The 54,265-nt window shown below is 37.9% G+C and overlaps 7 protein-coding genes across 10 annotated transcripts; 3 read left to right on the top strand and 4 right to left on the bottom strand.

Annotated features, from left to right (window-relative positions):
- Positions 1–216: 216 nt before the first annotated feature.
- Positions 217–6,216, bottom strand: LOC140788948 (MACPF domain-containing protein CAD1-like). The gene is made up of 6 exons (XM_073138498.1): positions 5,667–6,216; positions 4,525–4,763; positions 4,129–4,324; positions 3,125–3,308; positions 1,793–1,956; positions 217–1,073 (listed from the first exon to the last, which is right to left on the bottom strand). The coding sequence occupies exons 1-6, from the start codon at positions 5,973–5,975 to the stop codon at positions 465–467; spliced, it is 1,701 nt and encodes a 566-aa protein (XP_072994599.1). The 5' UTR covers positions 5,976–6,216; the 3' UTR covers positions 217–464.
- Positions 6,217–6,990: 774 nt separating this feature from the next.
- On the top strand, positions 6,991–11,636 carry LOC140789661 (citrate synthase, glyoxysomal-like). Its single transcript, XM_073139439.1, has 13 exons — positions 6,991–7,345; positions 7,436–7,616; positions 7,691–7,776; positions 7,878–7,982; positions 8,582–8,644; positions 8,777–8,886; positions 9,064–9,183; positions 9,266–9,341; positions 9,792–9,865; positions 9,948–10,068; positions 10,671–10,768; positions 10,836–10,959; positions 11,243–11,636. The coding sequence occupies exons 1-13, from the start codon at positions 7,097–7,099 to the stop codon at positions 11,372–11,374; spliced, it is 1,539 nt and encodes a 512-aa protein (XP_072995540.1). The 5' UTR covers positions 6,991–7,096; the 3' UTR covers positions 11,375–11,636.
- A 244-nt stretch (positions 11,637–11,880) lies between these two features.
- LOC140789660 (probable LRR receptor-like serine/threonine-protein kinase At1g07650) lies at positions 11,881–22,981 on the bottom strand. Its single transcript, XM_073139438.1, is given in 25 exon segments — positions 11,881–12,456; positions 13,434–13,554; positions 13,556–13,582; positions 14,020–14,254; positions 14,466–14,676; positions 14,758–14,876; positions 15,423–15,566; positions 15,994–16,189; positions 16,276–16,649; positions 17,876–17,934; positions 18,049–18,087; positions 18,174–18,239; positions 19,037–19,102; positions 19,196–19,267; positions 20,963–21,034; positions 21,117–21,188; positions 21,280–21,351; positions 21,443–21,514; positions 21,634–21,705; positions 21,800–21,871; positions 21,955–22,026; positions 22,111–22,182; positions 22,348–22,419; positions 22,511–22,685; positions 22,763–22,981. Coding segments are annotated over 25 exon segments (3,039 nt in total). The 5' UTR covers positions 22,878–22,981; the 3' UTR covers positions 11,881–12,084.
- A 2,067-nt stretch (positions 22,982–25,048) lies between these two features.
- Positions 25,049–32,950, top strand: LOC140788611 (serine/threonine protein kinase OSK1-like). Of its 2 annotated transcripts, XM_073137942.1 has the most exons (12): positions 25,141–25,242; positions 25,342–25,427; positions 26,824–27,050; positions 27,960–28,144; positions 28,565–28,747; positions 28,861–28,992; positions 29,085–29,270; positions 31,115–31,204; positions 31,274–31,357; positions 31,489–31,629; positions 31,720–31,953; positions 32,609–32,950. In XM_073137942.1, the coding sequence occupies exons 3-12, from the start codon at positions 26,864–26,866 to the stop codon at positions 32,720–32,722; spliced, it is 1,536 nt and encodes a 511-aa protein (XP_072994043.1). In that variant the 5' UTR covers positions 25,141–25,242; positions 25,342–25,427; positions 26,824–26,863; the 3' UTR covers positions 32,723–32,950. The 2 variants fall into 2 exon arrangements, with proteins under 2 accessions (XP_072994042.1, XP_072994043.1); XM_073137941.1 differs by lacking the exon at positions 25,342–25,427 and having other exon boundaries at positions 25,049–25,242.
- Positions 32,951–34,954: 2,004 nt separating this feature from the next.
- On the bottom strand, positions 34,955–40,836 carry LOC140789790 (uncharacterized). The gene is made up of 7 exons (XM_073139626.1): positions 40,155–40,836; positions 38,516–38,755; positions 37,688–37,777; positions 36,978–37,127; positions 36,511–36,635; positions 35,849–35,978; positions 34,955–35,707 (listed from the first exon to the last, which is right to left on the bottom strand). Exons 1-7 carry the CDS (start codon positions 40,707–40,709, stop codon positions 35,582–35,584), a joined length of 1,416 nt encoding a protein of 471 aa, XP_072995727.1. The 5' UTR covers positions 40,710–40,836; the 3' UTR covers positions 34,955–35,581.
- An 849-nt stretch (positions 40,837–41,685) lies between these two features.
- LOC140789015 (protein BZR1 homolog 3) lies at positions 41,686–45,106 on the bottom strand. 2 transcript variants are annotated; one of them, XM_073138592.1, is made up of 2 exons: positions 44,327–45,106; positions 41,686–42,726 (listed from the first exon to the last, which is right to left on the bottom strand). In XM_073138592.1, the coding sequence occupies exons 1-2, from the start codon at positions 44,540–44,542 to the stop codon at positions 41,926–41,928; spliced, it is 1,017 nt and encodes a 338-aa protein (XP_072994693.1). In that variant the 5' UTR covers positions 44,543–45,106; the 3' UTR covers positions 41,686–41,925. The 2 variants fall into 2 exon arrangements, with proteins under 2 accessions (XP_072994693.1, XP_072994694.1); XM_073138593.1 differs by having other exon boundaries at positions 44,194–44,729.
- A 3,155-nt stretch (positions 45,107–48,261) lies between these two features.
- Positions 48,262–51,494, top strand: LOC140788621 (heat stress transcription factor A-4b). 2 transcript variants are annotated; one of them, XM_073137964.1, is made up of 3 exons: positions 48,273–48,500; positions 48,599–49,002; positions 50,147–51,403. In XM_073137964.1, exons 2-3 carry the CDS (start codon positions 48,787–48,789, stop codon positions 51,260–51,262), a joined length of 1,332 nt encoding a protein of 443 aa, XP_072994065.1. In that variant the 5' UTR covers positions 48,273–48,500; positions 48,599–48,786; the 3' UTR covers positions 51,263–51,403. The 2 variants fall into 2 exon arrangements, with proteins under 2 accessions (XP_072994064.1, XP_072994065.1); XM_073137963.1 differs by having other exon boundaries at positions 48,262–49,002; positions 50,147–51,494.
- Positions 51,495–54,265: the final 2,771 nt, after the last annotated feature.

The following is a 54,265-nucleotide window of genomic DNA, read 5'->3' as shown; positions in this document are numbered from 1 at the left end:
TATCTGATCAAACAGTAACATATACGTATTTATGTGTCATTATCTTTCACTTTTAAAGATAACTTACCCAAGGTGGGGGCATTGTTTTGCATCCCAACCTGAAAATGAAGATATAATTTAACAAAAAAGAGAGATAGAAATGAGTATACAGTACAACAGTGATGATACTTTCACAAAGAAAAACATAAACAACGCATATTAGTAATCACATTAATGTAAGCATAGAAATTTAGACCTATCTGTTCAATCTGTGATAAATTGTACACTGTTTATTATTCAACATGGACTACATGCAATAAACGAGTCCAATCAGCTATAGCAAGCACAATAAACGTAAATGAGAAAACATCTGGGATAAACAATGTTTGATGTCTATGAATGTACATCAAGAACAAAAAAACACCTGCTACCCTCAGAAAGAATGGCATAAACAGTGAAGTGAAAAGAAACTAGTAATCAAAGGTTCAGTAGTTCAATAAGGAATACTTTACACGCACAACAATCTTTCCCTTCTCAACACCCAATTTTGCGCCTGTAACCAACCAGTGCCCTGGCGTATCTTGTGGCCCCTTTGACATCTCCGTCATGTCAACGAGTTTCACAAGCTTAGAGTTTTCATTTGAAGAAGATGAAGAGTCATCTGCTTTCTGTGTCGTGGTCAAAGTATTAGATGGGCTATGATCCCACACTGATCTCCTTATGGTACATCCAGGAACCCTGGAAAATAATAGTTTCAGGTGCAGGACACTCTTGGCACCAAAATCCCACACTCCTAACTGCGCCCCGGTTACAACATGAACACCAGAAAGGTCTCCAATATTTGATTCAGTATTCTCTATTGGTGCGGTGCTGACATGTGCAAAATTTTTCCACTTAATTGGTTCAAACCAACGGCTATCCTGCTCCTCAGGACCTTGCCATCTCGGTGGTCCAATCGCCATGTGAGAGTCCCAGTGAGGTAAGAGGATCTTTGGCAATGACGCAAGATGCTGTAAATGAATGGCAAGCCTGTTTTGCTTGTTTCCTTCTAAGCACAATCTGAGGCCAGTGACTGGCTTACGCCCAACCGAAACCTGCATCCATCCAACTTAAAGTTAGCTCATAAACATACTATTCCAAACTAATGGGCATGTAACTTTGAATAATCCCAACACTTTTAGTACATGTCATCTCTATTGAGGAAATTGTATACTTGGTGGCGATATATTTCCTCATTCAATAGTATGCTGAATTATTAATAACATGCAGATTGACTACCTAATTGATATAATCTGCACCCGTACCAAAAAGATGGTCCTCTCTAGGGGGGATTGCTCTATCATCTCCTTCAGGACAAATAAACAACTGTCTGATTATGCAGCAAGCCTCTACTGATCATAAGCGCCGCCAAATGGGGCCACGTACTTCTACTATGATCTAGCTATATGAACTTCACAATTTCACATGACCAAAGGATAGGAAAAGAAGGCTATGCAGCTCATAGTTGCACAAGGGATTGCCACCTTATCTTGTACCTAATTTTCTTCCAGTTTCTTGCCTAAGATAGTTTTCAATTCTATTTCTGTTATGAATCTTATGTTATATAAATCTTAGCCTAAGAAAATGATTTATGAAAATAAATAATTTTTTCACGACATCTGAATTTTGTCAAAATATTGATTAAAAAGGACGCAAAAACAATACTGAAACTGCAAGATGGCAAATTTACTGAAATAGATAATTGCATCACTTTCACTAAGAACTGATTTATAGCATATCTACAACTAATGCATTTAACAAGATAACTATGTACCTGCTCTGAGCTGATGTAAAGCTTAGGGCCCATTAAGCTAAACTGAAGGGATGGGCATACAGGTTCTTTCCGCTGGTGACCAGGCATACTAACTGGTGCTGGTGCCCAAACTCGCGGTACTTGAAACTCAAAGAAATACTGTAACTCCTCCATTGGAGGCTTGTCTGGAGAAACAGCAATGCTATTTAGAATTTACTAACATGCCAAATGTACTCCAATTTGATAAGCCTGCTTTTTTGCTTATGAAAAGATACTTATGAAACAAAGGAGAAGAATTGTATTGACAGAATGCAGTCAATAAGGAAAATACATCCACCAGGCACATGGTTCTTTGACCTATGCCACTTGGCACATACTTTGGTGAAGGTTTACTGATCATTCTATAAGCAAGCCTCATAAAACATCACCAAGGCATCATGTGACATGAGACACAAACATAGTACAAGATATGCGCATACAGTCTATTAGTAACATAGAGGTTACAGCAATTTAACAAATGTGAGATGCCCTTAAGGTGAATATCCTTTCAAGAGCTAATATAAGTTAAGCAACTGAATACTAGTATGGCTGAATCTTTTACATTGCTTGTCTGCAGTAAGCAAATTCAGGGAGCAGAGTAGACAGTAGTAGTGCATGAAGACGTGTTTTCTGGACTCTCAGGCCTACTAAAGTATCTAAACCAAAACATCAAAAACCAGCTTGTAGGATATATCTTGTATCTCTTGGCCACTTCAGACAAATTGGAGAACCTAGAAGAAAGAATCGAGCTGGATTCTTCAACAATAAGCACAACTTTTCTTTAAGGTGAATTGGACAATGATACATTTCAAAGGGGTTTGGGAGCTTTTTAAGAAGTTCATAGAATATCAAGGTAGTACAGCACTAGCTCTTCAAATAAAGCAAGACATTGTTCAGAACAAAGTACAGTTCAACATTTCCACCTTAATAAGTAAACGCTAATTGTTTACATGTTGGGTATACTAATTTTTTACTACTTTCAGGTCAGACACTCAGAGACCTAGCAGAATTTGTAAGCCTGTGTAATTGGTATGAACACTTAATGAATATTGGGCATACAGCTTTCTGAAATCCTTTCTCTTACCTAGAGTTATGATGATAAGGAACTTCTTACAGTTTCTAAAGATGGATGCCTAAAATGATCATGGATTAGGAAGATTTATTTTAGCGTTCTGAAAACCCTTCTCATTTCATAATATTCTCTACCCAAACCATTTGTCGATAGGCCTCCACTATGAGACACTTCAAGAAAATAAACCATCCAACGACAACTACAAATGAAAAATAAATTTAGCATCTAGGATTATATCTTACACTCCAAATAAAGATTGATTGCATGAGCCAGATATCTAATTCCGGGTACACCATTCAGAAGAGAAACAATGGCGAGAAAGGTCATGTTAATAACATCTGGCGCACGATGAACAGTTCTTGTCCACTCGACATGATTTTGAACAAGATCGCACCCACCTCTCCTCCTAAAGATTACTGTAATGTCCTGCAGAAAAAAAAAAAAACTAGCACTGTCAGCACCCAGCAGTAAACTCCTTTTAGTCCATATCTCTCCAAGTATTTTGGAAAGTGTTGAACTTCATTAACGGCTAGAGAAGATTATATTTGCATTTACAAATAACAATGAAGCCATATGATCAAATAAGGCACCTATTCCCAGAGTCCAATATCATGTCCTATGGGTAGTGCAGTCTTTAATTTTTTGTTACATTGATCTTTTACAGGCATTAACGATTAAGACTAACAATAAGTGATTAGGAGAGCGAATGATCTATATGCATGAGGGGCATGTTCCTCAGGCAATCTACATTAATGATGTTAAATACCTAATTGGCTAATACAGTGAGTTTGATATCTAGCATATGATGCTTAGTACTAATTTGATGTCCTCTTTTCACAAGTGACAAAAACAAAAACAAACTACCTAGGCTGACTCAACTTCGTTGGAAATTCATAACTCATAACATAAATTGAAGTATCGATCGATTCCCATCCGTATCGCTGAAATAGATCGGCTTATACATCTCATTCTTGATCTGATACAATTGATAACGCAATATGTATCATTATTTCAAGCAGTCGATCCCGACCCCAAAACCGATACTTAAAAGTTAGAATCTTGCTCATAAGTGAGAATCCCTTATGACTAGTTTATACTTCTATAATTAAAGGGAAGCTGATGTTGATGAAGATTATGTTTAAAGAACAAATAGCAATAAAAAATTTATTTGAGCATAAATTAGCAAGGTAACATGATCTCTCATGAAATGCATATTATAAATCTAAGTTGGCAATAGAACACTAACCTTCTCATTGTAATTAATGGGATCAGTACTAGACTGATTTTCCAGGTTCAAAAATCTCTGACTCGTAATATCTCTGACATATTTTTCAATGTCCAATGCTGATAACTGAGAGGAACGGTGCTGCTTGATGTACACTTCATCTTTTCCACCAATATTAATAGACACAATGACGTGGGTTCCATAGTTCTCAATAAAGCTGAAATGAAGGACAGGTGAAGTACTTGATAAATTGGGAAGGAACTTAACAGAAAGCTTTGCTAATTTGATATTCTCTACTAAAGTATAGTTTTCAGAAGTTGAAATACACAAAGTCTCCAGTCTAGAGATTGTACATCCAAGAACTAGATCATGTGACAATACCTAGTAACAATGCAAACAAGTTTATTACCTACTAACCTAGCCAAGGATGGGGGATCCCAGCTGCTTGGAACAGCACGCTTGACATCCTCACACAGTACCAGTTCAGGATTCATCAGTTTAACTTCACATAGAGGGACAAGATAACCATCCACTGCTAGAGCTTTAGTTGTAGCAGCATCAATTTTCCAAGAGCCAGTAAAACTGAACATGGAGTTAAAACTACCAAGAGGTACTTTTTCAGATAAACCTGACTTATTGTTGAAATATTCTGCCATCTGAAAACACAGATATGAGCACTGGTAAGTGAGGTTTGAATATTGGAGAATATGTAAGATGTAAATGGAGTCACGAGATGCAATTATCATCAACCATCATAGAGATATTCCAATATACCATCAACTGCTACGAAATGATTTGGTTTGACTTATCTTCCTGTGAATGCAACAGACTACAGATGAAAGCCGCAAAAGCACAAGATTAGAACTGAATCCCAAAATGACTCATGTTGTCCTCACAAATATCAAGCGGAATTACCCTCACAAATTGCAGGTACTACGATGTTAAGAATCAAATTCAAAATGTGGACACTGGACAGCATGATCCACATGGTCTTCTGGATCCTTCACTAATATCCACACCCTGGTGTGTCAGAGAAGGTGAACTAAACCAGTTCTAGTATAGTCTCAAGCAAGATGCAAAAGGAAATCATTCACAAACGAGAACAAATGTTAATCTGCCACTCAAAAATTATAATTATCATAGAAAAGTTCATGATTGTGTTACGACTCATACTTAGCTGCAACCATCGTTCTATTCTTACTTTCGTTATCAACCTGAGACAACAAATGTAAAGGATCACAGCAGCAACTCACTATGATAAGAGCTTATCCTTTATTCACCTTACCAAACAACTCCGAGACCAATCAGGAAGTAAGAATACAAACAAACATTGCAAATTGATGCAACTTATACCACCATTCCTCGCTTTATCTTGGTCAGTTCTTCCAACAATTAGAGAAATACAGCATTACACGTCGTTATCATGATACATAATTAGAAGTAACAAATTATTCCTTAACTCCTTCAGAATCTTACCCATATCCAATTTCAAAGATTAAAAAAAACACAAAAAAATGGAACCCAAATTGGAGAAAAAGTCGGAAGGTATCAAACTTCACCTCCTGGAAGCTAAAGATTGGAGTGGTCTCCCTCCTACTCCTCTCCCCCCAAACGATGTCGACATCAACGGGTGCGCGGAGCACGCCGCCTTCTGAAACCTCCACGTCACGTTTCCGCCCCTCGTCGATGCGGACGAGTCGTGAACCCTTGCAGTAGAGGAGCCTGGTGTCTGCAGTAACATCGAAGCCACGACCCAGCGCCTCCACCGCCTTCGACAGCGTCGCGATCACCGAGCTCGATCGCTCCATGCCCAACAGCCCGGTCTCATCGCGCGGTGTTCGATCCCTTCCCCTCTTGGCTTCCGCCATCCATCTCGAGGACAAGTCGACAAGATGCTCGACGAAACGCCTAATCCAAGTCTTCGATTCTCTCGCAATGGACGGAGAAAGAGGAGATGGGAAATAGGTTTGGCTTTTCGACCCGCGTCGATGGCAGAGGAATTGCGAATAAAGAAACGCGTTTTCTAAAGCGGATTAGGAATTGACCGGTCTACGAACCGACCAACCCCGACGCTGATCTCTTTGGACAATTGGCAGTTGGGGTTAGTCCAACTCCAAGACTTTATGACTCTACTAGTTATTCTAGACCAAATTAACAACCACGTTTTACTAATTATTATCCTATGATTGATAGTAATACCATTTGAGACATCTAATTTCATAGCATATCTTCTTTTTTTTCCTCCTTTGTCTTCAATTAAATATTAGTATCAGATAAATTTACCTGGGAATATAAATCATTGCAGCTTAATATTCATCTGGACATCAAGTTTTTGACCAAACTAGTCTAGTTTTCTTACAAATTTATTTATCGAAATAGTTGGACGCAGGAACTGCTAATCTACCATGTCAATGCCTACTTATTTAGCCGATTTTTTTAAGTAAAAAAAATTTATTAAGGTAAAAATTAAAGTTGAAATAGAGAGAGTTAAAGGATGACAGGTTTGTTTTAGCTCTAGAAGGATATAAGCAGTTCAGTTTGACCATAATTTTGATAGGTCTGTTAAAATCTTTGGTCGTGTCGGCCTCGTTGAAAAGAAACGTTTGAGAGATTGCATTCACGGGCTGGGCCAGTCATGACACCTAGTTCTTAGGCCCACACAGAACGTATTGGGCTTCTTTTTTATTATGTTGGGCCGAATCATAGGTATAAAAAGAAAAAGATTATTTCCATAATTGCTAATCTAATAGAGGATTGTTTTAATAATCCTTCCCCTAATTAAGTTTGTATAACTTTTCCTCATCCTCGTAAGGCAAAGACTGGGAAATAGCACGAGGTTGTCTCTTTAGCCTTATAATAGTATTGATAGATAAACATTAAACATCCTTTAAATGCTTCTAATCTTATTAATTTGTCTTTCTTTCTTCTAGCTTCTCCAAAACTACCGCCTTTCTCCTCTCTCCATCGCTCTCTCTCTCTCCGCTACCAAATGGAAGGAAGCTTCGATCCGACCACTCTAGCTCGAGGACGACTTGCCGTCCTCTCTTCCCACCTCGCTTCCCCTTCGTTCGGTGAGCTCTCGCCGATCCTCGAGGCGTCCCCTGTCTCCGCCAACGGGATCACCGGTTCTCCGGCGGACCTTGCCGGATCTCTAACTGTTGTCGACTGGAGGACTGGCAAGAAGTACGAGATCAAGGTCTCGGACGAAGGAACTGTTAGAGCCACCGACTTGAAGAAGGTTGCTTGTCATCTTATCTCAGTTCCCTTTCCGGGTTCTTGTCTTAATTTTGGGGAATAATTTGCTTCTTATCCTTGTTTGCGACTATAGATAACAACCGGAAAGAACGACAAAGGTCTTAAACTTTACGATCCGGGATATCTTAATACGGCTCCGGTGCGTTCGTCCATCTGTTACATAGATGGAGATGAGGGGATTCTCCGATACAGAGGCTACCCGATTGAGGAATTAGCGGAGAATAGTACGTTCGTTGAGGTCGCTTATCTCCTAAGTGAGTCTCTGATTCGAAGAACTTTTTTTTTCTTGTTCTTTATTGTCAAATCTCTAAATTTTCTTGTGTAATAGTGTATGGGAGTTTGCCCTCTGAGAACCAGTTGGCGGATTGGGAATTTGCGATCTCTCAGCATTCAGCTGTTCCTCAGGGCCTTCTGGTAAGAGCCTTAAATTCTGACGGAAGAGGCTAGTTTGAGACTTTTTTGTAGTAATGTTGTTTAGCTTAGCTAAAGTTTGGTGTATTCTAATGTCTTTGTAGGATATTATCCAGGCCATGCCTCATGATGCGCATCCAATGGGTGTGCTTGTCAGTGCAATGAGTGCCCTTTCTGTTTTCCATCCGGATGCCAATCCTGCGCTAAGAGTTAGTGCTGAGTTAAAATTAAATCTGAGTTTTTTCCCCCTCTTCTGTTTGTGTTTCTCTTTTCCTTCTCTTTTGCTCTGTTTGTATTTGAATAATCAAAAGTATGCAATTTACTAGGAAAAGAAAGTTAAAAATGAGGAGATAGGTTCACATGCACACATATGTGCGTGTTCACACGGACATGAATGCATCAATATGCTGATATACTCGTCTGCTTGTTGCAAAATTTCATATCAATTGAATGCAAATAGGCAATGTTTTATTTCCTTTTTTGTTATTTCTAGGATTAATGTGTCATAAGGATAAGGCTTGATATCCTTGAGATACAACACACCTTCTCAAGGACATCCAATGAGGCCGCTGTCCTCATTAGTCATTACGGTGTAAGGACATGGTTTGTCTCTATTGGAGATTCATGTATTCACAGAACTGGATGTCTGAAGGACACTTGGAACAAACCTCTTTTGTAAGTTCTAATTCATGAGCTATTGAAGTCATAGCTTTTGAAAGATAAATATCTATATATAGATCATATGTACCTAAGATATGCACTGTGGTGATTGTCTGTAGTACTGACTATATATCATTTCTTTCTGTAGGGCCAAAATCTTTACCAGTCAAAGCAAGTGAGAGACAAGCAAATAGTGCGTATACTTGGAAAGGCATGTATTTATTCTCCTTCAGTTTCTAACTTACAAAATGGCATTTTGGTTATGTCAACATCCCTGGTTTATTTGTCTAAACAAGATCTCATTTCTCACCTATTGATAATACATGCTAATTAACATCCACAGGCACCTACAATTGCAGCAGCTGCCTATTTGAGACTCGCTGGAAGGCCTCCTGTGCTTCCTTCAAACAATCTTTCTTACTCAGAAAACTTCTTATATATGTTGGACTCACTGTAAGCTAATCTTCCATGCTTCCCTCTTCGACAGTTATCATAATGGTTATGTTACCAACATTTACTAGTTAACATTTTTTTCTCCTTTTCTTTTACTGAGTTTAAGGAAAACAATGATCTGAGTTACCGTTTGTAGATCGTTGGACCAGTCACTGGCTTATGTTTCTCCTTGTGCAGGGGTGACCGATCGTACAAACCTAACCCTCGACTTGCTCGGGCACTTGACATTCTCTTTATCCTACATGCAGAACACGAGATGAACTGCTCTACTGCTGCTGCAAGACATCTTGCATCAAGGTACCGGCTTCTGGTTTGTAATATACTAATATTAACTTGAACAATTGGAAAGTATGTCTTATATCTGATATTGTGTTGACAGTGGTGTGGATGTCTATACTGCCGTTGCTGGTGCTGTTGGAGCGCTATATGGACCTCTCCATGGTGGGGCAAATGAGGTAGGTAGAACTTAGGTACCCTTGCAGATCATTTCTTTTCTTTTGGGGAGTGGTGCTAGTAGGAATTAGGCAAGTTTGTCTGGCTGATATCTTCAGCTGAAATAATGTTTGTTTCTTGATCAATGGAGTATCCTTGTGCTCAATTGATTAAAGTTGTTTTTGATACTACTTACTAGCAGCTGATATAATTTCAAGGCTTGGTTTAGGGACCATCCTAGGCTTTCATCTGTCTTTTAATGTGCCAGACGCTATTGTCATCATCCTTACATACTTGAATCAGCCAGTTTTCTCTGAACTATGAGTTTCATCAAGTTTAGCATTTGAAATTTAGGTCCTATAATTCTCAGACCTTATCTATACAGCTTGTTGTCTAACTACAAATGTTAATGTAGATTGGTTGCCTGATATATTCTGGACTTTAAGCCATTGATTAGACCACAATACTTGCAGGCTGTCCTTAAAATGCTTAATGAAATTGGAACAGTCGGTAGCATTCCAGAATTCCTTGAAGGTGTGAAAAATAGGTGAGACATTATTTTGCTTATTATATGACAATTGTTAATGCTTCTATGTCATTAATTTCCTCATTTTGTTGGATCTGCATAGAAAGCGAAAGATGTCTGGTTTTGGACATCGAGTGTACAAGAATTATGATCCTCGTGCTAAAGTTATCCGGAAATTAGCAGAAGAGGTCTTTTCAATTGTTGGACATGATCCACTTATTGAGGTACTTTTTTATCTTAATTCTTAAGTATGAATTATATGTACTTTAACAAGTTCTTATTATGGAACCAACTCAATAAGGTTGTGGTTTTTTTGCCTTGACATGTGCAAGTTTCTGATTATTCATGAATGCGCTGGAGTTTAGTATCAGACATTCCATCAGCTCCAGTATATCTGATGTTTTCAAATTTTAATAATTTATCTATTTAACCAGTTCTGCACTTGAAAAACTATATTCTTATAATCATTGTTAGTTTTTCGGAATCATATGTATGCCCTCTCTGGCTTATTGAGCACTCTTTTGTAATAATGAAAAGTTAGTTATATTAGCTTACTGATTTCCTTTCCTGTCATTCTTATTTATTTGCGCCATGGACTTTTTCCTCATGTATAACTTAGATGGGAAAATTGTTGTATATTGTGTATCACAGCTCATTGATGCATCTTAGATTACACTCTAGTCGTTTTACCATGTGCCTAGACTTTGATTTTCTCTTCTTAATTTTGCAATCATACATTAGAAATTTCAATTTGCTATTTCTATATACAATGACCAATTTGGTTATGCTTATTCTGCCAATTACCTTGTCACCATGCTGATTTTAGGTAGCTATAGCATTGGAAAAAGCTGCACTATCTGATGATTACTTTATCAAAAGGAAGCTTTATCCTAATGTTGATTTCTACTCTGGCTTGATCTACCGGTATGCCTTCAATTACTCGTATTTTCCTTTTTGATAGTTGCATTATGAACTAATTGAATTTTAATAGGGCAATGGGATTTCCAACGGAGTTTTTTCCTGTTCTGTTTGCAATCCCTCGAATGGCTGGATATCTTTCACATTGGCGAGAATCACTTGATGATCCTGATACAAAGATTATGAGACCTCAACAGGTCAGTTTCATAATTCATACAAAAGTTCCTTTTAATCTTTTCTTATACTAACGCCATGCTAATGAGATTATGGTTATTATCCTGAAGATGGTAAAATTCCATTGTTGTATTTTTTTTCTTTGTTATCACACCTTTTTCCCACTGGGGAGCCTTTTTAGGCACAGCTGAAAGAGAAGCTTTCACTTTTCATATGTCAGCATTTGACAGTACTTAGTTCAACACTAGTATTTATCATGAGTATCTTATACTTTCTCAAATTTATTCATCTTCTTCTCTGTTCCAGGTCTACACTGGTGTTTGGTTTCGACATTATATGCCTCTCAAGGAGCGAATGCTGTCAACAGAGTCAGACAAGCTAGGTCAGGTCGCAACTTCAAATGCAACTAGGAGGCGGCTGTCGGGGTCCAGCATGTAGCTCAGTTATGAGCTGCAAAAATTAAAATAAAAAAGAATCTGTCTGGCCTAAAATCATAATCCTGGAGTTCATACCAAAGCTCCGGATACGAACGCAGTCATCTTTAAGCAACATAATAATGTGTCCATGTATATTCCTTGCCCATTTAAACATTTCTCCTGTATGCCACTTGCAGTTGTATGATTCTACTGCAGTGATACAGGAGACGAATAATATATGATCATTAAACATATGCTTATTTCAGTTGACCCTTTGCCATTTATACTACATATTTGTCCTTTCTATTCGTTACATGTGATTAACTATGCCTCCATGGCACCAGTCTTGCTGTCTTAGTTTGGTATCTGACTCTTCTGCTGTGAACTGTGAAGTGGGTGATTGCATATTTATTTGCTTATATGTTTTTTTGTCATAACAAAAAGGTCATGAGACCCTTCATAGAAACATTTGAAATTTTGCCTTATACCTGTTGCTTTATTACGGCGGTATTCTAGCTGCAGAAGTACTTAATTGGAAACATTTTTTTACTTGCCCCAGTATCTAGACAGCAAGTATTTTGCTATTGATTAACTTGCATATGTATCCAAGTACACAGGCATTGCTTCCAATGCAACTGCATGCTGGATTTCATATGCAATCACACGTTAATAATGCAGTTATTAATGTCCTGCCAGCTATATACATAAAATGAGAAAAAAAGATTTAACTTGCTAACAAATCTCTGACTCGATCAAATATTGTATACTAGCATCATTTTTGCGGAATGATTCAGACAAATTGATGTGCGACCCACTAATTGAAAAGCTCTGGCTCTCGCTTGGGTTTTGCCAAAAGCTTCTTCTAACTCCTGCAGAGCTTAAGCTGTTGGGTGCAAGGCTGAGACCTGAGAGTAATTGTTGGAGAGGAGTTCGCCCTTCAAGCAGGCTCACCACTTCGGACATGGTAGGTCTTAGTGTTGGCGATGCATTAGTGCACAAAAGAGCTACATTCAACACCACCAGTGCCTCTTCTTTTGAGTACTCCAGTCCGAGGTCTGGATCAACTAGATCCAAAAGGGTCCCCCTCTCTTGAAGAACACAAGCCTGGAGTATAGAAAATAAATGTGGTTAATTCTCAAAAAAAAAAATCATGGAAATATGTATGGCGTAGGACCATTAACAAAATAAATCAATCAGTGTTTGTCCTAAAATTTTCTCTGTAAATTAGTGGCTGTCATTAATTGTAATTTATTTCCTTAAATAGCCAAAAATTTTGCACATAACCCCTCCAAGCAAGTGAAAACCACGAGATTGAGACAGAAGTATTTAGTTAATTTCTTTTGCACCTAACCCACTCACTTCTAAACCCAAAAATGTTCCTCTGCTTTCAGAGTCATTTAAGGAACAATTTCTAAAACATTAGCATTGCCTAAGACTCTAAGTTGGCCTACTCTTTATATGCCAGACCAGGAGAACAATGCATGTTAATCATTCTTTTTTCAGATAATGGGGATTAGCCTTGTAGACAGTATTTATTAACCATAATGATGGAAATGTATATACATTTATTTTTTTAGAAGCTACATTCTATATATCCATGTCTTTGGCCAATATCAGAGGGAAACAACGAATATATCCTGTCAGATATGACCCAAAGTACTATCAAAGTATAAATTAGGACAAAGAAGGAAGGAGGCAAAGGAGAATGTTGACATATTGATGAATAGCCAACTATATAAAAGCAAGGCTCTTTGAATCGGGCTATGCCAATGTAGCACTTCAAATGTTCAAATATCCTAAAAAACTTCTACCTCATCAATTAAGGAATTACATTTACAGAATCATCAGTGTCAGAGGGGCATTATTATAGAGCTAGAAGATGATAAATCCTGACTACAATGGCTTTTATAAAATTTGTCTATGAACACTTAAGCAAAGTCTTGTCTGAGAATAATGATAATGGAGGTGGTTTCTACAATTACTGCATAACCTGAAGGGGTGATATGCAGATACCTCAAATAAAAAACATAAATCATTTCAGTTATATGATTTCCAACATAGGAATAAAGTTCAGAAATTACCCAGTCAAGAAGATAAACAAATTCTTCTTTTGGCCTATAATTTGTGTTGCTCTTTCCACTGACAGTCTCTAAAGCAACTACTCCAAAGCTATAAACATCTGCCTTATCAGTCAAATAACCTCATTGCATATTCAGGAGCCATATAACCTCTGCAATCAAATATAAGGACAATTCAGTGTTGCACTTACACTCATTATACTCATTTAGGAAAGCATCATACTTAAGGAAGCTAGATGAGCCATGTTATTGAAACAATAATGCCAATAATTCCGAGTAACTATTCTTCTAAAAGATCGATAAATAGAGAAATAATCTGGAAATATCTAATCTGTAAGTTCTCAAACTATGGGCCAAGCCAGAAGCAAATTTTCCACCTTGCGCCTTGCACCTTCTATCTTTGTTTCTCTATTCTAACAAAATCAAAACATCATGGACATAGTCACCATTACCGTGATTGCACTGTAAGCAACTTTTTTTTTTGGGTACAGTTCATTATAACATGTTACTACTTATTAGGAATGCAATGGGTGGAATTTTAACTTATTCATGGAAGCCAAAAGAAATTTAATCAATAGAAAGCACTCACATGGTCCCAGCTACTCGAGTACTGATGTGGCTATGATCCTCTTCGTTAAGCTTGGCTAAACCAAAATCTGAAATCTTGGGATTGAGATCTCTATCAAGCAATATATTGCTGGCCTTGATATCCCGGTGTATAATCCTTAGTGTAGACCCTTCATGGAGATGAGCCATACCTCTAGCTATGCCAAGGCAAATCTTGTGTCTTGTTGGCCAATCCAATTTCAATATGCCCTGGGAATCTGTAAGTACAAAAAGTCTAAATTGTTCATGCAAGATTAAAATAGCCGAATTGGCCTACTGCCTTACTTCTTTCACATACTAAATGAAGTTCTTCAAAGTTCAAATGAATTCAAGAATAAATTATTCCTCCTAGTTTTAATCTAATGACAGCATGCTGAATTCAGCAACAGAGATCTAAGAACAAGAAATAATAAGAAAGAGTTAATTTACCAAAAAGAGCACGTGCAAGACAATTGTTTTCCATATACTCGTAGACCAGCAGTAATTGGTTGCCTTCAGTGCAGCAACCATACAGTTTAACCAGGTTAGGATGTTGCAGTGCAGAAATCATGCCTATCTCATTCACAAATTCACGATTTCCTTGCATAGACTTTGATGAAAGCTGCTTGACAGCAATGGTCGTGCCATCCAATAATAAGCCCTGAAATAAAAGTTAAAAAAAGCTTGTTAGCATCGGAAATCAGAGGATCAGAGAATCTTGCTAAAATAACTCAACATGTACCTTGTAAACTGAGCCAAAACCACCTTCACCAATCTTGTTAGCAGCATCAAAGTTCCTAGTTGCTGCTTTGATTTGCAACAAGGTGAAGGAACCAATTTGGAGGTCAAGAGCTCTAAGATCTACTCAGGAAGAAGAATTTAAATATTATAAGACATAGAATGCTACTTCACTTCTGTTTCATGCATTGTCTACACATACATGATATTTTGTGGTAATAACAACTACTTATTTTCAGTTTGTGTGATTTGTAAATAGACAGAGTAGCATTATCTTTGACCTTCCATAATTTCAATAAACAATTATATTCTGAAGTTTCACAAAGGCTACATAAATAATCACAAAAAATACACTAAATATCTTGATAGTTTCTTTCTCAGTCATTAGGAATAGATGATACCCATGCCTGGACTAGCAATTCCGCTATGTACAAGTGTGCACTCATGCAGAGCCATAGAAGCAGTGAGAGAGAGAGAGAGAGAGAGAGAGAGAGAGAGAGAGAGAGAGAGAGGACTTAGGAGAGCAAAGCATAAAATAGAAGTGATGTACTAAACATAAGGAGAAAATCAAATGAATAATTGAGTCTTCTATCAAGATCATGCTCATCTTAGAAGGACTAATTCAGTGATGCTGGAAATGAAATGTATGGATGAGATATGTTCCAATACCTTTGTACATGGAATTGTTTTTCCACCAGATTCCCAATGCCAACAGAGTGAGGAAAAATACCAAAACTGAAATACCAACCCCAAGCATAATATGTATCCTTTTACTAGCAGATGATCCAGAAACTGCATCAGGTGGTTCAAAGTCTGAAAAAGAAGGAAATAAGGCAACATCATCTCCTTATGGAAGTTACATCACAAGAAAAACGAAACTGCACACTGATGAACTACGATCTCATAGGCGGAAAAAAATGAACAATTGGCAAGGGGGATGAATGAAAATTGAGGACATTCTAAAGTTTGAACATCTTTGCAATTTCCATCTCATGCAAGCTGGCAAAGAAGGCATCTAGTATTCTTCGCATAGGTGAAGAATATTGATATGCAATTCTGGAATTAAAGAGTAACTATAAAATAAAAATTCAGTTAACATGACTCTGCTAATTTTTAAGTTAGAACCAAATAGACTATGTAACCTTCCATATTTTGTTCCATGATTTGAGAGATTGGTTGACTAACCTAGAATCCAACCTGAATATTAGTAGCGAAATCACTAAGAAGTGGCATAACATACTAGGTCTCACAGAAATTGCTGATATAAGGGGGCCATAATTTCCCCTCTCTGGGATGCCTTCTGTCCCTTTTCCGGCCCAGTAAAGGTGGATCTTCATCGTGTTATTTGTGACTAATGTAGTAAAAGTCTTTATCACTGGTTTTCCAACTCCACCGGCTGCCTTTTCAATGTTAAAATCCTCTAAGACCATCTTTCCCTGTGATGAACAAAATTTAGCAATCACAAACTCTACCTCCATCCATCAGAAAGATGCGTAGAAAAAAGAAATCATTGTCAATCTACCTGAATAAAGACATTAAATAATCGCTTTCCAAGACTACTAAATGTGTTGTCATTGGTGAAAACTATTTCTGCAAAATGGAGTTCCACTGTATAATTCCCATTCATCATACAAAGGCCATAATAAGTAAGCGAAAGAGGAGAAAGGCGAGCTCCTGTGTACAGTTCTGGGTGGGTCATGGACAGCTTAGATGTACTTGTTGCAATATAATTATCAGCATCAATGGCATTGTCCAAGAAGTTCCCTGTGCTGCTGAATGCCCAGTTTGAACCTAAGTACAACATTGAAGCCCCTCTTGGTTCTTCATCTGCTTCAAACTTTGTTTTGTTGATAGTAACTTCTTTGCCTCCACAATTGATATGTAAAGAGTACTTATCTGTTGACAGTTATTAGCAGTCAAATTGTATGGGCCACAAGGAGTAACAAAAGGAGTTAAGATGATTAAGTTCATATCATGTTCTTGAAAATTAATAAAGCAATTTCATATTAGTTTCCTTTTTCTGATACATCACCTTATTAAATACAACTCGTGTTCTAGTTAGCAGCCTTCTAACAAGAAGAGATATTGATGTGTAATTCATATCAGCAAGTACAGCAAGCTAATGAACCTAAACACAATTTGAGAGAATGTAACCAAGGGCATCAGGGCATGCTGTCTTCAAATTTGGCATTATTATGTACAATCCATTTTGTTCTGATTTGACTTAAAGAGTGTTTTCTGGAATGCAGATTCTCATAATGGAACTTGCGATATAGGATCATGTTGTTGGGCACTCTAAAAGTACTCAATTTTTAGAGAAGTATTCTGAAAGTACTTGGTGCCAACTACACTAGAGAATTTGAGGGAAAAAGTAAAATATTCATTTAGGAAAGATGACTAAGATCATATAAGACTTTTCTTACATTTAGCTGCAAACAATTAAACAGGTTTTACTTCTTGTAGTTGATTTGTGCTTCAAGGAAGTTAATTTTATCAGTTGTGATGCATAAATCTTCACATGGAGTATGCAACTTTAACTTACATTCCATTTTGAAGAGTTAAATTTTCTCATTAACCACCTGGCCTCATTGTCTTTTGGAGTTACATCTCAGTCTGCAAGTTTAGAGTTAAGACTGTTCATGTAATGCATTTTTTCGACTCTTGTTGCTATATGTACTAAAACTTAATTCACAGATTGCTTCTATAAGCACACTAATGGAGCTGTACAAGACATTGAATGATGGTAAGGATAGCAATAGCAAAATTATTGTCAATAAGGATACCAATGAACATTAAAGTTAAAGAAATATAAGGACAATATCGACAGTGAAAGAGACAATGAAGAAATAATGATGACTTAAATAACTGCAAGAAAAAGAATCATAATGGCATAAATATCAATCTGATATTCATCACAATAAGTTAAATAACAAGACAAGTTTTTTTGATAGTTCTTGTTTCATACCATTAAAGATGCAGAGAGGTATGAGAATGATGAACAACTAAGAATCCTTTGAGACAATCATGATAAGAAGAGTTAATATATAAAGGCATTTAGCTTGAGCAGCTTGTCCTCTCCTTATCATACATCTAGTTTGAAATTTATTAATTTTTGTACGTACACTTTCCACCGGAGGCGCTACAGGGGAAGTTACTCTTCAAGCACGAACTGATGTCATTTCTACAATAGAAGATAGAACAAAAGATTTGGCAAGTACTATGTTAGTTAAAGATCTACATGCAAAGAATTTGTGTAATAGCTCTTAATGCATGGAAAATGGGAAAAAGAATATACCTTTTATCCAGTAAATGTGAATAACTCTCTACTACATTACTACAAATTAAAGAAGTAGGAGAGTTATGATTTGTAAATGCAAATCAATGCAAGGAAAAACTAGGTATAAGAGAGAGTGTTCGCACACACTGCTTTGAAGGCATTGGGTAGGGCCTGCATTTCCCAATGTGAAATTATTGAAGGAGATGTCCCTGAATCAAAATTGACAGTAAAACTTTGGTAAAACATAAACGAATATGAAAATTAAAATTGGAGTCAAATCTGAATAATTCAATCAAGTGCTCAGAAGTCAGAAGCTTTATTAAACTATTAATCCGGAGTTGGAGATTTTGAACCCTCTGGCCCAGCAATATATGTAACAACCAGATAATTTGTTATTGCAGGCTTGAAGCCATTCCGCGTAGCCTAGGAATATACGAATTTTCTGTAAACTCACGAATTCTAGAGTTGTTCGATTAGGAATAACTAAGATAGAGTGATAGAAGTCATTCCCTCCATTATGCTGAACATCTTGTCTTGACATCTCTTTAGTTGCACTAAAGGAGAAAGCTGATGCAGGAGACTTTCAGTAGAACGGCCAATAGTAATAAATTCAGCAGAGACAATAGATGATTTATAAGATCTAGTCATCAAGGTCTTAATTCTAGATATTGCTGAAAGACTTTATAGAGTATCAAAAGAAGGGAACTTGAAAATTTCACTAACAAATCAATAATTCACCAGAATCTTCCTGCTCTAACAATGTAAAAACTGCTAATATTTACCAGAAAATTACTCTCTATCTTATCATTCAAGAAACATAGATCCATATATCACAATGCAAACTGGTTATATCAGGGCTATTCATTTTGAACCCACTAACAAATTACAGAAATTTTGCCATTCAGTGAGATACTGAGATTAAACAGTTATCTGCAACCAGATAACATAAGTTGGACACGCTGATTAGAAGGTGGTGATTCAGTAAAATAGTATGTGAAATTCTTACACGTTCTTGTTCCCTTTCAGGATCCATCCTGGTATGTGCTCAGTAAGCATGTTTTCAGTCAGATATCTGCCAGATAATTTTTTTATGGCTACCATCAGAGCAAGAAAATGGAATATAAGTTTCCGAAAGGTAAAGCTGCACGAAATGATTATGACTCACATGAAATCCGCCACACCCAAATTGGAAAAAGAACTTGGAATTTCCCCACTCAATTTGTTAAAGCTTAGATCTCTGCATAGACAATATTCTGAGAAATGAGGTATACCAAGAGAGTGAACAGTTTCATTATAATAAAAACACTAAACAATTATAAGGATTAGGGATCAGTATATATGCACTCCTATACCCCATGATTGCCTAGAGAAACATTATGACAATTAGGACTATGTCAGATCACTAAAATTTAGTAATCCTAAGGCTCACTGCAGTGAGTTGATATAGCTGCATAAGAGTGCAATACATGGTATATAACTACAGGGTGGCCATGAGATGTGTGAAATCAAGTGTGAGCAAACACTCTTCGAACACAAAAGACTAAATAATAATCAAATCTTAAAAATAGATTGATAAATAAAAAATATACTAAACTTTTAAAGTCCTTAATAATCGACTTTCTAAATTCTTACAAAATAACAAGTCCTCATGAGTTAGACGCTTAGCAAGTAACACACTCTATTAAGAATATGTCTAATTACAAATATCAACACATGATATATATAGTAGCATAAAATAAATCATAATGAAATATATAAGTTGTCTTGAAAAATAAATAATTTTCTTATCTCTCATACAAAATTTCAAAATCCAATATATACTAAATTGAATTATAAATCATTTATAATATCTCATATTAAATAAATCAATATAAGAATAATTAATTTCTATTGGAAGTATATGTCATGGAAATCTGCCAAAACTAATAAAATTTCATATTGTCTTTTTAACGACTACTTTGATCAATGTCTACATCGCACTACTAGCCACCATTAGGTTGGTACCCGGGAGTCACCGGGATGAAAATCTAGAAATCTTTTCTCTAATCCCGCCAGACTCACTTAGTAAAATATCGCAACGTTATATTTCAAAAAAAAATTATCTCAACTTATCTTCTTAAAACTTTAGATTCCAATTTATCTTATTATCTTCTTAAAACTTTACATTCCAATTTCTAGCGGATCGAATCCACATGCGGATTATCCGATTTATTTGAATTTTAAAATAATAAGATAAAGTTAAGTAACTAACTTGACTCGACTCGACTTGACTCAATTTAACCTATGTGATCAAATCGTAACATCTAATTCTCTATCGGGTATGACTTTCTTTCTTTTTTTTCTTTTCTAAGCCTCATTTTTTATAGTTAAAAAGATATAAGAGTTCTAATAGGATAAGAATTCTAATTTTTTTTCTTATTTATACATAATAAAAAATAATTTGATTTAATCCAAATCCTAAAGTATCAAGGATAAAACTAAATCCATCATTATCTAAATAATTACCTCTAATTATTTATTTATTTATGAAATTTTGAGTTGTTATAGTTTGGATGAAAAAATGACCACAACTTTGCCAATTAAGGACCCATCATCATTGAGTTGGGTTGAATCGAGCAGTGGGTATGAGAGCCACATCTCTGCCTGTTTTGTGCCAGTATTGGCCCTAAGATCTCATCTGTTTTGCTGAATATCAGACTTTGAATTTTCTAATTCATCCACTGCAATCAGAATAATGAAATATGATGAACACATTCTGAATGTTCGACTAACTAAATTTTCACCATCCGACAGATTTGAAACTTAATATGGACAGAACCTGTTCAGCATGTGCAGTACTCTGACAGAAAGAGATTATGACAGAGAAAATACAAAAAGAAACCAGTGTAGCATTAGCATCATTTGATCAAAAAAGCTGAAGCAATTAACTCACAGCTCCTTTAGTTTCTTCATCATTCCAATATAAGAAGGAATATTCCCATGAATGGAGCAGTTCCTCAGAATCCTACACATTGAACACACCATATTTTAACTCCAAAAAAGCCGCATATGCAGAACTCTTAAAATTTTGTAAGCTAATTTCTCACAGTGTCCTCAAGGATTCCATTCCACTCAAATCTGGGAAGGCCGACCCTTTTCCTCTTAGGTCACTAATCCTCCTAAAGTTCATCAAAACATGAGAAGATTCAATAAAATGGCATCTAATGGAAGGAGGAAGGTTAACTTGAAATATCATTTATATTTCCATACAAATCATTTAAGCTCGTCAATTTTGAAATGCCAGAAGGAATTGGCCCCTCCAGTGAGGAACCTTGGATTCGCCTGCACCAAGATAACTCACACATTTATCACGAATGCCTTTGTCAATTAAAGAACAAGCAAATTTCTCTTAAAGGAGAATGGAGTTGCTTACAATTTCTCCAATTTTGTCCATTTCTGTATGAAATCAGGTATCCTGCCTGAGAAATTGTTACCGGAAATCCTTCTGTTTTTAATACAAGGACAGTATTCTCAAAATAAAAGAGAGTTCTATTCAGATCAATAGACATATTTCAAAAGAAATTAATCAGAAAAAAGGATTAATAATAATGTTAATAGCCTTACAAATCCGTCAAATTGGTTAACTTGGCAAGAGATGCGGGTAGCTCCCCAATGAACTCGTTGGCCGAAAGAACACTAAAATCAAATTGCAAAAGTTACAATATATATATAACGTGGTGCGAGAGAAATTAACCGAATCTAAAAAAATAAAATAGAAGAAAAATCTCACAGCTTCTCCAGATTGACGAGGTCACCGAAATGGGGAGGAAGCGGGCCATGGAAGTTATTTCCCTCAATGCTCCTGCGGAACAACTTCCATATTAACGTGTTGTCCACATAACTAAGCTACGATTCATGGCGCGAAATACTGAAACATTTGCTTACAAATTAGTTAAGGCGATCATCTTAGTCAGCGCCATGGGAAACGGCCCAGATAACCGATTCCCCATTAATGACCTGAATCATATCATTATGCAACAAAAAGATTAATACCACTAAGCTAACCATTAAAGACGGCATTAACTAAATCCGGACACTCACAGGCCCTGTAGCCCCGTCATGAGAGCCCACGAGTTCGGCATTGTACCATTAAGCACGTTTCGGCTCAGGTCGCTGCAATCGAATCAAAGAGTAAAAAATGGGAACAACTTTAGCAGTCGATTTACACATCTAAGAGTTTTCTATAATATGACTAAAATTTAGGTAGTGATTTGGAAAAACGAAGTCTTCATTCTTTATTAATATTCTAATACGATGTGACTATAAATTCTCTCTTACAGCTGCTGGAGATGGCGAAGCACGCCGAACTCAGGCGGAAGCACTCCCGATAGGTTCTGAGATTTTAGAGCTCTGCATCGGAGATCCCCGAAGAAAAGGCAACTTAGAAACGAATTAAGCCAAAAGAGACAAAGTTAGATAGAGATGTTAAGAGAAGATGAACATGGCGGTGATGCGGCAAACGGAGTTGTTCGAGAAGGAGCAATCGCATATGACATGGCTCTCGAGATCTTTAACCGGATCGGGAACCCTCCAATTTCCCTTCCCACTACACGGATCCACGCTGAAATCCCAATCCGCCTTCCCCAGCTTGGACGCGATCCCTCGGAGCGCGTGCACTGCCATTAGAGAAGGGGGAAGAAGGATTAGCCTTAAAAGAGGAGAAATGTAGCTCGAAGAAGTGCGATTTGTGTACCTTCATGTGGATAGAGCTTGGGAAGCGGGGTCGCGAAGGCGTTGGGATACCTAAGAGCGAGAGGAAGGAGATGGAAGAAGAGGAAGAAGAAGAAGGCAAGAGTTTTTGTTCTCATCCTTCGGTTTTCGAGGTTCCAAACTCCAAGTGGAGCTCAAAGAGGCAGTGGCCGCGGGAGTGATAGAGATCGGAAGAGCAAGCTATATATATATACTGCAAATCGCTCCAATGTAGTAGGTCTGTCATCGTTCGATTTATTCTGTTTTCCAAATTTAGGCATCGGTTTAGAAGGGCATTTTGGTACTTTTAGGGAGTGGCAAATGGGCAATAAATTCGTGTTATAGCGCGTGGATTGTCCTACGTAGCATGCTTTCTTTGACTCCTTAACAACAGGAGTCAGCATGAGTCAACATAAGAGTATAAAGAGATGAGCACGCAGGGAAGAGCCGTACTGACTACTGACGCCTGAATGGCCCCCACCACTAAAACCTGCCTCAAAAGAATCATTTTGGACAAAGAGATTGAGAAAAATGTTAAGCTTAGCATCATAATAATGCAGCTTGTTTTCATATGAGTTCCTAAGAAAGAACAAGAGTAAGCTGCTGCCTTACTTCAATAGTTCAATGCCACTAGGCACTGGTGAAGCTATTAGAGATCTTATCCCAACTTGTCAGTAAATTCCTGGAGTCGGTGCTGCAGACGATCTGCTACCACACCTAGTAGAAAGAACAGCGATCCCCATTCCCCATCCCCACTAGGCAGCTGGATTCAACCAGATGACCAATAGCTTTAAGTGGGTCCGTATACTGAGGTATTAGTCTTATCCCCAATGGAAATGCCATTGTAACTTTGTGCTAAATAACTAGTTTACCAAAAGTTGGTTACTGGTAAAACATAAATCATAAATGATAAATATCGAAGATGTGCATTAAAATATAAAATATATTATGATTAAATTACATTTCACCGTGGTACTTTAAAAAAATCTCAAATCATTCTTTGTACTTGTGTCTAAAATAGGGCCATTACTTCGTCTGTCAAAATTAGTTAAGTGTCATAACTATTTTGATCACTTAATAATTATTATTTTAAAATTTTGCATATTTTGTTTAATAAAAATGATAGGATAATTTTAGTTATTTTAACACAATTTAGTTAAATTTTATCAAAAATAAAAAAATAAATAGTTTCAGTTTGATCATAAATATAAAAATTAATTAATTTTTTTTTAAAATACGTGAAGATAAAAAAAATTAGGCATAAATACACGATGCTAAACATTAGCGAGAGATAAAGATATTATATAATTAGTTAATAAAAAAACTATCCTTATACCCTTTTTTTTCAGGTTAAAAACATCTCACCCTACTTACACCATCAACAGAAAAGCTAAAAAAATTTAAAATATTCCTATACTTTTTTTTGGTTTAAAAGAAATATGTGGTATAGTTATTCAAATAACTTACATGTGCTACTTAGAGATGTAAAAGTAACATAAACGTAACGAAAATAGATGTTTGGGATATTATTTTTAGTTCAATGAGTTTAATTATCATAAAAGAATTTCATAAAATATATATTTAAACTAATAATAGTTCAGAAGAAGATGTAAATATAATTAATCCTAAATAATTCCATTGCTCTGGTCCCAAACTCAATCATGACAGAAGAAATAGATGCCACCCCACCGATCTGAAGCATATGGTAGACTTGAATAATTAATTATGGCGCGTAACGACGACAGAAGTAGGACTGATCTAAAAAAAGGGAGAAAGAATTCCTAAGAACTAATTACATACAGAGAGGTAGGTAACTTTCGCAATCATTTGGTTTTGGAGGAGAGTCGTTAGGCTGTTCATGGGCTGGGCTGGGATGGGCCGGGTTTCATTGTCGTTGGGCCACCTCTTCCTAGGCCTCCCTTTGGAATCTCTTATTTCAATATTAATTACAAACAAATATTCCATTTTGGTTGATTAGAATAGATACTTGCTTGTAGACCTCGTGTTCGTACATGGTATGTATACTATGACTGGATGAAAAATATGTAATAGTAGGGCCATTTGCACATAACTGCTGGTATTAATATTATACCAAATATTGTGAAAAACCACCTCCTTTTTTTTCCAGCTGTTTTCTGTTGGCAAAAAAAAAAAAAGAAAAAGAAAAAGAAAAAGAAAAAAAGGGTGAAAATCTAATTTTGCAAGCAAAAAAATTTAATTTTCCTTGGGCCGGGCCGGAGATGTATGCTTGTCGCAGCCTCTTTTCTAGATTGCAATTGGCCTTGGCGGCGAGACGGACGGCACGTGTCCTCGAGGTCCAAAACGTGGGTCCCACCCCTCGCTTCCGGGTGACGAAAGGGGAGAGAGCTCACACGATTCCCCGCAACCCGATTGACCTCCGATCGCATTTTTGCCACTATCGCCTTCTCCCCTCTCCTCCGGCGAGGCTCCGCAGTCGTCCGTTCGGCGGTCGACGGCGATCAGGTTAGGTTTCCGGCCGTCGTTCTCCACTCTCTTTTCTCTCGTCTCTCTCTAATCTCCTCTCCTTATAATGCCCCTCTCTCTCGGACCAATTCTTCTCAGTTGCCGCGCTCTGTTTCCCGAACCCTAACCCTACAAACCCATGCTTTAATCTCTAAAATCCGAACAAAATTCCCCTTCATAAGATGGTAAGCGACCCTTTTGTCTCGCTAATAATTAGATCCAAATTTCGCCTATTCTCGCACGCCTACGCCCTAATCTTTCCGGTTATGCATTCTGCGTGCTAATACGCATTTCTTAGATTTTTAATTCCATAAAGTTACGGTCGAGTTTCTTTTATTGAGAATTCCGTGGTAGATCTCCTTTCGTTTTGTGCAAGACCCTGTGATTCTGGATGATGGTTGAACTGCTCTGATTTATTACATGTGGTTGTAATTGTCTTTAGTTGTGTTGTATCAGTCTAACACTTATGTGGCTGGTTGTATTTTGGTGGTAGTTTTCGTGCTGGTGGTTTTTTATTAGTGTGATTAGGGGTCGGATGTTCTGTGATGGTGGTGAATGCTTCTTGTGACTTTCACTCCGTAGGTCTGCCATGGACAGGCTAGGGGCTAATCAAGTTTCAATGAAATTGCGCTTTTGCCTTTTGGAAAAACAAACTGAAAAGGATCTCCTTTCGTTGATAGAAAGTCTAGATGGCTTGGTGCCGATTGGGCACTGCCTTTGTATTTGTTTTTTTTTTGTTTTAGTTTCTTTTGTTTTGTTACAACAAGATCACATCCGACTTATGTAGCTGCTGGGTATTGGTTCAGCGTTATGTTTATATTTGAAGGTGAATTTTCATTATTTTGGAATTCTTTAATTTTTTTTTTTACATTTCTGTAATCCTCAAACTCTTAGAACTTGATGATTATTGTTGTCTAAGGCTTAAGTTTGGAGGGCCTTTTGGTAAGAATGGTTAAGTTGCAGGGCCTTTTGTCGTTGGTTTTATAAGTCACTGTCATGTGCATGGTAGTGAAATCCATTAGATTGTATTTACCTCTTAGAATAGCTTACGTATTATCTGAATTTCGCTACATGCTTATTAGACTGAAAGAGTATCAGGTATAATGCTAGTGGAAGAACTTAACGATAGAGCTAATTATCGAAATAATTGATCATCGGACCATACTGTCAAGGGTTATTGCGACACTTGTTAATGTTTATATTATAACTTTTTGGAAGGACCTTAACATAACTAATTTTCAAATGTCTATCAGTATTTCTACATTTGCTTCCATCTCGCTCTTTAATTATTTTGGATGCCAATTACTTTTTTCTCATTGTGTATCATGCAAGATTGGCGTTGATGTTTGACTTGAAAAAAATGAACAAGCAACAGTTCACACTATCAAAGTGAAATCATTCATAAATCATTAGTTAATGGTGTAGAGAATAGGTAGATATCATTGGTGTTTTGTCATATACTGAATTGTGCTTAGTAGCTTTATACGATTAGCAATTATATCAATTTATAAGCTTTACATGACTGTTTTCAGTTTGCAACTTTGCGTCTGTCATTAACATACATGCGTGTTATTTTTCTAGGTACAAGCCAAATTATTTATATCATACTCTATAGGGAAAGATGGAGGGCTCCGGTAAAGGAGGTGGAAATGCTGATATGTTATTACGAAACTATAAACTTGGGAAAACCCTGGGCATCGGTTCTTTTGGGAAGGTGAAAATTGCAGAGCATATCATGACAGGCCACAAGGTTGCTGTCAAGATCCTGAACCGTCGTAAAATAAGAAACATGGATATGGAGGAAAAAGGTATTTCATAAGTATCTTATATTTACATGTAGACTTTAATCGTATTTACTAAATGCTATTTCAGCACAATTGTTAGTCATATAAGGACAGATTGTTTTGCCTGTATATTACTGATTTTTGAGAAATCATTAATAACTTTACCCTGATTGGTCTTCGTATAGCTATTGGTCACTATACCTAAATACATATTCAGCAAGAATCTGAGATATCATGTTGTCCTTTTGTATGTGCAATATCTTAGGTTCAAAACCCAGTTTTTTTAATCTGAATGGAAACAAGACTCAGGTAGGCTTTGAGGATATATAGTTGATAATTTGAATGTTTGAATTGGATTGATGGATTGCGAGATCCATTTCCATAGCAACAACAGCTTCTCACCCCCTTTTTGACTGGTGGTCATTTCACTAGGCAGTATGATTCTATAAGCACTTACTGGCATGTTGGCTAATGATTATAATAGGGATTTTATGGTACTTCTTTCATCATATAAGTAAGCTGAAGTTACTTTTACTGTTTATATTATCTTATTGTGAAGGTGCTCATTCTCTTAATTCTTAGGCACCTAGTCTTTTAAGTTGAACACATCTATTTTTTCCTTCTTTTTTTTGTGTTCATATCATTTCATCCGATTACTATTTTAGTTTTTTTGTCCCCCACCCCCTTTATCATAGGTATGAGAGAGAAATGAACAGTTTCATGTATAAGTTATGTGGCTTGTCCAGTGCACAGAATCTTTGATGTTTCCTGATAGGCTGATTCTACTATGTATCTGATTCCTCTTCATAGTTAAGCGATAATTTATGGTTGAGATCTTCCCTTACCCTAATGATATTGAAATTGCACTTATTTATTGCATTGAAACCATTATTGACATGCGGAATTTGATCTTCCGGTATCTTCATATTGCAGTGAAGAGAGAGATCAAGATATTAAGATTATTCATGCACCCCCATATAATACGCCTGTATGAAGTCATAGATACACCTTCAGATATTTATGTCGTGATGGAGTATGTCAAGTCAGGTGAGCTATTTGATTATATTGTGGAGAAAGGCAGATTACAAGAGGACGAGGCTCGCCGATTCTTTCAGCAGGTACTATAGTACTGTTTAATGTCCTTATTCATTCTTTCCACCAGATACATTCTGTCATGTATAATCATTTGTTAATCCTAAATTGCACCAATCAGATTGTCCATGTAGCCTATAACTATTTTGTGAAGGTTCTACTACTTTTTGATTTCATTTTGGAAGATTCATTTGATGTTTCTAGTATATCAAGTAGTAAGACTAATAAAGTAGTGGTTCTTTTGAAAGGATAAAATAAGGATGTGATGCACATGAGTTACTTTCGTTTATTTACTTTTTTTTTGTTGGCTGAACATGGATATATGGCTGCTCCTTTGCAAATGAAAGTAAAATACCCTTCTCCTGTAACATCACAACGTGGAACTGCTTTACCATGCGATCCATAAATTTTCTCTTGATCGGTTATTTATGTTTCGCTTGAAACAGATCATATCTGGTGTTGAATACTGCCACAGAAACATGGTTGTCCACCGTGATCTAAAGCCAGAGAATTTGTTACTGGATTCAAAATGCAATGTCAAAATTGCAGATTTTGGCCTAAGTAATGTCATGCGTGATGGCCATTTTCTCAAGACTAGTTGTGGTAGCCCAAATTATGCTGCTCCTGAGGTATGTAAATAGTACTACCATTCTAGGAAATAAGAACTGTTTCTTTTGCATTAATTTAATGAATCAGAGATACTTTCAATGTTTCTCATCACATCAGACTTTCCCTTGTACAGGTGATATCTGGTAAATTATATGCTGGGCCTGAAGTTGATGTCTGGAGTTGTGGTGTTATTCTTTATGCTCTCCTTTGTGGTACGCTTCCCTTTGACGATGAGAACATACCCAATCTGTTTAAGAAAATAAAGGTAAGGAAACATTTACAAAATTTAACTGGGAATGTATTTGTGCCTTGCTTATTTTGATTGGATGTTCCCCTGAAGCTTGATTTGTTCTTTAGCATGGGATATACACTCTTCCTAGCCATTTGTCAGCTTTAGCAAGGGATTTGATTCCTAGGATGCTAATTGTCGATCCTATGAAACGAATGACAATTCGTGAAATCCGTGAACATCCATGGTTCCAGGCTCGACTACCTCGCTACTTGGCTGTGCCTCCTCCAGATACAACACAACAAGCTAAAAAGGTACTTTGCAGTGCTCCAATTGCATATTTGTGCTTCTTTTTCCTTGCTCTATTACACCTATTTCATTATGTATGTGAGAGAAGTTGGAAATCAATCTTGGAAACAGCAGAACATCTGCTTGATAAGGAATATATATTTTTCTGAATTTGTAGCAAATTATAATCATTAATACCTATTAATATCACATGGTTGTATTATTTAGCATATAGAAGTCCTGGCACTCATAAGAATGTGACCTACATGTTGGTTGGAATTTTTCTTCTGCATACCTCATGGTTTACGGATATTTTGTATTTTGCATATTCAGATAATTCTCTGCTTTGTTATTATTGAATTATTTCTTCTATTTCAGCTTCTGATGCTTAATAACAGTTTCTGATTGTGTTGAATTTTTTTCTCTGCAATAGAAATTTATTACATTTTCTTTCAGTATGATGTCAAATGTTGTTTACATTTTGTGCCGGCATCTTATATCTTACCTAATAAGCTAGTGGGAGATATTTGAAACATTTTTTTCTATGGCCATTGAAATATCTAGATTGTAGATTTCAGCCACAGCATCATATTTCTTTTAGAAGGTAAACTGTCAATTAAATATCTAGGAGTTGCAGAAATCAGTGCCCTTCTATATCCTTTTGTTATTTCCCGAAATAGTAGGTTCAAATGGTTTGCTCAACTTTCTAAGATGATAGTACTCAAATTAAGCGTTTGAAGGTCATCTACAGAAACTATCTTTGTTGCATGATTTATGCCCTCCATGATCCTTGTTCTTTTCTTTTCCTCCTCTCCTCTGTTGTATGTGCATCAATAGGTTTTTCAACCATTCCTGACCTATGATATCTTAGTAGACTGAAGGAGAAAGCACACTTCTGCAACCTTGCTACTAGCTGGTATGCTTTGACTCTTGAGGCTTTTTTGGTGTATGCACATGTCTTCTAGTTCTGTGTATCACTTCGGATTTCTGAAATGTTTTACACAATATAACTTGTTGCCTATATGGACTTGATACTTTGCTTGTTTAAATATTCTGTTATTAGTTATATAGCTAATGTTGCACGCCGATAGATTTTCTCACTCATATATGTTATGCTGCAGTTGAATGGTATAGCGTGATTTATGCCTGTAGATTGCCCTTCTCATTTATGTTGTTATGCTGTACTTGAATGGTCTCACATGCTCATCTGCATGATCATAACTCATGGGGCAAATGTTGCTTGTCAAGAGCTCAAAAATGATTTACACAAGTAGTGGAGGACTGTTTAGCTGTGCCTTATTTCCTTGTTACATAATTGCGGATCTTCAAAATGGGCCATGCGTTGATATTTTAAATTTCTGTAGTCGAAAACCCATCCTACATTATGTCTTCAAATGCTTTAATTGTTTGGATGATTACGCTCTCCAACTGGCTGCTTTTTATTTTTCTTATCGTTCTAAGACTTTTAGCAGGCGTCACTCGGTATGAAGGTAAGAATTGTCCTTTGCATCCAATAGGCCATGAGTTCAAGTATTGGAACAACCTCATTAGTAAATAGTAATAAGAGTTAGAGTGTGTACATAGACTTGGTTAGCAGGGCTTGATGCACTTGGTCACCTTTTAATTTCTAGACTAGTAGGTTTGTCCAATTAGTTTTTTCATGTCCTCATGAGTGAAATGTCTCATTTATGGGCTTTTACTAGCATGAGTCATCTGTCACTTCACAAAATGCTAAATTTTACAATTATGTTTTACCTTCTACACAGTGATGAATCTTCTAAAGCTGGTAATAGTCAATGGTTAAATGTGGATTTCTGATATTGCAATCTGTCTCGAAAGTAACTCCTTATATGTGCTGTCAATAATGCAGATTGATGAAGAAACTCTTCAGGATGTGATTAAGATGGGTTTTGACAAGAACCAGTTGGTTGAATCTCTTTATAACAGAATGCAAAATGAGGTACTTTTCTGAGAGCTTTTTGAATATTTTTCTCCTTGAACACAAGTGATTTTGGAAAAACATGTGTAGGCAACTGTCACATATTATTTGCTCCTGGACAATCGGTTCCGTGCCACCAGTGGTTATCTCGGGGCTGAGTACCAAGAAGCTTTGGTGCGTTTTACATTTCTATAGGCCAAGATTGCTGCTTGCCAACATTTTAAATACTGTTTTCTTCTAATGGTTACGTCTCTGAACTCATGTAACTTGACTATCAATAAATGTGTAACTTGATATTTCTTTAGGATTCTGGTTTCTCTCGTATGCCTGCATATGAAACACCAACTTCAACAATTGCACATCATCTACCTGGATATATGGATCCTCAAGGACTTGGTTTGAAGCCACATTTTCCTGTTGAAAGGAAATGGGCTCTTGGACTTCAGGTTGTTTCTTTGTTTGAGTTGTCTTGACTTGTTTTTAATTTATAATCCTCTGCGACATGAAGATTACTATGTCATTGATTTGATCGACAGTCTCGTGCTCATCCTCGTGAAATAATGACGGAGGTCCTTAAAGCATTTCAAGAGTTAAATGTTTGTTGGAAAAAGATTGGGCATTATAACATGAAATGCAGATGGTCTCCTGGCCTTTCTGGTCATCTTGATAATATGCTGCGTGCTAATCATAGCTTCTGCGAGGATTCTGCCATTGTTGAAAATGATGATGTCAATGGGAAGTTATCTGATGTAGTCAAGTTTGAAATTCAGGTATGCCTTCTCATATATTAATTGCTTTTGATAGAACAGACAAGTTCTAATGATTCAAAATGTTCTAAGAATATGTTTTTGTGGGCTAGAGATCTTTATGCTGTTTATATCTACTTTAAATGAAGTCACTTATTTATATGTAACACCACTAAATAAATTAATATGCGTAGACAGCTACTTCCTTTGTTTCTAAATGATGACGGAGCTGTTTGTGAATTTGTTATTTTAGGTAGCAGTGTTGGCAACTAGTAACTGCTTGTACATATTCTTCAGTTGGCTGCAATTTGAACTTTCAATTACTTATTATTTGTTCTTTTAACTGTTAATCATCTTATTCCATATACTGAGCTGTTACACGTGTAAACTGTTTTTATCTGTATATTCTGGATTCGATGGTTTCAGCAAACTCCCTACATTTGTTAGTCTTGGTCCTGCCTCAACTGTTCTTCTACAGTTTTGCATGTTCTACTTTTTCTCATCAAAATCTAGTTGCTTGAGATTGCTGTTATATTCCCTAGGACTGTTTTATGTATATGCTTCTGTTCAAAATTTTAATTGGTGGATTTGAAATTTACGTGATATTCGACATTGTTATTTCCTTGATTTTTTTATTCTCTTGCTGTGGATTATGCTGATGTTCCTTCCTCCTATGTAGCTTTACAAGACTAGGGAAGAGAAGTATCTGCTTGACTTGCAGAGGGTTAATGGGCCACAGCTCCTCTTTCTGGACCTATGTGCTGCCTTCCTTGCTCAGCTTAGGGTCCTATGATGTTGGTTTCATTTTATAGTTGCACTCCTGATGACTGGAAGTGTAGTAACTGTATTTGAGAATATTGAAGTGCATCTAGATGTACATAATCACATTTTTCTGGCTTCTACTTTGGTCTGTCATCTGTGAACTTTGCTGGTCTGAGGTTTTATTCTCTCATTAAGCAAAACGGAGGCAGGCAACTACGCCCAGTTTTTACTGGTTACTATTGGGCAGCATTTTTCATCATATGCCTTGTAGTTGACTATTGCATCTTGACACTACTTGATCAACAAGGATGAAAGCGCGGGATCATCAGCTGCACTATCTCCCAGAAACCACTCTATAGAATTTTTTTTTTTTTTTGTTGTCTTCTGTTCATCAAGGGAACTGGTATCATGAACCTTCGTCCTGGCAAGTGAAAGCTGTTCCGACGTTCTGCATCTGGATTCTTGGTTAATGTGTCATTGCTGGAGACCTGATTAGAGATTACGAAGAAATGTTGTAATTTGACATGCACTCAAGTCATTGCCATGGCGAAACTATATGGAGACGGACAAAACTCTACGCGGTCCTGATTTTGATAGCTGTCGCATCGCGAATCTTAACATTGCAGGGCAGATGTTACTTTACCTAGTGTTATGGTCGTGTTTTAGAGATTCTGCTAGAGGAACTCAAACTTGCCTTGTTAATGTACCATATATTGCATAAATTTAAGACACTTTGGTCACATGCAATTGGATACAATTTAGTTGATAGTCCAGAGTAGTTTATAACCCGAGATTGCGCAGGGCTTAAGAGGATCTATAATTTTGATTATATCTACTGGACAACAGAAAATGTTCGATTCTGGCTCCGATCCTTTCTCCCAAAAGTCTTATATTTATTGCTTCCCTCATTTGCCCTTGTTTACATGTTTTATTGCACCCGACACCCCATATATTTTGAAGAACCTCGATCTCAGATTATCTATGATAATTCTAATCACCAATCTACCAAGTGCCAACTGTAGGATGCGCAGATACGGGAAGTCAAACCAGATGTAATAACCAGTGTTCTCTCTCTCTCTCTCTCTCTCTCTCTCAGAGGATCGAATCACTTAGACATGAATATTATTAGATTTATCATAATCAAACTCCTTTTTCTCAACAAGGGATTAGCATTCAGATTTGTTATAATCTACAAGTGTCAACCAGATGCAATACTCAGAAGTCAGATCTAGGTGCAGATAGAAAGCATGTCAGAAAAGTAGTTCGTTCGAGTATCACCCAACTTCGAAAGTATCTACACCAGAAATAACAACGTGCTACGTATTTTAATTTCCGGAAGTAAACATCTAATAGTACATGAAAGAAAACCCATCACCATCAATCATCAAAACCCTAAATTACATTCCAAAGTACGCCGCAATAGCATCAAATCTCCACTAGCGAAAGCCCCGATCGAATCAAGAAAAGCAAATTCTGGACCATTCTATTACACTGCATAAGATGTTTCTTAGCTTCTTACCTCATCCAGTTACGCATGAAGAGCAAGCCGAGAGCCACACGAAGAAGGTGAAGGATTCCCGATCCAGATCCAAGAATCATACGACGACCCAATCCAATCAAAGTTGACATATATCAATCCGAACTAAGCAACGGAGGCGGCGGGAGAATCGCAAGAGAAAACTTGGCGTGGAAGCCGCCATGCCTCGGCGGATCCGAAGCACATGTCATCAAGGGCTTCGCTGCGGCACCACCGGCACCATTTGCGGTTCCTCACGCACTCGCTTCTGGACCCCAAATCACGGCAGTTGGATCCTCCGCCACCGGCTTCAACGAGGAGATCGCGATGGAACGAGAAGGCGGCGCCGCCGTCCTTGCCGGTAAGATCGGGAGAGGAGAGAGAGGAGAGGCATAGAAGGGAAAAAACTAGGGCAACGGTAGCGCTTGTCCTCGGAGCCATCGACGACGGTCCAGAGAGACCTGGGTCAAATCGAGGACGAGGACCGGATCCTAATCGTCCCTTCTCATTCGCCTCCGATCTTGTTATTACTACCAGACATAAATAACCCACACTTAATACGCAAGGACCAAGAAGGCGGCGTTATAGTTTGGTAACATGCTTGAATATTCGAATAGGATTTTAACACTTAACAGATGGTTTATTAATAAAATGAACGTGGTTAACAGTATGATCATAAAAAATTTCAAATGGCCTTCTTTTTCTAGTCGATAGATCTGGAGACACGTTGTAGGCAAACACCAGCAGTTAGCAGTCACGCAACAAACATTCCAGTTATCATTATAGCCCAAGCAAAGTATAATAAATAGTTCAATAAAAGTTTACAACACAAAGCCATAGGCAATTCACATTTTTCTAAACCCTTGGCAGGGCAGCACTAAGAAAAACTCCCAGATGCTTAGGCAACTATCAACAACGGGAGGACATAAAATCAAAAGACACTACATATCGATCATTTCAGATTTTTGCTTCAACTTATGGAATCATTCATATTCCCCAATGGAAGCGACTTGGTTAATTGTGCTTCGAGACTTCCTTTTTTTTCACTTTTCCTGAACCATAAGATGTGAGATGTCTTCGGTTTGGAAGAATCCTACCGAGCCAACCAAAGAGCTCCAGAATAAACAAACTGGATGATCTTCGATACCAAGTATACTGGTCTGAGAAAGCAACTTCAGTTACTGCTGAACTGCTAAACCACTTGGAGGATGCATGAATAACAAGCTGGCCAAGACTAACTAAGCATCCAGCCATGGTTCATGCCGGAAGTAAGGAAATCCTAAATGCATCTGTAGGTCAAGCAACGATCTTCATAGCTGTGGAGATTAGTACTCATGATATTTACAGTAATCTGTACAGATTAGTGGCTGCAGGTCAAAGTTCAAAACCACCATTTAACTGAACTGACAAAGATGGCCTGCCAATATTGCTAAGAGGTGTTTCCACGCTGATAACTATTCCTGAGTTCCCTACATGCCCATTCCACTTAGATCTCCCAAGCTGCCAATGAGATTAATATTTGTTATTACCTATAAGACTATTAATCATCAAAGGATAGGCCGCATGCATGATACACCATTTTAGTTATGCAAGAGGACTAAATGACTGACCATGCTGGCAATTACAGAAAAAACAACTTACAGAAAGTGAGGCAAAAGCAGAAGGACGTGTTGTGCAAGAGCAACCACAAATTATGTTGAGTTCCTCCTTCACAGAATGGATAAGCTCTGCGCGAAATCCAGGATCACTTCCTCCAAAAGTGGGGCAAACACTGACCATTGAAAGAGGGAAAAAAGAAAGAAAAAATGAGGACTTGGACTGATCAACTACACAAAAAGTAAAATAATATCAGAGTACACTGCATCAATTCAGTGGGGACTATAATCAGTTATGCAACATATGGAGAAATACCATCTCCACATGAGTCCCGTGTTGGGTGCCAGTCAGACATTCTACATGTATCATATCTTCTCGTTAACTAAGAGGGACTCTTTAAAAAAGTCTGGAATTTTCTTAAAGGTAAACAACTTGATACCAAAATCTGAAAATGGTTTGGACGATTTAAGAACCTTATGAAACATTGTGGAATCCCATAGCTGGATAATTTTAGAGAGTTGGAATGGTAAAGGACCTGTAATAACTAATAACAAAACCTATCATTTATTCCTAACTGGTACAACTGTTTAATGTAATTTGTCTGAACATGAATACAGCTTAAATAGAAATATAAACTCAAGAGAGGATTGGAATTATTCTTGTCCATCCTTATAGAATAGTTTCGGGTAATCGTAGTAATCTAATACCTGAATTGGATGCTGGGTCTCACCATAAGACCAGACCTTTTCCAAGCTACCGCTTGTGCAACTTCAAGTGAAAACGACTTATCAGGCCATTGCATCATTGGAGTTACTCGTGTCCCTCGTTTATTCTTTCAAAAGAACAGAGAACAAATCATCAGGTATAAAATGAAATAATAAAGGAATATAGGGGTGAGGAACTGCTAATGGATACAAAAAAGTTAGTACGATGGAACAAACATAGCATGTAAAAAATGCATGAAAAGAAACAAAAAAGAAGAGAAAACCAGAGCAACCTTGCCATGAATCTAGTTTACATAGTTTATTGGTTCTCATTCTTTCATCAGCTTATTGTAAAGAATGATTAATCTTACAATCATAAAATAGTTTTCCTCAGCTGTTCCGCTTGGGAAATATCTCTGGCCCCACTAACCATGGCCTAAAATCTATCAGCAATTACAGTTAACACTAACCTTGCAGGAGAAGGAAATTTTTGTTTCTCCGGGATACCGTCCTTGAGCTTGAAGTAGGCCACCAAATAGTGGAAGGAATGCACTAGTTGTCAATCCCTCACCAGCAACATAGGTTAGCTGTCCATTTGGGAACTGCACGTCCATGAACGACTGAAAAGAAAAGAAGCACCAAGGTAGCAGGTTCAATAAATATTGTATAAATTCAGTTATCACAAAAGGAAGAGTAGTGTTTGTAATAAAGTAACCTATTAAACATGCCCAAATGCCAAGTTCTGATGTTAACAAAGTGCCAAAGCTTCAATGCTAACACTTACATAAACATTTGGAATTATCATAGTTCACTATGCAAGTAGTAATAAAGTCCTATGGAGAAACCATTCTACCAAATATACTTAGAACATGAAAATGAAACAATAATTACAGGCATATGGTAGTTTTCTTTTACGTGCTTTTCTTATTAGTTTTTACCATTATGAATTAGAAATTCTCTCCCCAAGAATTACTGGAGATACCCATACCTAAGCACGCTAGCCAAAACAACATGATATGGACTGGACAAAGGCATTGCAACAATAGCATATCAGCATGTATTATATCTGGCGTGTCAGCTAGAAATACTTTATACTGTGTCACATCGCAAGGATAAGCATGATAAATAAAAATTGTAGAAATCTGGAACAAATTAGCAAGGAAAGACTATGATTACTTACACAAGCAAGTGGGTTGAGACAGATCATTGACATCAACAACCATCTTCTATGTTTTGACCACAAAGCTGGGCAGAGTGAATGCAGTCCATTCTACAGCAAAAAAGAACCATACTGTCAGTATGTGCAGACAAACAAAAGGTATCCAAAACACTCGTGCATTGTGAGCCTTCAATGAATTAAATAGAAAAAATCATTTTCGATGCAACATCATGAAAATAAGACATTTATTATTGATTTTAAGATAACAGTATGAGAAGGAAATTGGAAACTAGTAACTTGCTAACAAAGAATCTTTGCAGCGTTCATGGAGATGTCAAGGAACACATATTCAGAGTAAATTACAACAATAAATTAATTTGTAGTTTTGTAACTGTCGTTTAGCCAGTGTTGCATCATTAGTGGTTCTATCTAGTCATGGAACTGTTCATCTTCTATCAATATAAAATTTTGACAACAACCATTCTCCATGTCAATTTCAATATCAAACTCTTGCGCATCATAGCACCAATAAAAAAGACAAGCACTAATGTGTGCTTCTAATTCAACTAATAAAAACCTAGACATAAAAGAAAAGAAAAAAGCAGGAACTTCTTCGTAGTGGCTCCGTTCTATGCCTCATTTCATAGGGAACCTCAAAGTGGCGCGGCATTGGAAAATTATGTTGAGAGTGACAAAAGTAGTGGCACCTCGATTTAAATAATTTCATTAAACAAGCAAAGAGAGCTATAACCAACATTTAGATGTTATAAAGTGTCTATTGCAAAAAGCTAGAGATAAATAAGACAAGAGGTTGGAACCTTTAAGTATGCTAGTAGAAGAATGGATTACCTTTCGATCATAACCATACCAAAGCAAGTGTTGCTTTGATAGATGAACAGGCAAAAGAAGTGTTGAATCCCGAACAAATAGTACAGGTCCAAGCTGAATAAGAAAAAGAGGTGCACTTTCATTTCCTGTAGTTGAACCACCACGTGATGCCTCTATTCTCCATAGGTCTCCCCTTGCAACTACAGAACTCTCAACTTCTTGGTTTCTACTATCATATGTTGATGAGATATTTATTGAACCCTGCATTTGACACATTATTTAGTCAGTTAACATACTATTGAAATCTATGGCACCTATTGAAGATGGCAAGACTGATGCGCATCCAACAATTCTGGCAATTGTCAACTCCTCTTCATCAATGTAAATAATTCCTCTCTTAAAAAAATCCATCATCTTTCTAGGTTTTTCCCAATAATATGGGCCGATTAGAGCAAATGGAAGGTATAAAAAGAACATAAATTTTTATGATCAACTGTCAACATAATATCAACCCTCTAACAATTCGTGCTATATTCCCAACTAAAACAAATTCACAAAATATAGGGACCTGGCATATAAAATATACAAAGTGAGGCTATTTAGTTAGAATGACACACAAAGGAAGAAGTGGACCATTGGCTCCAAAGATTTTAAGTTAGATTTTATTAGTTGTGGGTTAAGTCGAGCCGTTATCCATGCATGAAGAACTAAGCATTCCTCACACATAAATAGAAGATCAAGCTATCATTAAATCTCTAGTATGTGTTCAGTATAACCAACAAGATAAGCACTTACAGAACAAAATGAATATAATAAGCCAACTTTGAAATAAGGATGAGGTGATACTAAAATCAATCTGATAATAAACCTTAAATCTAGAAGAGTTGAATACTAAAATCAATGCGATAGAGCTTAAAATTAGAAGAGTTGAATAGGCTGTGGAATGAATTGAAATCATTACTTGGTTGAGAAGAAAGTTACTGTCAGCTAGTGATTGGGTGGCTTAATTACCTCCATTCCAGAAAAATGTATATGAGCCCTCCTGTTGACTCTCAGTGACATTTAAGATAATAGCTGTAATACAAAATAAATTTACATGCTTTCCTGCACTTAGGTAGAAGGTCTTTCAACGAGATAAAGGGAAAGATACTTCGGTATTTGCTTGAAATATTCAAGGTACTCTAAAATGATCTCTTACTCAATAAAGGAAACTTTTCTCCTGATTCCAACTCATTTCTCTGTCAACCTTTTCCTAATTGAGATGTCTACTTTTCTAATACTAACTAAACAGATAACATGCTTAAATGCATAAACAATAGGCTCAATTCCTTTCCTGTTAAATCAGTCCATTAACTACCTCAAATGCAAAAGTAATTAAATTTAACAGATATTCATAATACACACACCAATCTATTTGGAGCACCAGTGCATGCCTATAATGGAATACCTTAGTATGAATGAAATGAGATAGATTTGTTCCTTACTTCCAGTAGAATTTCTGCACTTCTAATTAGTATGACAGGGCCAGTAGACTTCTAATTTGTGCATTCCATGCTCCAATTCGATAAGGAAGAAGATAGAAGGAATTCGCAACTACTTTCTAACAGAATCAAGAAAAATAATACTTGAGAATTACGTGAAATTTCATCCCAAATCTTACCTTTGGCCTTCTGAAGAGCCCGGAAGCTCCGAGATCAAATCCAAACCCGTCCTCCTCCTCTTCGTCCAAGCTATTCCTCACAGTGGCCGCGTCCACAAATCCACGGTCTCCAAACTGGTCGACCGCCAATCCGAGCTCCGCATCCCCGCTGCGTCTCTCTGCAACCCCATCCCACCTCCTATTCTCCAACGAAGCTGACGTTAACGCCAGCACAGCCTCCGGCCGGTCATCCTCTTGCCGGAACGGTGCCGGAAGCTGCCGGAAGAACTGCTGCACCACGCCGTTGATGCAGGCGCCAAACTCCACGCCGGCCTGGCCGATCCGGCTGCCGATGTCGAAGAAGGAGGCGGCAGAGGGGAAGAGTTCGCCCTTGACGGCAGCGGCGTGGAGATCGAGATCAAACGGATTCTTGGGGGGAGAAGGCGGCCATGCGAAAGGAGGAGGGGCGATGTGGGATTGGATGAGGCCGGTAAAGCCCTGGGCGAGGCGATCTGCAAGGTCATGACCCTGCCGCTGCATCTCCTCCCATGCTTCGAAGGATCTCTCCACGGACATCGGAATTAGAGTTAGGGTTTCCAGTATTTGGTATAGGAGATTACAAAAAAAAAGGGGGGGTTAGAGATGACGGGCCGAGGAGGAGGAAACGAAAGCAACGGAGATAATACGACTAGGTAAAGGTAAGGGGCTGGGAAAAATAAAGACAAATATATGGGGGAAAATATCGAAAAGAGATGAGATCAAACATAAGTTAGAATTTGGTCGACAAGGATTTATTTTATATGGTTGGAATTATCAGGATTTCTAGTGCTAGAATAAAAATACGGTTTTAAGGATTTATCCGTTCGGAATAATCTTTATGATCACAAATGATAGTGACCACTGAGCCTGACTTGCCTAGCTGGCTTAGAAAGGGAGGTTTAAACTATTCACTCTTGTGTATATTACACTTGAATCTTCTTAATAGCAAAATGATTTGTTTTTTAATCATTTTTTGTTTTTTAGTATTAGCGTTTACATTTTAGCCTTCTAATGCAAAGCCCCCTGTCAATTTTGCAAATTTGAACAGCTTAGTTCACAAAGAATGGTAAGAAAGTCAAACGTGTTACTTTAAAAAAAAAACGTAAAAGTTATTTTGACAAATACCAGTAAATCTCGAGAAGAGTCGCCCTTAAAAAAACAGCAGAAATATTTAAAAACACCTTAAAAGGTTAAGAGTATCTAAAATAGTGTGATTCAATCGCCTAGGAGGAGCAAAAGAGAAGTACATCACTTGATGTCTCAATTGTTTGCCTTGGGAAAGAAACACTGCACTTCTTTCTCAGCAAACAATTGCAAATCCAAAATCACAAGAAGTTAGGTCAACCAGGCCCACAAATCAGTACAAGCAATCATTTCAAGTTTAATTAGAATGCCCTTTCTACAGTGATTGCGAATATCCGAAAGGGGTAACACCAAGACAAGTTTAACTATACAAAAGATGTTTAAAAAAATTGGAACCTAGAAGCAAATAATCTCAATGCAAATCCTTGTATACCCTTCACATCTACTCTGTGCATTCTCTGATATATTTCCAGTATATAAAACAGATCCTGATTCAAGTTTTTAAACAAAATTGACGAACTTAAATATCCTGAAAGAGGAAGGAGGCGTAACACAAGAAACAAAAGGTGGGTCTCTTGAATCCTCTCTATCTCTCTATAAACACCACAGTGATCTAAAAACAAAGGTGGCAAAGAGATGTTAAGCATAAGAATCTCCATCACCAGGCATCTCACCGGCCATTCAACCTGGTCGTCGCACTCCCAAGAGTGAGCTCCAGTTCATCAGATCCACATTCCTCATGGATCCTCTCACCTTCCCAAGGCTTCACCACCCCGGTTGCCACGAGATTGACATTGCTGCTGCTCCCAAATGCAAACTCATCCGAAGCACCATCAGACATATGCACATCAGCCCCAATGGGGACTGGGGAGCATGTCCCACTCTGCCCTGGTGTCCACATTCTAGAAGACCCACCACCAGCTGATGCTTCCTTGAATGAGCTAAATGGGTTTGATGAAACAAGGCTGAAGGTTGGGGATGAGGGGCTTCCAGCTGGGACGTGCAACCCAGCAAACCAATTAGGATCTGCAACAACCTGCCTTCCGGGGCTTGGCGGGGTGGATGACGCTAAAAATCCAAAATGGGTACCAACCCATGGCGGCTGGGCAGGTTGGTCATCCCAATCATTCTTGATGCGAGGAGTCCCTGCAGACGGGGAGCTGAGCGGAGGGGTTACAGGGGCGCTTATGGAGCCTCCATGCATGTAGACATGGTGGTCAGGTAGCTTTGATGACGAGGCCGAGGAAGACGCCGAGGAGAGATTCTTGAGCCATGGAATGAGAGAATTGCCTTCAGCGGCATTACTGGGATTATTCACGTTGGTGATGTAGGAGGAAGATGCAGGACTTGGGAAGGATGATGAAGCCGGGCTTGGATTATAAGACGCGCATGGACTTGGCTGGTACGATGAGCAAGGGCTTGGTGAAGCTGAGCCACCTATGACATCTGTGCGCTCCATTGGCTTGCATCCCTGCATTATTAGCAAGGCAAATTTTAAAAGAGTTAGTTCAGCTTCTACTTGGTCTAGTTTGACAGTTTAAGAAGCATAAGCTTTTCATACTTGAAATACAGAAACGAATCAAATTGCACCCTAATGAAAGAAGAGAGATGCTATAATTTGCTATGTTGATGAAGAACCAATGAAAATTATCAGTCTGTAGCATAGGGAATGGGTGTACAAATGAGGGTATAAAGCAAATGTATTGATCTAAGTTCCTAACTTTCCTATGCTACAGAGTACAGATCAGCACATATTGATATTCCTAACCATGATAAAATTCCAAATTCCAACAAATATTCATTCTTTCACGTAATAAATGACAACGAAGTTTATGTGTTGAATATAAGAAACTTAAAACCATGAAATTATATTGAACATGGAGAAGGTTCAATAGTTCTATATGATTAAACTGAAACATAATATCCATGTTATAGTATGATCCTTCAGAACTTAATTAAGGAGGGTGGATCTGCAATTCTGCATCAATGAAATGAGAAGCATACTAAAGATACCGATTAACTAGAGAGGATGAGTAATTTCTGCTTCATCCAATCACCAATTTCCTTACAAAACATACAAATTGAAGTTACAATTCCTCAACAAACACTTGCATATCATCAGTCAGACTATTAACAGCTAATGTCGTGGTATCCCAGCTATTTGAATTTAGCTCTACATATAAAGATCCGTTTTCACATAAGATAAAGAGCACAAATTAAGTTATAATGTTAGCTGCATTACATATTAAGCCAAATTAATGAATAATGCCTCATGATTTGAACAGAATTCTTATTCAAAATCTCTGGACAACCTCATCTACCACTGATTTCCAAAAACTTATCTCAAAATCCATCAGAATAAAGTAGTGTTGTAGTACAATTTTTTACTCCTTTTGCTAATTTGTCAAGAGTTTACAGATCCTTATCGGATCCCTCGATAGATAATATTCTGACTGTATCCTCTCCAATGTTATCTAATAGGAGTTAATAATCATAAGAGGAATTAATAATAACTAATGTATGACATATTGTCATATTGATGTCATGGCCTTCATCTCCAGCCAACGAGGGACCATGAAATGAACTAAAAATTCGATCTTTAGTAACAGTAAGCCCCACTTCATAGCTCCTATACTCCGGAGGACCACAAAGAACAACCTTTTCCCCACCACGTTCGAACTTTCACAGCGTACGACGCTCTCCACCGATTAGTCCATTACCCACTATAACAGTCAAAGTACGCGGGGGTTGCGTGACGCTATGCTAATGCTCGGGCTAATTTAGTCAATTAATCCAAATAGAGACAGACTCCCTCCTCTAATCGCGCCTACCATTTTTATAATTACAATTAATAACGTAGAACGATTAAAGTAACCAAACGTGCACCGGCCGTTCCGGTAACGTTATGCGTAAATCAACCCCATATGTGAATACCCACCTCACCAAATAAAAAAGGTGCATCGTATTCGTCCCTCACGACCTTGACCGGCGGACTGTAGCGATCACAGGCAAGATCCACTAGCATGCGCCGATTGGGTACGAGAGGGAGATGGGGTGGGAATTAAGGTTACCTTCCGGTAAGTGTTGCCGTCCTCCTCGACGATCCACCCCGCCTCGTTGCACAGTGCCTTGAGGACCTCGTTGTTGTCGCAGTGCTTGGGGAGCTTGTAGTTGCCGTACATGCGGAGCCCCGAATAGATCTTGGCTGCGATCGCCCTCCGCCGCCGCTCCCTCCTCTTGTTGTTCTCCCTCTCCCTCCACGTCGGGAGCCTCGCCCCCGAGGTCATCTCTCCCTCCAGGAGGCCGAATCCCACAAGAAACGTCGACGGGAAACGAAGGATCCGATACGGGGGTGATCTGGAGTCCGAGAGATCCGGCCGCCAAAGAGCTTGGTTTTGGGAGCAGACCGGCTTCGCAGGTCTCGTCGAACTGTCGAAGAAACCGGAAGGGGGGGGGCCTAAAAAGATGGATTGCGACGAAAATAGGCAGATGGGCGAATTAAATACAGCGAAGCTCTAGAAATGGTCGTGGAAGGTCGTAAAATTACGATGATGCCACTCCGATCCATATCATCCCCAGTGTGGTTAGCGGTAATTGAGGGTCAGGTGTTAGTTTTGCCCCTTGTGGAGCGTGGTTCGTGTGTGAACAAGCAGCTAAGATTGCGGGAACCGATCGTCTGCATCCTAGACTGCTTTAATTTACTACATTCGACCCTCCGTAGGAAATAGAAGTAAATAGTCTGATTCGCACGAGTCGAGGCCACATAAGCCATGTGAGTAATGAGCTATGGGTCTTATGTCAGTAAGAGAGAGAGAGAGAGAGAGAGAGAGAGAGAGAGAGAGAGAGATCAGAGATGGGAGTAAAAGGAGGCATCTGGGTATTATAGGGCTGCGTCAAATCAAATAGTGTAATTATAGAATAGGGCTCGGAGAAGTAAAAGCCTTGAATAGATCGGACCCACTGCACCGAACAAAGAGTACTTTGGCTTAATCGAACGGCAGAGATCGGCTACGGAGAGCTACACGAATTGGACTGGTCAAACGAGAGCCACGTATCTCCTCCACGTGGATCGCTGTCAACGCCCTACGAGACAACTGAAGGGGTAGTGGATCCCACGGTGGTTCAGAAGTCGCACGTGTACGACGGCGAGGTCCCGCGCTCTCGCCTCGGCCGGCTGTACGAGCGGCCGCATAATAAATCTTTTAAGTAGTAAATAATATGTGTGATTTATCTCGTAAACTAAAAATTTAATTACTAGCGATTAGATATTTAGATAGGCGTGAGAGCGACCGGCGACGAAATGCCAAAGACTCGTTTCACGTGATAGTGGGGCCCATGCACCGAGCTCGGACAAAACAAGTCGCGCACGAGGGGAAAGCGGAAACTATTTATATATATATATATATATATATACATTGGAGGAAAACCCCGATGCCCATCGGACGTCCTTCCTTTCTCCACAGCAGAAGGCACCACTGGACCGTCGGATGATCGCGGGAGCTGAAGACAGCAGCCCGGTTCGCCTACTTCCGCGTGTGGGGGTTAGCCAGAGGTTTGGTAACGCCACTTGGATGCACTTCTCCCGGCCGTCCGATCGCAACAAGATCGCCACCAATAGCGTGCCTAGTCACGTGGTTCTCCTCCCCCACTCACGTGTCAGTGAGCCGGTACTAGCTCGGAGGATGGTCGGAAACGCGTGGGCATCAAAAAGTGTGTCGCGGGTCACGAGTGTTGTTACGTACCTTGAATTATGAAACCCCAACCATTAATTATGTATCAATTTAAATAAGAATTACCATGATCACTTTAGCACTATACTCTCTCTCTCTCTCTCTCTCTCTCTCTCTATATATATATATATATATAAATAAATATATTCAAAGTCAAAGAGACGAGTAGAGTGCAAGTCTGGTATTCCCAGTTGCACACCCACGTGAATTGATGCAGAAAAAGATAGATAACTATCGAGACTTATCTTGAGTTATTTATTCGGTACATCGGATGCTCCCGATGTGAGGCAGGACCGCAGGAGCAGCCCCTGTCAATTTTCTTAAGTCGATAAGTGTCAGGGAAAAAGCCAACCAAAGAGTGACATTTAGGCTGACGTAGAGTAAATATCGTTAAGATTTTTTTTATAAAAAAACATTATATTTGTCAAGCTTGTTTTATCCAAGGACGAGGACGAATAGAAAGCTTCTTCCCTTCGGCACTGCAACTCCAAATTTCTCTAAGAAAATTAATTAAGCTTTTAATTATGGTCTGAGATGTGAATGGGGGGGGGGATGTCGAGGAATCAAAGCACAGAATCTCGTTCTTCTTTTTTAAAGTTTATTTGAACCCTTTTAATATCTGTGATCACAAGCAGTGGAAGGAGAGACAGGAAGTCTTAACGAGCAGAGAGATTCTTGCAGGCGATTAACTTGCACAGAGTTCGGATAACGAACCAGATGCCTTTTGAACGGCTAAGATGATCTGAAATCTCCAAATTTCTGTACACATGAAAAGAATCTTGTCCACTTTGTTTTATCCAATAATTATATTCTACTTTTTCTATTATGAGCTTGTAAGTTAATTATAAGTTAGATAAAAGAGCCAATCATTATGAAAAAAGAAAAGAAAGAAGAAGATAACTATCCAAATTATCCATATAAAAACACTATAAACAGAAAAGAAGGCTATCAATGAGTTGGCGAGCTTTTATTGGTGAGGTTTATTAGAAGTTGAGAATCCGATTCAATTACCAGGTTGGAGACTGGATGTGAAGGACTAAGAAGTTCGGCTTCCAACTGAAGGGCAAAAGAACTACAACACGGACTTGACTTACCCTAGCAATAGTACGCCTGCCTTGGTGGCCTTCTTTTTGCCACTCATTCAAGTCATATGAGCACACCCTAATTAAGAAGAAGAAGAAGAAGAAGAAGAAGAAGAAGAAGAAGAAGATTATTTAAGCCATATATATCATGACATACACTAAATCCACCTGACCCAGCCCAAAGTTTAACCTGGGCCCATGGATAGTAAGTCAACCATTCTTGAACTATGAATTCAAAATTCCATGGAGTTGGGTAAAGGAGACGAAATGTCTCTTAAACTGGGCGAAGAAAGGTTCCATAAATATTACCATCATTGACTTAGAATTAATAAGCTTCAGAATTGCACCTCTTTTTCTTAGACCCGTCTCTAGAGTAGTTGGGTCCTCAATCCTCATGCAATACCTGTGACCTACTCCATAATAAAAGCTACATCATTCTAGCTTATGAGTCTCTTTCCCTAAACTAGAGAGGTCATCATCGTTATTATTATTTTTCCCTTTCTTTTTTTTTTTAGTGGAATTGTGTTTGTTATATAACAAAGAAAAATCATTTACAAAACGCCCTAAGTTGGAGGCGAAAACCTCCTCTTCCAAAGAATAACTAGTAGCGAAAAATTGGATACACGGGAGTTAGGATAATATATATATTTAGAGCTTTTAACCAGCTTATCTAAACTTTTATTTTACGAATCTAGTACATTTTAAAAATTTAATACAAAACTAAGTGAATTAAAAAATCATTAACTAAAGCATTGATTTTTATGTAAATTTTAAATTTGTTAAGAAATTTTTTAAATATATCTCTTCTTAGTTCAGTAACTTTTAAATATGAATTAGTTTTATATTTAAAATTTAAGATAAATTAAACATGGAATAAGAAAAATTAGCAGAATTATAATAATAAAAAACTCATATATTTATATATATATATATAAAGGATAAGATAGTGTAAACTAAGTCGTGGTTACCTCTACCAATAATATACCTATCAAGTTTAATATTATTTAACCTGGACCACATATACCCCTCTATCAATGAGAGGAGATTGAAATTAGACAATTCTCGAAGGATAATTTTGACAATTTCCTTTAGGAAATGATTAAAAATAATATATAAGCATTTATGATTTTATGACGCACTGGATGAGAGATTAAGAAAAAATGCATAAAGGTTCACCTTTATATAGGGGAAATTGTGTATATTTCTGGGTGTCTGCATAAGACCGTACTTTGCCCTTCGTCGTCTTCTTCTTCTTCTTCTTCTTCTAGAAATTTCTACAGCTTCAAAATACTGCAAGATCCATCTAAATCCTTCCAGAACATGGCCGACTTCTCTTCTCGCATCGGCGGCACCAAATCCAAGTCCAAATCCAAATCATAGGACGAGAAAGGGAAAAAAGGCCTCGGTCTTCGCTCCTCTTCTGCGCCAGATTGGTTGAACCAAGTCCACCAATTTTCTCACATATTTGATTCGTTTTGTTCTTTTTTTTCCGTAAAATTCTCGATCGCGTCGTTTGCCGCGCTTGTTGCAGATCGAATCGAAGAAAACAAGAAGACATAGGGCTTCTAGGGAAAATAATCTCGGCGGATCGGCCGAGATTGCTGAAATCGACGTGAAGTCTGACCTGATGTCGCAATGATTGAGGGAGGAGTTTCCCAGTTTCGGTGGTTGGGAGTGGGATCGGGTGCGAGTGGAGGTTGGTAGTGTTGGTGGATTGGGATGGAGAGCTCGCAGGGGAGTTCGAGTTCGCCGGCTCCTTTCCTCGTGAAGACGTATGATATGGTGGATGACCCTTCGACGAGCTCGATTGTCTCGTGGAGCGCCACTAATGCGAGCTTCGTGGTTTGGAATCCGCCGGAATTCTCTAGGGATCTGCTTCCCAAGTACTTCAAGCATAATAACTTCTCTAGCTTCGTCAGGCAACTGAATACTTATGTAAGTGAAGGGAATTTGATGGAAATTAGTGATCTTTTTCAGCACTAATTGTATTGATAACTTTTTTATCATCTAATTTGTGTTGCTGGTGTTGGATACTCTAAAATCTCTCTTTTTTTTAATTGGAAAATATTGGATATGTTAAGCTGATATCTGATTTGATAGCATTGTTAATCTGCATGCACTAGATGTTTAAATTATTGATCTTGCTCAGAAGAAAGAGAAGGGGTGTTCAATTTTTTTTGGCATTTTTCTAGTCTTAGTTATCACCCATTATATGTCATTCTATGATTAATGGATAGTTGGGTGAAGTTAAATCCAAATTCTCATAGTATTTATGGGTCATTTATTTGTCCTCTTCGCCACAGAATGGATTATTCTTTCCCCTCTGATTCTAGAATTGGACACTTAACTTTGTATTTGATATTTGTCGATATCTTGGACCTCTTTGGAGTACCGCCAATCCTCAATGATATATGTAGAATTGTGAGTTTCCTATGAGACCCCTTCTTTTGCCCATTTCAAGCTGCTGATAAGCACCCTATGTGCAGATCGAATTTTATCATGGCTGATATGATAGGAGATTCAGTTTTATGACCTCTGGGTAAAAGTTGTTCTAATTATAACATATTTGTATTGATAAGGATTGATTTATATGAGTGAAGGCTAGATGCATGCAAATACGTACATAGATTGGTCATCCTTTTAAATAAGTGTTTGATGGTTTATTTAGACATCTGCGGTATTTTTTTTTCCAAGAATGCATTCATACTTGAATCAACCTTGATTTGATACTGATAAATGATAAAGCTCATATATTGGCCTTGCTTGGTCCTTGATGTTAGGCTAAAAATTTATTGCAAGCTGATCTTCCGAATGTGCTCAACTTAATTAGAACCTCCTTTACCTTTATGCACTTATAGAAGAATTCTCTGTGTGATTTTGTAGGTTTTGTAGATAATATCTTGTATTCATCACTACCGTAATTTCCTTCATTTTCCCATCATAAATGAAAATAAGTTAAATAATAACAACTGTTAGCAGAACCTGTTTCTCTTTATTCCTTGTGTTACAATATTGTTTGTGTCAAATGATCCTTCTATGTGCTTTTAATGTTCATCCCCATTTCATTATCTTGTTGTAGGGTTTCCGGAAAATAGATCCCGATCAGTGGGAATTTTCAAACGAGGACTTTATAAGGGGGCAGAGGCATCTGTTGAAAAATATTCACAGACGTAAACCAATACATAGCCATTCACTTCAACACCAAGGGAATGGACCATTAGCAGAAGAAGAAAGACAGGAACTCAAGGAAGAGATTGATAAGCTTAAGCATGATAAGGGTGTTTTCATATCAGAGCTTCAGAAACACACCCAAGAACAGCTTGCAATGGATAGACAAATGCAGTCTTTAGAGGAGAGACTGCAAATAATGGAGCACCGTCAAAGAAGTCTGACAGCTTTCTTGAGTCAGATCATTCAGAGACATGGATTTCTGTCCATCTTTGGACAGAATTCTGATCTTCAGAATAAGAAGCGAAGGCTCCCAATGACTAACATCTTTTGTGTGGAAGCCGATACGGAAGAACCTTTCCAGGACTTGAGCGGAGTGAGCTCGGACATAGTGTCTGCACACACATTAGCCATAGAGCCATTCGAGAAGATGGAATCGTCGTTGAATTCCTTGGAGAAATTTTTCCAAAGTGTATGTGAAGCTTCTGGTGAAGACATGCTTTATGACAGTACTGTGCCTTGCCCTCCTTCTGCTGTAGTACTTACGGAGATACGTGCATTGTCTGGGGAAACTGACACAAACTTGCAATCATTGTCTAAATTGCCTCCTAATTCACCTCATATTAGAGATATTTATTCCTCCCCTGAGCTGGAAGAATCCATAAGTTGTGCAGAAAGCCCTGCTCTTCCTTTGACAGAGTTTCAGTCAGATACACGGAGTAAGATCTCTGAGATAGACGTGAACTCTGAGCCTGCTGTTGCTGAACATGATTCATCAAGAGATCAAACAATTGAGACCGCAGTGTCTAATGTGCCCCCTGGAGTAAATGATATTTTCTGGGAGCAATTTCTTACAGAGATTCCTGGCTCTTCTGATATACAGGAGGTTCAGTCAGAAAGACGAGATGCAGATGACAAAAGAAATCAAGAAAAAATAACTGAAAGGTTGAACATTTGGTGGAACAAGAAGAATGCGGATCATATAACAGAGAAAATGGGGCATCTCACTTCAGCTGAAAAAACCTGATGATAGCTCTTTCTTTCAACTTGAAATGCCTCAATTTGGAATTTTGTGCTATTTTTCAGTGAGGTATGTGTGGTTATATCCTTGTATGGTAGTGGTGTTCCATATTAATTTATTGTCTCACCTGCGTTCATAGTTACTGAAGTAGCCTGCTATATTGATTAATAAGCTACTTTATTGATCTGTAGAGATTTTAGTAGAAAAAGAGGGATAATAAGAGTTTAATCATCCTAAAGCTTCGAGAGGTGCTTCAAGATAGAACTTCCAAATGCATTCTTTTGACAACACTCTCTTTGAACAAATTTTAATTAATCCCCATGTATGTATGACAATATTACTGTAAAGGCAGTGGTGTATTATCACTACGTAAGTTCACTTGTAGTTGGTATGCTTGTCTTTTAACTGTATCTCATACAGTTGTGATACTAGGAAAAACACAAATACCAAGCCTTTGGACAGGACTAGTTTAACTGCAAATGTTCTATAAACAAGTGATTTGCACCGCCCATGGAATACAAGAGTCCTCACCATCCTACTAGGAAAAGAAAGAAGGCTTTAAGTGAGCATATCTAAGATTTTCGTGAGAACTTAAGTTATTTCATAGGACATAGTTGAGAAATACTTGGTACTGTTGGAGTAAGAAGCTCTGTAAATATCTTATTTGCTGTTTGTGTCATTAGCAATCTGACTTCATGTTATGACTAATTAGGTTTGAAGTTTGTTTTGTTTATTTAAGAACAGTATATTTAGAGTTCACCATTTATCTGTTTTCGTTGATCATTGAGGAGAAGCAATTAAGTAACAATATATATAGAGTATAGTACTGCAAAAACAAGCATCAACAAACACTTTATTCTAATGAAGTAGTGTTACCAACGTTTTGTGTTATGATCTTGGTGTTCCAAAATGATAATAATTTGATATGTCAAAAGGAGAGATTCTTCTATGGTAAATTGAGCGGCAATATTTTGTAAAAGAAATCTGAAAATTTATGAGTTAAAACCTAATTGGAATTTTAAAAGGACTTCTGAATTAATGTAGTTAGTCTGGCAAACTTAATTTTTTTCAATCGTAATTAAGCTGGATCCGCCTTTTTAGTCTCGCTTCTCTTTTCTCTTTTGGTATGTCGTAATTAGACCACCATTTCGAGTATGTATGAGCTAGATTCTCCACATATGGATACCAATCCAAGTTCTCGATTATTGACACGAATTGCAATCCCCGAAGGTAGTTGAAATTGATCAGGACATATCTACACTTCTGGATTGTAAATTTGAGGGTGATTCGAGGTTCCAAAGTCACTATTAGCCACTTGCATGCATGCAGAAACTGAAGAAAGGTATAGCATATAGAAATATTCCTTCTCCTATACGAACAAAATACCAGCAATATAGCAGATCTATGACTTCCGGTCGATGTACACGTCTTTACTAATTGGATCAAAGTTTTACACTTCTTTACTAATTGGATCAAACTTTTCTTTTTGATCCTATCAAAGAATTAGCTTCTACATGCGTTACCAGAACTGAGGAGAATAGCTGGAAAGCGTGGAAGTTAATTAAAGCTAATGGCCGACGCCCGGGCTTGGGACAGACCGCAGAAACCTTTCCCTACCACTCGTCAAATAGGCCTTGAAATCAACAGCAATATTAGAGGGAGAAGGACTAACTCTTGGATTGATACCAAGTGTTAAACCACCTTCAAAGTAGAGGGTCTTTCCCTCTCCTCCACCTAAAACTTTCCTGGCTTCCATAGACCACGGAAACAAGAGAAGATGGACGATGAGAAGGAGCACTACGCTTCCATTGTTTGATGCCATGGGGAGAAGAAGACGGTGTTTAGCTTCGTGGCAAGGGTTTGGGGTGACCTTTTATAGTGGGGAGAGAGAGAGAGAGAGAGAGAGAGAGAGAGAGGCATAGAGATCAAGTCAATTGGGCTCAGTCAAACGGGTATCTGTAACCACCAAATGCCATTTTGCTTTATTCTTATTGGGCCATAGCAAATTTCACATATAATATGTATCTACTCCTTGTTTTCTAGTGGTTTTTTTTACTACTATAGCTACGGAGCACTGCGACGTGGAGCATCTTGGGTAGTCGAAGTGCGTAAGATCAACCGTTTTTTAGGTTTGTTAAGAGCTTCTTTGGTCTCAGCCATTGAAGAAGATGCAAGACTAAAATTGATTCATTAACCTATCATCAAAAGAGATGTATGGAAACGGAAAAGGGCAATGGGGGTGGGAATCGATTCCTCTGAACTCCACTCCTAACCTCTTATCAGCATATCAAAACCTACGGCGGAGAACGAAGCATCGTTCCTGCTTGAACGGCTATGCTTCCCTCCGAGTTGTTAGGGACAGATCCAGTCATGCAGACTCTGGTTCTGGAAATAGAAAGAGAAGAAGTAAAAAATGGGTCCTCCTCCACCTATGGAATTTGATGGTAGTGAGGTGGTAATTACTGGGATAGCATAAGAGCCTGGAAGCTTTGGCATCTGCAAGAGCGAAGTGGTCGACCACTTTATGGCCACTTTTGGAAAGCTTGAGGCAAGTCCAGTTTACGATGAGCGGCCAGGAGTGAAAGTAAGGATAGCGTGGTCAGAGAGACTGCATACTGTGAGAGGACAAAAGGTGGGAGGCGCTTTTTCTACGCTTCGAACGGGTGGTAGGTGATCGAGGAAAGGATTAGCAATAGAATCTAACATCAATTATGGCGTTATTATGAATGGATTAAATTTGTAAGGAACTGTGCAAGTAATTGAGTAGATTCCACCTTGGAGCCTATGGTGATTAGGATTCCGGCGTGAAAGGAGAGATAGAGAGGGGCGGCAAGTGGAAAGAGGACGGCGGAAAGTGGGCAACGGACTACATAGGCAAGAAACTTTCTATGCTTTGGAGGAATCAAGTACTTGAGAACTTACTATGACTTGAGACTAGAACTTATCCTTGCATACAGTATGTTATTATAATTGTATACTCATGAACAAACCAACTGATTTATAATCTCT

The sequence above is a fragment of the Typha latifolia genome, chromosome 5, assembly GCF_019914945.1.
Source record: "Typha latifolia isolate L0001 chromosome 5, TyphaL0001v2, whole genome shotgun sequence".
Lineage (NCBI taxonomy): Eukaryota > Viridiplantae > Streptophyta > Magnoliopsida > Poales > Typhaceae > Typha > Typha latifolia.
Note: the sequence above shows the minus strand (reverse complement) of the source record. Positions and strands in the feature narration are given on the sequence as shown.

Bases quoted from the DNA above. Each gene is read 5' to 3' on its own strand.
- LOC140788621 (XM_073137963.1), top strand. From the start codon at position 48,787: ATGGAGAGCTCGCAGGGGAGTTCGAGTTCGCCGGCTCCTTTCCTCGTG. The intron at 49,003-50,146 runs GTAAGTGAAGGG...ATCTTGTTGTAG, and splicing joins TCAGGCAACTGAATACTTAT to GGTTTCCGGAAAATAGATCC.
- LOC140789015 (XM_073138592.1), bottom strand. From the start codon at position 44,542: ATGACCTCGGGGGCGAGGCTCCCGACGTGGAGGGAGAGGGAGAACAAC. The intron at 42,727-44,326 runs GTAACCTTAATT...CTAATAATGCAG, and splicing joins ACGGCAACACTTACCGGAAG to GGATGCAAGCCAATGGAGCG.
- LOC140788611 (XM_073137941.1), top strand. From the start codon at position 26,864: ATGGAGGGCTCCGGTAAAGGAGGTGGAAATGCTGATATGTTATTACGA. The intron at 28,145-28,564 runs GTACTATAGTAC...CGCTTGAAACAG, and splicing joins CTCGCCGATTCTTTCAGCAG to ATCATATCTGGTGTTGAATA. The intron at 31,205-31,273 runs GTACTTTTCTGA...AAACATGTGTAG, and splicing joins ATAACAGAATGCAAAATGAG to GCAACTGTCACATATTATTT.
- LOC140789790 (XM_073139626.1), bottom strand. From the start codon at position 40,709: ATGTCCGTGGAGAGATCCTTCGAAGCATGGGAGGAGATGCAGCGGCAG. The intron at 36,636-36,977 runs GTTAGTGTTAAC...TTCTTTTGAAAG, and splicing joins AAATTTCCTTCTCCTGCAAG to AATAAACGAGGGACACGAGT. The intron at 35,979-36,510 runs GTATTAGATTAC...TTCAATGGTCAG, and splicing joins AGACCCAGCATCCAATTCAG to TGTTTGCCCCACTTTTGGAG.
- LOC140788948 (XM_073138498.1), bottom strand. From the start codon at position 5,975: ATGGCGGAAGCCAAGAGGGGAAGGGATCGAACACCGCGCGATGAGACC. The intron at 4,764-5,666 runs GTGAAGTTTGAT...CTGTGTTTTCAG, and splicing joins CAATCTTTAGCTTCCAGGAG to ATGGCAGAATATTTCAACAA. The intron at 1,074-1,792 runs GTACATAGTTAT...GGATGGATGCAG, and splicing joins TTTACATCAGCTCAGAGCAG to GTTTCGGTTGGGCGTAAGCC.
- LOC140789661 (XM_073139439.1), top strand. From the start codon at position 7,097: ATGGAAGGAAGCTTCGATCCGACCACTCTAGCTCGAGGACGACTTGCC. The intron at 8,645-8,776 runs GCATGTATTTAT...TAACATCCACAG, and splicing joins TAGTGCGTATACTTGGAAAG to GCACCTACAATTGCAGCAGC. The intron at 10,960-11,242 runs GTCAGTTTCATA...TCTCTGTTCCAG, and splicing joins AGATTATGAGACCTCAACAG to GTCTACACTGGTGTTTGGTT.